General features: G+C 42.4%; 1 long non-coding RNA gene across 2 annotated transcripts; it reads left to right on the forward strand.

The window, feature by feature from the left end:
* Positions 1 to 15,583: 15,583 nt before the first annotated feature.
* Positions 15,584 to 45,940, forward strand: LOC142657016 (uncharacterized). Of its 2 annotated transcripts, XR_012849787.1 has the most exons (3): positions 15,598 to 15,726; positions 45,302 to 45,445; positions 45,798 to 45,940. It is a non-coding gene; the product is annotated as an uncharacterized LOC142657016 (long non-coding RNA). The 2 variants fall into 2 exon arrangements; XR_012849786.1 differs by lacking the exon at positions 45,798 to 45,940 and having other exon boundaries at positions 15,584 to 15,726; positions 45,302 to 45,768.
* Positions 45,941 to 72,089: the final 26,149 nt, after the last annotated feature.

The raw sequence follows: 72,089 nt of genomic DNA on the forward strand, positions 1-72,089 counted from the left end.
ATGTAACGTCTGAATTACCTGTCAAATATGCAAATGTTGGTGCAGATTCGTTGCGTAATTGCCCCAAATCTGCTCCAACATTTGCAGCGGAAAAATTCCGCCACATCTGAATGTGCCCTAATTATTTTCTCAGTGATAGATTTTGCGTTGCAGAGCGGTTGTCACTTCCCTTCCCCCGCTCCTCTTGGCATCTCATGGGCAGTACATTACTCACTTGGTGACACTGGGCACTGGGGAATGCTCCTTCCCCTTAGTAAACACAATATGAAATGTTTGATCCCTATGGCGGTATGATGGGAGCGGTATTTAGTATTAAATAATGAGTTTTTTCTTGCCATTAACCTTTTTGTACGGGGAGCGGCGCCTGTAGCGCTGCGCTGTATCACTTCCGTCATTGTGCATGTCCACATCTCTGGGAAGGACATTGTGGGATCTGGATAAACCATAGTTTCCGTTACCATTGAGAGTTTGCAGCAAAGTACCGCACCTGAGTGATCAAAGATCTCAATCCAACGGCAGCATAAATCACTGGCGCTCAGTGTTTTTATGTGGCGGGATGAATAAACGCTCCCGGGCTGTAGAGCTTCTGAGTCTCGGCTCCACTAAGCACAGAGGCCAATTTGAAAAAAAAAAAAGTTTATTTTTCAATGAGTTAAAAAAAAAATGAACAAAAATAAGCGACATTTATGATCTGTGGAGTCTTATTGGCATCAAAGCTGCGGTCCAGTCACGTGCAAGTCTTAACGCAACGAACCCTCCACCCAGCCGTCCTGTGAGTCATCCAAACCCCCTCCCCCTCTCCGGCATTGACGGGGTTAAAGAGGAATCGAGAGAATGAGCGCTTGTTTTCAGTAGCCTCGCGTCATGATTTGGCAGTTTTACGGACTCATTTCCTGCCGTTTGAAAAGCCAACCTTATTTCTAAGTTTAGCTCGAAGAAAAAACAGCCTTTAATTTAATACTAAAATCAAAACCACCCGTGTAGCTCTCAGCTGACATCAGCGCGACTGAACCAAACATCCCGCCAGCTCCAGACTCCGGCTCAAGTGTCAGACTCCTTGGGTAACATTAAGTCTTGGGAAAACAGAGGAATGAGAAGTCAGGCCCCATTCACACCAGAGTAATATGCTCCATACAAGACCCGGGGTGTAAGAAGCCATAATACAGAAGTCCGTGGGGCCCCGCTGTACTGGGGAATATATCCATAATACGGTTCTGAGGCCCTATTATGGGTACGTTTTTTTAGGGCACGTTCACACGTGGTAGAATTTTTCTGCTACAAATATTGGTGCTGATTTTGGGCAATTACGCAACGAATCTGCAGCAACATTTGCATATTTGACAGGTAATTCAGACGTTGCAGATATCACAGCGGACTTGCCACAGATTTCAGTTTTTGCTTAGCAAAGGCTGAAATCCGCAGTGATATTCGACTTCTTCTCAGTCGCAGTGTGTTTGCAGGTATAAGGAAGCCGCACTTCTAGGGATAATATCTCCGTACATACATACTACGCGGCAGCACGCGGTGGTCATATGGTTCCGTCCAAAGGAACAATATCGCCGCAATTACGCCTCCATGCACTGCCGAACAGGCTCCGGGCACATGGCTCGGCGTATAGCTGTGTTCTCAGGTGGTATATTTTATGGCAGGGGCCACATCTACCATTATAGACAACTGGAATTTTTTTTACTTTTTGCTACAGTTTTTGCCTAATTGTTTTTTCCCATGAACTCCAATGGAGCATTGCATACTAGTATTTATCCCGCACTGACAAACACCACGGCGTGTGAACTTTATCAAAAACAATTTCCACTTGTAGTAACACCCTGCGTGAATACTCCCTAGAGGCATGGCCCCACGTGGCGGTTTTCTTCCGCAACTGTCCGCATCAATGCCGCACAGAATCTGCGTTGCAGATTCTGTGGCGGATCTGCCCAAAATGTGCAGTAAATTGATGCGGACTAGCTGCTGCGGACTGCGGTAAAAGTGCTTCCCTTCTCCCTATCTGTGCAGGATAGAGAGAAGGGACAGCCCTTTCCCTAGTGAAAGTAAACGAATTTCATACTTACCGTCCGTTGTCTTGGTGACGCGTCCCTCTTTCGGCATCCAGCCCGACCTCCCTGGATGACGCGGCAGTCCATGTGACCGCTGCAGCCTGTGACTGGCCTGTGATTGGCTGCAGCCCTCACTTGGACTGAAACGTCATCCTGGGAGGCCGGACTGGAGACAGAAGCAGGGAGTTCTCGGTAAGTATGAACTTATATTTTTTTTACAGGTTGCTGTATATTGGGATCGGTAGTCACTGTCCAGGGTGCAGAAACAGTTACTGCCGATCGCTTAACTCTTTCAGCACCCTGGACAGTGACTATTTACTGACGTCTCCTAGCAACGCTCCCGTAATTCCGGGAGCCCCATTGACTTCCTCAGTCTGGCTGTAGACCTAGAAATACATAGGTCCAGCCAGAATGAAGAAATGTCATGGTAGTAAAAACAATACTCTCCGCAGCACACATAACATGTGCATGACAGCTGCGGACTTCATTGCGGAATTTAGAATCTCCATTGAAGTCAATGGAGAAATTCCGCCATGAGTCCGCAACCAGTCCGCCACTGGTCCGCAACAGACAGAGCATGCTGCGGACACCAAATTCCGCACCGCAGCCTATGCTCCGCAGCGGAATTTTCAGCCTCGTCTAAACGAAGCCGACTAAAAAGAAGTGGAAGGCAATGGAGAAACGGCTCCGCTGCGGATTAACGCTGCGGAGTGTCCGCAGCGGAATTCCAGAACAATTCCGTCACGTGGGGCTTTGCCCTAAATGTAGCAGAGTCGACCCCTCATCCAGCGCACACTCTCTCGTTACTTATATTGTGAATGTGGGACGCAAAGAAAATCCACATGACCAAAATAGGACATTTTTGGAGATCCGTGACTCGGGGGAGCGAGCAGGAACTGAAACTCTATTTCGGATGAGATTTTATTTTCTGTCATCAGTTTTGTGCTTTCTGACGTTTATCTAGTAGTGGGACAAAATAACCAAATGTGCCCCCCAAAATCTATACACGTAAGTGAAAGACGTACAAACACACGATCCAATGCATTGCGGAACCCACAGCCACCACCGCTCCGCATCCTTGTGCCCCTCGTTAGTTTTTCCGTTTTCCTCCTGCACTTTTACTTTAGGTTTTGTATGCACTTAGGCCTTATTCAGACGAGCGTGTCCGTTTTGCGTCCGCAAAAAATGGAGCCTATTTCATGCATTTCAGTTCCAATCAGTTTTTCACGTCCATGTTTCTGCACTTCCTGTTTTTTTGGGGGTTTTTTCTGTGCATTTTTTTTAGCAAATTATGTGTGAAAAACGCGTGTTTTTCACGCACCCATAGACTTCAATGAGCAACGTGAACTGCAAAAACGGACCAAAATAGGACATGGAGTGAGTTTAACGCAACGGACACACATGTGTGAATACCCCATTGATTTTCACGGGTCAGTGTGCTGTCAGCTATTTCAACGGACATCGCACGAACATAAAATACTGTTGCTTGAATCAGGGGCATAACTATGAAAGACTGGTCCCCATTGAAAACTCTTTACTGGAGCCCCCCCTTTGTGCCACATGCAGCCCCCCTTATAGATAGTGCCCACTGTACATTGTGCCATACAGCCCCCCTGTAGACAGTGCTATACAGCCCCGCCTGTAGACAGTGTCACATACCACTTGTAGATAGCACCCCCAACCTAATCCTTGTAGATAGTGCCATACAGACCCCCCTGTAGATATCGCCATAAAGCCCACCTGTATGTAGCAACATACAGCTTCCCCTGTATATAGTGCCACACAACCCCCCCCCTTAGTAGTGCCCCACATCCCCTTGTGTATAGTGGCAGCTCCCCCATGTGTATAATGCCACACAGCTCCCTCATGTGTATAGTGCCACACAGCCCCCCCATGTGTATAGTGCCACACAGCTCCCCCTTGTGTATAGTGCCACACAGCCCCCCAAGTAGTACAAGGCAATGGCGCATCCGAGAAAGATGTATCAGCCAGGGGGATGTCAATCAATCATGGAAAGGCGGGTTTGGAGGCAGGACTATGTGACTCTTCAGGATAGCGGCACCGCCCCATGACCCTTTAATGAGTAATTAGCATATAGTGTGCGCCGTTTTAAAAGTTGATTTTATAGATTTTGCTGCGTCTGAAAAAAACATACATTTGGAAATATTGTAAGGTCATGTATTACCGCATGGTGGCGGTTCAAGGGGTTAAAACTACCAGACATGTTCCGATTAAACATACAATGAATTGAAAACAATTCCATCTGCCCTGCAATTTTGTTATTATAAATATATCCTATATAATTACAGCTCCAGAACCAAGCTCTGATATATATACAGCACCAGAACCAAACTCAGTAAATATATACAGCACCAGAACCAAGCTCATACATATATACACCACCGGAACCAAGCTCAGTACATAAATACAGCACCAGAACTAAGCTCAGTACATATATACAGCACCAGAACTAAGCTCAGTACATATATACAGTACTAGAACCAAGCTCATACATGTACATGGCACGAGAGCCAAGCTCAATACATATATACAGCACCAGAACCAACCTCAGTACATATATACAACATCAGAACCAAGCTCAGTACATATATACAGCCACAGAACCATGCTCAGTACAACAGCAGAACAAATACAGCTCAATTTAGTGCAACCCCTGCTGTATAGGTTTGTACGGCGTAAAACTACAGCTCCCAGCATGGCCCGAACAATGGTAAGGATATGCTGGGAGTTGCTGTTTCACAAAAAAAAAATATCATACCAACCATCATCTCGCTGCAGATCATACAGTGACTACAGTGCTGATTAGAGTCAGAATCAACATTTACATTAAGTGACTCATTGGTGACGTCTCAGATTCTAGTTCTTTTTCTCTTTTCTTCTCGCTCCAGTCCAGACCTCTATGATGGATTTCTCCCGGCCACGACCCATTTCTGCAGTTTACCGCTCAGATGTCTTCAGCTTCTCACTTATAGAACATTTCTGCACCTATAAACGAAGATAAACTTCTCAACACCTCTAAATAAAATAGCGCCATACACTGCACCACTAACTATAATAGTGCCATACTCTGTGTCCCTGATTATAATAGTACCATACACTGTGTCACACACACACACACACACACACACACACACACACACACCGTGCCCCCTGTAGATAGTGCCGCCATAGCCCCCCTGTAGATAGTGACCCCCATAGAGCCTCTGTAGATAGTGCCCACATATGGACTCCAGAGCTGCAAGGCAATAGTGCTAACCACTGAGCCACCGTGCTGCCCTACATATAGCTTCCGCTATAGATAGTGCTCCACATATAGCCCACCTCTATAGATAGTGCCCTACATAAATCCCCCTGTAGATAGTGTCCCACAGGTAACCCACCCCTGTATATAGTGTCCCACATATAGCCCACCCCTATAGATAGTGCCCTACAAATAGCTCCCCCTATTGATAGTGTCCCACATATAACCCAACCCTGTATATAGTGTCCCACATATAGCTCCCCCAGTATATAATGCTCCACATCCCAACATGTAGATAGAGCCCCCACTATAGATAATGCTACTCACAGTTTTAGTAGAAAAAAGTTAAAAAACTTTTCATGCTCACATGATCCCGTTCCCGCGCCGTCCGGTGTCAATGCAGATCTGCTCTCTTCTAAGCAGGTCTGCTGGAGCTGCACAAGCGGTGCATCGTTAAATGGCGCTGATTGCTGTCGCAGGTCATTTTCCCCCGCCAATCAGTGTCATTGTACAAAACTTGCCCGGCCATTCAGCGCTAATGCGAATATTTGTACCTGCGTGCTATAGACGCAGGTACAATTACTGCAAGGGGGGCTGTCACTAGCACCAGGGCCCCCTCAGGTGCTAGCGACGCCACCAGGCATGAGACGGCCCGTGCCGCCCAGTCCATTAATGTTAGAGACTTGGTGGCGCTGGCCCCATAGTAGCGTCGCTGCCGCTGTAGCAGTCATAACGGCTTCCAGCGGCGCCACCGGTCATATGGGGACGACCACACACACACCCCACAACCCCCCCCCTCTAGGCTTATACGCCAGCACACGTAGGCTGCTCTGCTTCATACTGAAGGACTTGCCCAGGCTCCGTGTACTACGATACAGACTCCGTGCCATTGTGCATGAGCCCTGACGCTGAAGCTGGTCATCATCACTTTACACGTATGGCTGATGGACTCCTGGTGACCATCTTCAGTTCCTTCTTCTTGTCCCAGACGACCTTGCGAATGCTCCTCAAAATCCTTATAGCAATCAATGATCTGTCAGTGAGGTCCTGGCCACCATCTACATAGCCCCATACATATCAGCCTAGGTTCATATGAGACATTAGACCTCCTCCTTCCACCGGATGGATCGTTTGGTATCTTTTTAGTTGAATCAGTTGTTTTTAGCACCATCTCAGGGGGAACCTTGTTACCAGCATCTTCTGAATGTTTATATGGCAGGACTCGTCATTCCTCACACACCCGAGGGCAGAACTGCTTTGAAGCTTCTTCTTGTTCCAGTAATGACATAATTTACATTATATTTTACTTTTCCACTACTTTAGGGCAGAACGGTGATTATAAATCATGGTGCCGTCAGTCGCCATCATCTGAGGCTTTATTAATGTGTTGAGCATATGCAAATACCATGCATCATTTATGAAGCTGCTGGCCATGGTAGGCAGCAGTGTCACAGAAACTGGTGTTGGGTAGGTGCTGTTTGCTTGGCACCCAAAAGTCTTCTTTCCAGGACAGAGTATCATAAAACTGAGGTCTACATTGCCAGAAGTGTAGCATGGATCTTCTGAGTCTTGAAGCTCCCGGGCCTTGGTGGAGCTCCCGGGCCTTGGTGGAGCTTCCGGGCCTTGGTGGAGCTTCCGGGCCTTGGTGGAGCTTCCGGTACTTGGGGGAGTTTCCAGACCTTGGTGGAGCTTCCGGACCCTGGTGGAACTTCCAGACCTTGGGGAGCTTCCGGACCTTGGGGGAGCTTCCGAACCCTGGTGGAGCTTCCGGCCCCGGTGGAGCTTCCGGGCCCTGGTGGAGGTTCCAGACCTTTGTGGAGCTTCCGGGCCATGGGGGAACTTCCGAACCTTGGTGGATCTTCCGCGCCCTGGTGGAGCTACTGGGCCTTGGGGGAGCTTCCTAATCTTAATGGATCTCCTTGGACTTGATGCAAAATCTGTACCAGGACCCCCTCAACTGTTGCGTGCCATTTATATTGCTTCTGTCCTCTCATGTGGAAAAGGTTTCTTTGACCCATCTAAGGCATCTGAAATCTCTGCATCATTATAGCTACACCACCAAACATTGTGGAGAATAGGAGTTTGCACAAAAACACAGAAACTGGTCATCACCATTGAACACACATTTATATTTATCTTCCCTTCTCTGATATTAGAGATGAAATGACTGAAAATGTTTTTCACAAATCTATCATCCAACTCCCCCTCCCCCCGCTCTGGCTGTGGCTTGGTCCACAAGTTCTCCCTAGTCCAGTAGACCTGCACGTGGAAGCGTGGGCTTGGATACCTCCCCACTATTCCTGTAGACGTCTTCTCTCTTCCTTCTCTTTGTTACGTATAGCCGGGGCCAGCGGGGATTCTTAGAGATATAGGTTACTTTTTTTATTTTTTTGCACAGGAGTCTAAGACATGGCCTGGTGTGCACCGAGAAAGCTCAATCCAGATCTCTTGTGTATAATTCTATCAGTATAACATGAGCCGGGGCGTCAGGGATTAGTGGAGCAGAGTAAAGCTACTTTTACACGACCCGATATAGACTATGAAAATAATCGGCGCTCGTTTGCTCCTTTGGTAAGGAATTGTGATCAGTTATGTATGAGAACGAGCAAACGTTATTACAATTGTTCGTCCCCATACATTTCCATCAAGTTGGCAGCACATCCCCCTGTTACACACCAAGATGTGCTGCCAACTAGCGACCATTTTACTGGCCGCATAAACCAGCAGATCAGCTGATGAACGAGGGATTTCTCCTTTATCGGCTGATCGGTGCCCTGTTTACACAAGCGAATGATCAGGGGCGCGCGTTTATATGAACGCTCGATTGCCCGATCAGTGGCCCGTGTAAAATGGTTTTAAGAGGCACAAGTTTTGCCAATCCGGAGCCGGACTCCGTGTCTATGAGTACTGGGAAGACCCCAGCAGTTGGCAGGCACGTAATGAATACAAAAAGAACTAAGTGTGCCAGGCACACTGAAAGCCAATTTCCCAACTGCTGACTAGTATTGATTAAAAAGTAACTTTTATTAATTTTGCCACTAAGAAGTCCATATGGACATGAACAATAGATACAAACAATTTAAAAATTGTAGCCAATGTTGCTGCTGCACACGCTCAAATAACACTCCGTCTGCATGTATTGCCAGACAGAGCACAAGGTGCTGGGATTAACAAGATACCAGATCTGACAGATCGGCTGCTGCAGACTGCCGCGTCGTGACAGATTCAGTGTTACTCTCAAAGTTAAATTCAAATGTGCGTGCTGGGATTGCTAGGCAAGCATGGCTGTTTAAAATAATAAATTTAGCCCCCCCGACATGTTTCGCTGTCAACACAGCGTCCTCAGGGGATCAAAACGGGGCTAGTGAGCGCGCGTACATATTGTTACTTCCTTTAAAGACTTCAATTTCATAACAGACAGGGTACACCTGTGTCGGAACCAATAGAATCCGGAGCCGGACTCCGTGTCTATGCCTGTGAGAGCCCGTAGATATATATATACACAGACATAGATAGATATTATTTATTTCATATGTTTATACTCTAGAATAATATCTTTATAGCATTAAGTAAATATCCTGTACTGATCCTGAGTTACATCCTGTATTATACTCCAGAGCTGTACTCACTATTCTGCTGGTGGAGTCACTGTGTACATACATTACGTTACTTCTCCTGTACTGATCCTGAGTTACATCCTGTATTATACTCCAGAGCTGCACTCACTATTCTGCTGGTGGAGTCACTGTGTACATACATTACATTACTTATCCTGTACTGATCCTGAGTTACATCCTGTATTATACTCCAGAGCTGCACTCACTATTCTGCTGGTGGAGTCACTGTGTACATACATTACATTACTTATCCTGTACAGATCCTGAGTTATATCCTGTATTATACTTCAGAGCTGCACTCACTATTCTGCTGGTGGAGTCAATGTGTACATACATTACTTATCCTGTACTGATCCTGAGTTACATCCTGTATTATACTCCAGAGCTGCACTCACTATTCTGCTGGTGGAGTCACTGTGTACATACATTACATTACTTATCCTGTACTGATCCTGAGTTATATCCTGTATTATACTTCAGAGCTGCACTCACTATTCTGCTGGTGGAGTCACTGTGTACATACATTACATTACTTATCCTGTACTGATCCTGAGTTATATCCTGTATTATACTCCAGAGCTGCACTCACTATTCTGCTGCTGGAGTCACTGTGTACATACATTACATTACTTATCCTGTACCACTGGCGTAGCTATAGGGGTCGCAGCGGTCGCAATTGCGACCGGGCCCCGAAGCCAGGGGGGCCCACGGCCCCCCGCACCACATCAATAAAAAGTTACTATAGTAACTCGGGCCGCGGGCCCCTGTTACTATAGTAACATACTTTACTTACCTTCCTGGTTCCGGATCGCAGCGGAGGTCCTGACGTCAAGCGCTGTGCGCAGCGCATGACGTCACAGCGCTATGCCGCCGCGCACAGCATCGAGACGACAGAACTCCCGCCGCGGCCGAAGAGGAAGGTAAGATTTGCCCTGACTGGCGGGGTCTGACTCCCGGGACCCGCCAATCAGCTGTTTTGAAGGGGCCGCAGCACTCGTACGAGAGCTGCTCCCCTTCATTCCTGTCACTTCATTCCGGTCACACTGTGAATCGGTGTCGGCGATTCACAGTGTGAGCGAGTAGTGAAATGAAGGGGAAGCAGCTCTCGTACGAGTGCTGCGGCCCCTTCAAAACAGATGATTTGCGGGTCCCGGGCGACACATCAGCTATTGATGGCCTATTCTGTGGATAGGCCATCAATGTTTAGGGACTGCACAACCCCTAAGCCTACGATGTAGCAGGCTTAGGGGGCCCATGAGACAGGATCACAGATTGTGTGATCCTGTCTGCTGGGCCCTGTATCTAAGCCAATCACATGGTAGGCTTAGATACATGGCCCATGCGTGATCCTGTCTGCTGGGCCCTGTATCTAAGCCTACCACACTGTAGGTTTAGATACAGGGCCCCAGCACACACTAATCTTATACTGTATAAGATTACTGTCTGCTGGACCCTGTATCTAAGCCTACCTTGTGGTAGGCTTAGATACAGGGTCCCACAGACAGTATCACACATGGGCCCTGTATCTAAGCCTTAGGGTATGTGCACAGACACTAATTACGTCCGTAATTGACGGACGTATTTCGGCCGCAAGTACCGGACCGAACACAGTGCAGGGAGCCGGGCTCCTAGCATCATAGTTATGTACGACGCTAGGAGTCCCTGGCTCGCTGCAGGACAACTGTCCCATACTGTAAACATGTTTTCAGTACCGGACAGTTGTCCTGCAGCGAGGCAGGGACTCCTAGCGTCGTACATAAGTATGATGCTAGGAGCCCGGCTCCCTGCACTGTGTTCGGTCCGGGACTTGCGGCCGAAATACGTCCGTCAATTACGGACGTAATTAGTGTGTGTGCACATACCCTAACACATGTGTTACTAATCATTTTTTGTGTGTTTTCTTACAGGTTCGGTCGTTGGACTACGGCGGATTCCAGGACTACTTCGATGACAGCTTTTTTTTTTATTAATAAAATGGTTAATGAGGGTTGTGTGGTTTTTTTTTTATTTCAATAAAATATTTTTTCTATGTCTTTGTGTTTTTTTTTTTAAACTATATTACTACCGCCTTAGTAATGGCCGCCGGCTGATTGACAGCATCCATTGCTAAGGCGGGGCTTAGTGTTAGCAGGTATAGAGGCTAACACTAACCCCCATTATTACCCCGTTACCCACCACCACCAGGGGTGCTGGGAAGAGCCGGGTACCATCCAGTACTTGACCATCTCTAGTGATGGTCGGCCACTGGGGTGGCCGCAGGCTGGTATTATCAGGAGGGGAAAGGTCAAAAACAGTGGCCCTTCCCATTCTGGTAATGCTAGGCTGCTGCTGCTGCTTTATTGTATCTGGCTGGTTATGAAAATGGGGGGGACCCCACGTCATTTAAAAAAAAAAAAAAAAATAAAATAATTGGAAAGAACGATGTCGGGTCCCCCCCAATTTTCATAACCAGCCAGATACAACACAGCAGCAGCAGGCAGTATTACAAGGGTGGGAGGGCCACTGTTTTTGGCCTTCCCCAGCCTAATACTACCAGCCTGCGGCCACCCCGGTGCCTGCCCGTCACTACAGATGGTCGGGTACTGGTTTGTACCCGGCTCTTCCCAGCACCCCTGGTGGCGGTGGGTACCGGGGTAATAAAGGGGGTTAGTGTTGGCCTCTGCACCGCCTAACATTAAGCCTCGCCTTAGTAATGGAGGTTGTCAATCAGCCAGCGGCCATTACTAAGGCGGTAGTAATAAAGTTTAAAAAGATACAAGCACATAGAAAAAATATTTTATTGAAATAAAAAAACACAACCCTCATTAACCATTTTATTGAGAATAAAAAAAACGCCGTCATTGAAGTCCTCAAATCCGAAGTCCAACAACCGAACCTGTAAAAAAAACACAAACACAAAAATAATCAGTAACACATAAAGAAGCAAAATGTCAGCGAGCTGGGCCCTGTATCTAATCCTATCATGTGTGATACAGTCTGCTGAGCTGTGTATCTAATCCAATCATGTATGATACTGTCTGCTGGGCCCTATATCTAATCCGATCATGTGTGATACTGTCTGCTGGGCCACTGTATCTAATCCTATCATGTGTGATACTGTCTGCTGAGCTGTGTATCTAATCCTATCGTGTGATACTGCCTTCTGAGCCACTGTATCTAATCCTATCATGTGTGATACTGTCTGCTGAGCCACTGTATCTAATCCTATCATGTGTGGTACTGTCTGCTGAGCCACTGTATCTAATCCTATCATGTGTGGTACTGTCTGCTGAGCCACTGTATCTAATCCTATCATGTGTGATACTGTCTGCTGGGCCACTGTATCTAATCCTATCATGTGTGATACTGTCTGCTGAGCTGTGTATCTAATCCTATCATGTGTGATACTGCCTTCTGAGCCACTGTATCTAATCCTATCATGTGTGATACTGTCTGCTCAGCCACTGTATCTAATCCTATCCATAGTTTATAGGGTCGTAGTGCTATAGATATGCTATGCTGTCTCATATACACACTATTTTTTGGGGCGGACACATATGTATTGGGGCTATTTCCCTGACATTTTAATCCCTGAGGGTATGTTCACACGGCAGCGTCTGTTACGGCTGAAATTACTGTGCTGTTTTCAGGAGAAAACAGCACCGTAATTTCAGCCGTAATGGCATGTGGAGGCGTCTTTTGCTGCGTCCATTACGGAAGTAACTGAAGCTGGTTTTCCATGGAGTCCATGGAAAACGGCTCCATTTACGTCTGGAGAAGTGACAGGCACTTTTTTACGCGCCGCCTTTTGACAGCGACGCGTAAACAAAAATGACCGTCGGCACAGAACATCGTAAGACCCATTCAAATGAATGGGCAGATGTTTGCCGACGCTTTTGAGCCGCATTTTCGGACGTAATTCAATGCTAAAACGCCCTAATTACATCCGTAAATAGTGTGTGTGAACCCAGCCTTAGTGACGCCCCCGGCTGCTAGTGCTGCATTGTTGGGTCACTTAGGAGACCCAGCGATGCAGCTGAAAGTGGACCGTCGGCCATGAGAAGTTTGCGGGGGGGGGGGCCCAGTAAGAATTTTTGCATCGGGGCCCATGAGCCTCTAGCTACGCCCCTGTCCTGTACTGATCCTGAGTTACATCCTGTATTATACTCCAGAGCTGCACTCACTATTCTGCTGGTGGAGTCACTGTGTACATACATTACTTATCCTGTACTGATCCTGAGTTATATCCTGTATTATACTCCAGAGCTGTACTCACTATTCTGATGGTGGAGTCACTGTGTACATACATTACTTATCCTGTACTGATCCTGAGTTATATCCTGTATTATACTCCAGAGCTGTACTCACTATTCTGCTGGTGGAGTCACTGTGTACATACATTACTTATCCTGTATTATACTCCAGAGCTGCACTCACTATTCTGCTTGTGGAGTCACTGTGTACATACATTACATTACTTATCCTGTACTGATCCTGAGTTACATCCTGTATTATACTCCAGAGCTGCACTCACTATTCTGCTGGTGGAGTCACTGTGTACATACATTACATTACTTATCCTGTATGATTCTGAGTTACATCCTGTATTATACTCCAGAGCTGCATTCACTATTCTGCTGATTAATTGTAGTGGTAGGACAACTTGTCCTGTACTGGCCACTGCTAGACTACTGTGTCATTGACAGGAAGCACAATGTACCTTAGAAAGCAGATTGAGGTGGTGCAAACGTAGCAGCTGCACCCAGTGCCTGGGGTCTGAAGGGGCACAAGGGCTCCTCTGCCACACCAGTATTATAAATAGCACATGGTAAGAGACCCTGTTACAGATTTTGCACTGGGGCCCTGTAGCCTCAAGTTACCCCCCTGACAATGAAGCTCATGAGTAGCGTATCAGAGGGTCCCGTGGGTCTCGTGGACGCTTCAGCTCTGGATTATTCTGCCAGTTGAGTTTTTTTCGTGTTCTCGCAGCATCTGACAGGAAGTGTTGACATAGTTGCCGTCTCTTCCGATCCTGTCTGTCTGGGGATGATCTCATTGGGATTAGTTCCTTCTATGTCTGTATCAGCCGCAGTGACGGCTCGGGATCACCTTCCAGTGACTTGCATGTTTGTAGTGAGGAGATGGGGTTATTTTAAGACTGAGAACATCCCCCGTAACCACAAGTTCCGTCGCCGCCTGGCGTGTAAGTTCTCTGTATGCCCGTGGATCTGTCTAGTCGTTCCGCTCATCTGGAATATGAGGTCAATCCCTGGTAGGATGAAGACATCCGCTAATCTGGTTCCTCTCATCCGATGGACGATAGCAAAGAACGGAGATCAGAGGAGCGTCTCCCCTGAAACTGTAAATCCGCAGAAAACCTCAGCCCCGGAGTCGTCTGCTGTCGAACTAATAAAAATTCTGTTCAGTTGTTTCTTAGTTATATCTGTTCCTGAGAAAGCTGGGTGACAACTAATATGGCCGCCATCCAGCTCCTGTAGGGTTAATAAATGGTAAATCTCCCTAGTCGTGCAGTGATACAGGAGCAGGAGACGTATACATGACACGGACCATTATTCCTGTGGGGGCTCTAATTGCGGCCATAGTGATGGGCACCCAGCTTTCCCAGAAACAGATATAACTAATATTATATCTCATTACATAATAATATAGGATATTGCACTACATTATATTATACATCCTTTTATATTCTATATTATATTGCACTCACTACATTATATTATATTACAGTCCTCTGACTCTCTGATCCTGCAGTCTGTCGCTCGTGTATTTACATTGTATAAATAATAGATCACTTACACCCGGAGGATATTTATTGATTATTTAACTAGACGCCAAACTGTGGAGATGAATAATTAATATTCTCATTGATCGGTCACATCACGGCTGTAGATTATAAGGGTATGTTCACACGGCCTATTTACGGACGTAAATCGGGCGTTTTTGCCCCGAATTACGTCTGAAAATAGCGCCTCAATAGCGCTGACAAACATCTGCCCATTGAAAGCAATGGGCAGACGTTTGTCTGTTCACACGAGGCGTATATTTACGCGCCGCTGTCAAATGACGGCGCGTAAATAGACGCCCGCGTCAAAGAAGTGACCTGTCACTTCTTTGGCCGTAATTGGAGCCGCTATTCATTGACTCCAATGAATAGCAGCGCTAATTACGGCCGTAATAGACGCAGCCTTCAAGCGCCTGCACATGCCGTTACGGCTGAAATTACGGGGATGTTTTCAGGCTGAAACATCCCCGTAATTTCAGCCGTTACGGACCCCCGCCGTGTGAACATACCCTAAGACGTTGCTGCTGTAAATTGTGATAATGACACCAGCTGGAAGCTCCTGGGCCCCAACACATAACCTGTACCTGGGCCCCCCAACTATCGCATGAGCCTTACACCAGAACTGTCAATTCATCCGCTTTTCCCAGAAGTCCGCGGTTTTTCAACCCCCCCCCCCCCCCTCACCTGTTCACCGTAACCAGACATCAGAGGTGCTGTATAGAACGTTATCTGACATATCCGGCTGACATTGTATAGGGGGGGGGGCACTGAAAGCTTTATCCTACCCCCTGTAGCTGCACTTTTGCATTGTCTATGTATCCTACGCAGTGTGACATCATCATAAGGGCAGCATGTGATGTCATCAGTAGTGATGTGGGGCTTCTAGTAAAGTCAGTTCTGGTGACATTGAACGATCCGTTGTACAGTACGCACGCCCCATGAGCAGCTGTACGCTGGGCCCGGCCCGCTGCTGTTTGTTTAGCTGCTGAAACGTCTCATCACTACGAGCAGGTGCTGAATTTTCCATCAGTCTGTGATCTGGAGCCAATTTATCCCATCATTCAATGACAGTAAAGATGATATTATAGCTCCCATAGAGGATGTCACCGAGCTTTCCCCCAGCCCCTGAATATGCCCAGTACAGTAGTGGGGAGGGGGTGTATCACTGTGTATATAAATAGGGGGCCTACCATACTGAGTAACGAGCCCTATAGGATCCGTCATGCAGCTATAGTCACCAGCTTCATAGAAGATAAAGTTACAGGAACACAACTCAGGTGCAATGTTATTCTCATGCAGTATTCATGGGGTTGTCTCCTGATCCCCTTTTTAAAAAAAACGACTCTACCCCCGAAGACCAGAGATTATTGCCAGAAGAAGTGGCTCCTGTCAATACATTTCCTGCACTCACAATTCTGCTAGCTGATATTGGAAACAGCCAGCAAGCTTGTAGATAGGAAACCCCCTGAACAGCTTAGCTAAGCTCCTCTGCAGGGGCGCAGTGTGTTTGTCCTACATCACATGATTGTACATTGCCAGGTGTAAAGATTCTCCCCCATACCCTAATAATAAGATGACACTACCCAAGATGCAGAACTCCAGAGAAAGCTATGTGCATACAATGAACAAGCAGAGGATGCTGGGAGATTTCAGCTGTGAAGCCTTCAATATCGTGAGTGCAGCTCCATAGTATCATACAGGCTGTAACTCAGGTTCAGTAGAGAAGTAATGTCATGTATGTACACAGTGACTCCACCAGCAGAATAGTGAGTGCAGCTCTGGATTATAACACAGGATGTAACTCAGGATCAGTACAGGATAAGTAATGTAATGTATGTACACAGTGACTCCACCAGCAGAATAGTGAGTGCAGCTCTGGAGTATAATACAGGATGTAACTCAGGATAAGTACAGGATAAGTAATGTAATGTATGTAAACAGTGACTCCACCAGCAGAATAGTGAGTGCAGCTCTGGAGTATAATACAGGATATAACTCAGGATCAGTACAGGATAAGTAATGTATGTACACAGTGACTCCACCAGCAGAATAGTGAGTGCAACTCTGGAGTATAATACAGGATATAACGCAGGATCAGTACAGGATAAGTAATGTAATGTATGTACACAGCGACTCCACCAGCAGAATAGTGAGTGCAGCTCTGGAGTATAATACTGGATATAACTGAGGATCAGTACAGGATAAGTAATGTAATGTATGTAAACAGTGACTCCACCAGCAGAATAGTGAGTGCAGCTCTGGAGTGTAATACAGAATGTAACTCAGGATCAGTACAGGATAAGGTAATGTAATGTATGTACACAGTGACTCCACCAGCAGAATAGTGAGTGCAGCTCTGGAGTATAATACAGGATATAACTCAGGATCAGTACAGGATAAGTAATGTAATGTATGTACACAGTGACTCCACCAGCAGAATAGTGAGCGCAGCTCTAGAGTATAATACAGGATGTAACTCAGGATCAGTACAGGATAAGTAATGTAATGTATGTACACAGTGACTCCACCAGCAGAATAGTGAGCGCAGCTCTGGAGTATAATACAGGATGTAACTCAGGATCAGTATAGGATAAGTAATGTAATATATGTACAACAGTGACTCCACCAGCAGAATAGTGAGTGCAGCTCTGGAGTATAATACAGGATATAACTCAGGATCAGTACAGGATAAGTAATGTAATGTATGTACACAGTGACTCCACCAGCAGAATAGTGAGCGCAGCTCTAGAGTATAATACAGGATGTAACTCAGGATCAGTACAGGATAAGTAATGTAATGTATGTACACAGTGACTCCACCAGCAGAATAGTGAGCGCAGCTCTGGAGTATAATACAGGATGTAACTCAGGATCAGTATAGGATAAGTAATGTAATATATGTACAACAGTGACTCCACCAGCAGAATAGTGAGTGCAGCTCTGGAGTATAATACAGGATGTAACTCAGGATCAGTACAGGATAAGTAATGTAATGTATGTACACAGTGACTCCACCAGCAGAATAGTGAGTGCAGCTCTGGAGTATAATACAGGATGTAACTCAGGATCAGTACAGGATAAGTAATGTAAAGATTGCCCTGATGTACTAAGAAAATGGGGAAATTACTTTGCGAAGGGGAATCTTTGTCTCCTACAGTTATGTCTGTACAGTTGTATATAGTTAAGCAGGGGTGGTGCTGCTGTTAGAGGAGGAGTATGTATGTGCGTTTCTTTGGTTACTGTGGGGTGGGATGTAGGAATAGATGTAATTTCCTGTCTTGACTATGATGAGCTAAAGTTGCCCAAGAGAAGGGTAATCCTTCAGCCATGGTTCCCTGGAGTTTTCCTCCACATGGGGGTTGGCAGGGTGAATGCTTGTGGATCGGGGGTTTGCCGTGTTTAGCCCCTTTTTCATAGCTTTTGCAGCTGTACTGTTGCGGTTGAGGAGTCAGGTGGATGTTGCAGGAAAGTTATGGCGGACTCATTTTAACTAATAGAAGGTGTGAAACCTCATGTTGGTGAAGAGACTGCGCTATGGTAGTGGCCAGCCCAGTGGATGTGGTGCTGATGACGTCATCCAGGGGTGGGCACAGTGGGTAAACACAGGATTGAGGATCTTCAGTAGGGTCATTGCAGCTAGAATTGCAGACAGATCGTGCCGCCCTTTTATTGCTGTCGGGTCGGGTGCTGTAAGTCAGTCAGCTGGAGATCTGACAGTATTTGAGAATCCCCGTGGCCAGCATTTCACCCGACTCCTTGACTTATTCCTGTGAATAAATCTGTGTTTTGTGCATTTATTCCAGAGTCTATAATTACTGTAATTTAGGTTGTTGTAAAGGTGGAGTAAAAGCCCAACTCATATCCAAAAGTCATGTACAGTATGTGGCCAGTGGATCATCCATGAATCTTCTTGTGTCACCAATATCTGAGTGACATCATCGCAACCTGACCACAACACTGGACATGGGCCGAGAACGGGAGCAGACTGAGGGGTGATCGGAACACTTGTGTAGTTCTAAAGCAGCGGAAATGAATTACACAAGAAAATCTCCCCTGTGACCCAGGTAAAGCCAGCGCAGCGAGTCGTCCTCCCGCAGCAGGAAAATCTCTTCACTTGATAAGAGCCAAAGAGCTACGTTAACACCTCGAGCGTCCCGCCAGCCGGGGCCCTGGCAGCCAGATGTGCCGTGTTCACCGCAGATGTTTCTCATATGGCAGGAAAAGCTTCTGGCAGAAAGTCGCTGGCATTAACTAGAGGTGGGGCCGGATGGGAGCAAAGCCTTCAACCCAAAATTACTTGGAAGTTTCTCTTTTTACCTTTTCTATCCTGCACACAAAGCTGCAGTGTGACCACACGAAAACCGGAACGTCCAACACTAAGGGCATGCCCACACGTGGCGTATTTCCTCCGCAACTGTCCGCATCAATGCCGCACAGAATCTGCGTTGCAGATTCTGCGGCGGATCTGCCCAAAATGTGCAGTAAATTGATGCGGACTAGCTGCTGCGGACTGCGGTAAAAGTGCTTCCCTTCTCTCTATCAGTGCAGGATAGAGAGAAGGGACAGCACTTTCCCTAGTGAAAGTAAACGAATTTCATACTTACCGGCCGTTGTCTTGGTGACGGCGTCCCTCTTTCGGCATCCAGCCCGACCTCCCTGGATGACGCGGCAGTCCATGTGACCGCTGCAGCCTGTGATTGGCTGCAGCCGTCACTTAGACTGAAACGTCATCCTGGGAAGCCGGACTGGAGACAGAAGCAGGGAGTTCTCGGTAAGTATGAACTTCTATTTTTTTTACAGGTTGCTGTATATTGGGATCGGTAGTCACTGTCCAGAGGGCAGAAACAGCTACTGCCGATCGCTTAACTCTTTCAGCACCCTGGACAGTGACTATTTACTGACGTCGCCTAGCAACGCTCCCGTAATTCCGGGAGCCCCATTGACTTCCTCAGTCTGGCTGTAGACCTAGAAATACATAGGTCCAGCCAGAATGAAGAAATGTCATGGCAAAAAAGCAAAACGCATCCGCAGCACACATAACATGTGCATGACAGCTGCGGACTTCATTGCGGAAATTAGAATCTCCATTGAAGTCAATGGAGAACTTCCGCAATGAGTCCGCAACCAGTCCGCCACAACTCCGCAACAGCCATTGTATGCACCAAATTCCACACCGCAGCCTATGCTCCGCAGCGGAATTTTCCCCCTCGTCTAAACGAACACTTCTAAAAAGAAGTGGAAGGCAATAGAGAAACGGCTCCGCTGCGGATTAACGCTGCGGAGTGTCCGCAGCGGAATTCCAGAGCAATTCCGCCACGTGGGGCTTTGCCCTTATAGTAGTTATATTCTTGTATATAGGGAGCAGTATTATAGTAGTTATATTCTTGTATATAGGAGCAGTATTATAGTAGTTATATTCTTGTATATAGGGAGCAGTATTATAGTAGTTATATTCTTGTATATAGGGAGCAGTATTATAGTAGTTATATTCTTGTATATAGGAGCAGTATTATAGTAGTTATATTCTTGTATATAGGAGGAAGTATAGTAGTTATAGTCTTGTATATAGGGGCAGTATTATAGTAGTTATATTCTTGTATATAGGGGGCAGTATTATAGTAGTTATATTCTTGTATATAGGAGCAGTATTATAGTAGTTATATTCTTGTATATAGGAGCAGTATTATAGTAGTTATATTCTTGTATATAGGAGGAAGTATAGTAGTTATAGTCTTGTATATAGGGGCAGTATTATAGTAGTTATATTCTTGTATATAGGGGGCAGTATTATAGTAGTTATATTCTTGTATATAGGGGGCAGTATTATAGTAGTTATATTCTTGTATATAGGAGCAGTATTATAGTAGTTATATTCTTGTATATAGGGGGCAGTATTATAGTAGTTATAGTCTTGTATATGGGGAGCAGTATTATAGTAGTTATATTCTTGTATATAGGGGGCAGTATTATAGTAGTTATATTCTTTTATATAGGAGCAGTATTATAGTAGTTATATTCTTGTATATAGGGGGCAGTATTATAGTAGTTACATAGTTACATAGTTACATAGTTACATAGTTAGTACGGCTGAAAAAAGACACATGTCCATCAAGTCCAACCAAGGGAAGGGAAAAGGGAAGGAAAAATTTCTACACATAGGAGCTAATATTTTTTTGTTCTAGGAAATTATCTAACCCTTTTTTAAAGCCATCTACTGTCCCTGCTGTGACGGCTCCTGCGGTGTCTACTGTCCCTGCTGTGACGGCTCCTGCGGTGTCTACTGTCCCTGCTGTGACGGCTCCTGCGGTAGGCTATTCCATAAATTCACCGTTCTTACTGTAAAGAAGCCTTGTCGCCTCTGCAGCTTGAACCTTTTTTTCTCCAGACGGAGGGAGTGCCCCCTTGTTTTTTGAGGGGGTTTTACAAGGAACAGGATATCACCATATTTTTTGTATGTGCCATTAATATATTTATATAAGTTAATCATGTCCCCCCTTAGTCGTCTTTTTTCAAGGCTAAATAGGTTTAATTCTTTCAATCTTTCCTCATAACTTAAATTCTCCATGCCCCTTATTAGCTTCGTTGCTCTTCTTTGTATTTTTTCCAACTCCAGGGCATCCTTTCTATGAACTGGAGCCCAGAACTGGACTGCATATTCTAGATGAGGCCTCACTAATGCTTTGTAAAGTGGCAATATTACATCCCTGTCCCGCGAGTCCATGCCTCTTTTAATACACGACAATATCTTGCTGGCCTTTGAAGCAGCTGATTGACACTGCATGCTGTTATTGAGTTTATGATTTACAAGAACACCCAGATCCTTCTCAACTAGTGACTCCCCCAGTGTAGCGCCCCCTAGGACATATGATGCATGCAGGTTGTTGGTACCCAGATGCATAACTTTACATTTATCTACATTAAACTTCATCTGCCAAGTGGACGCCCAAACACTTAGTTTGTTTAAATCTGCCTGTAATTCACAAACATCTTCCATAGTCTGAACTATATTACATAGCTTGGTGTCATCTGCAAAAATAGAAATAGTGCTATTAATCCCTTCCTCTATATCATTAATAAATAAGTTGAATAATAGTGGTCCCAGCACTGAACCCTGGGGTACACCACTTATTACCGGGGACCATTCAGAGAAGGAATCATTGACCACAACTCTCTGGATACGGTCCTTGAGCCAATTCTCAATCCAATTACAAACTATATTTTCTAAACCTATAGTCCGTAATTTACCCATTAGGCGTCTATGGGGGACAGTGTCAAATGCCTTTGCAAAGTCCAAAAACACTAAATCCACAGCGGCCCCTCTGTCTAGACTTCTGCTCACCTCTTCATAAAAACAGATTAGGTTAGTTTGACAACTTCTGTCCTTAGTAAAACCGTGCTGGCTGTCACTTATAATGCTATTTATTGTCACATAATCCTGTATATAGTCCCTCAATAGCCCCTCAAACATTTTCCCCACGATGGATGTTAAGCTTACTGGTCTATAATTACCCGGGGAAGACCTAGAGCCCTTTTTGAAAATAGGCACCACATTTGCGCTGCGCCAGTCCCTTGGCACTATACCAGTCACTAGAGATTCTCTGAATATTATGAAAAGGGGGACAGAAATAACTGAACTAAGCTCTTTAAGAATTCTAGGGTGTAACCCATCTGGTCCCGGAGCCTTGTGCACATTTATTTTATTTAATTTAGCTTGGACCATCTCTACATTCATCCAATTCAGTATATCAGCCGATATATTAACAGCACTGGCACCGGCTACATCAGCTCCTCAGCACTGGCACCGGCTACATCAGCTCCTCAGCACTGGCACCGGCTACATCAGCTCCTCAGCACTGGCACCGGCTACATCAGCTCCTCAGCACTGGCACCGGCTACATCAGCTCCTCAGCACTGGCACCGGCTACATCAGCTGCTCTTTCTTCAGTTGTATATACAGAGCTAAAGAACCCATTTAGTAACTCTGCCTTCTCTTGATCCCCTGTGACCAACTCCCCATTACCATTATCTAGGGGTCCTACATGTTCAGACCTTGGCTTTTTTGCATTTATATGCTTGAAGAATTTTTTAGGATTTGTTTTACTATCCTTGGCCACCTGCCTTTCATTTTGTATTTTTGCTAATTTTATTACCTTTTTACAGATTTTATTAAGCTCTTTATATTTTACAAAGGCTGCAGCTGTACCCTCAGATTTGTATTTTTTAAATGCCCTTTTTTTGTCATGTATTGCCCCTTTCACAGAAGGTGTAAGCCATGTGGGGTTTAATTTGAGTCGTTTATACTTATTACCTGTAGGAATAAATTTTGCACTATAATAACTCAAAGTAGATTTGAAAATCTCCCATTTATCATTTGTTCCATTATTTGACATTAGTTCTTCCCAGTCCATATCCTGAATTGCAGCCCTCATCCTGGGGAAATTGGCTTTCTTAAAATTAAATGTTTTTGCCCTCCCAGCCTGCGTTTGTTTTTTACAGTATAGGTAAAATGTAACTGTATTGTGATCACTGTTACCGAGGTTTTCACGAACATTGACATTCCCAACAAGATCTGCATTATTAGAAATGACCAGATCCAACAGAGCTTCACCTCTAGTCGGGTCTTCCACAAACTGGCCCATAAAATTTTCCTGCAACAGGTTGAGGAAATGTCTCCCCTTTGCAGTTGAAGCCGAACCATGACACCAATTAATATCCCGGAAATTAAAATCTCCCATTATCACTACAGTACCCACCTGTGCAGCCCGCTCCATCTGTTTATATAGCTGAACTTCCATCTCCTCAGTTATATTGGGGGGTCTATAGATTACACCAAAAGTAATTTTTTCAGTGTTTACCTCCCTTTCTAGTTCCACCCACAAGGTTTCAACCTCCTCACAGTCTTCACCCACTATTGTCTCTTTCACACTCGCCTTCATATCACTTCTCACATACAGACATACACCACCACCTTTCCTATTTGTCCTGTCTTTACGAAAAAGTGTAAAACCCTGTAGATTTACAGCCCAGTCATGTGAAGAGTCCAGCCATGTTTCAGCAACACCAACTATATCTATATTTTCTTCCAGTATCAAGGCCTCCAGCTCCCCCATTTTGCTTGCTAGACTTCTGGCATTTGTGAACATACACTTTAACTTGCCTGTCAGTTTTTCACTTTTATTATCAGAAATGTGATTTGACATTAATCGGTCCTTTTTATTTACACTGATGTTTTGTAACGAAAGGATCTCCTTATCCTGTTGTCTAGTCCTCTCCCCACATTCTGTTTCTCCCCCCACCAATATAGTCTGACCCCTCTCTAACCTGGCTACCCCTTTTTTTTCTACATTGACCTCCCTCCTCAGCCCTAGTTTAAATACTCCGCCACCCCAGCTAGAATTCTCTCCCCCAGCACAGCGGACCCCCTTCCATTTAGGTGCAAATCATCTGCAGAATACAGTTTGTACCCCAATGAAAAGTCAGCCCAGTGCTCTAGGAACCCAAATCCTTCTCCTCTACACCAAGACTTAAGCCATGCATTTAACTCCCTGAGCTCCCGCTGTCTTTCCTGTGATGCGCATGGCACTGGCAGTATTCCTGAGAATACAACCTTGGAGGTCCTTCCCTTCAGCTTGTAGCCTAGTTCTTTAAAATTATTCTTAAGGCTCCTCCACCTACCATTTATTCTGTCGTTGGTACCGACATGGACCACGACAGCTGGATCATCACCAGCCCCTCCCAGCAATTTGTCCACCCGTTCCACCACATGCCGAACCCCGGCACCAGGGAGACAGCAAACCATTCGGTTGAGGTGGTCTTGGCGACAAATAATTCTATCCGTCTTCCTGATTATAGAATCCCCTACGACTATCAATTGTCTTGGCTTACCTGAATTACCATCCCACCGACTACTAGATGGGCTGTTCTCCCAGCTGTTAGGGAGATCAGTATCCACTAGGGCTGCCATTTCTGAGACTGACACCCTCGCATCATCACCCAACTTGGCAATTTTGCCTGGAATGTCAGAAACCGGATCGGCCTTCCTTGTCTTTGACCCCTTTCTACTGCCCCTAACTACATTAACCCAGCTACTTACCTGATCCTGCTCACCCATGTCTTCACCCTCCAGTTGAAACCCACTAACTGCATGCTCTGTGAGCAGCAAGCTCAGCTCAAGATTGTCTATCCTCAAGTTATATTCTTGTATATAGTGGCAGTATTATAGTAGTTATATTCTTGTATATAGGGGGCAGTATTATAGTAGTTATATTCTTGTATATAGGGGGCAGTATTATAGTAGTTATATTCTTGTATATAGGAGCAGTATTATAGTAGTTATATTCTTGTATATATGGGGTAGTATTATAATAGTTATATTCTTGTATATAAGGGGCAGTATTATAGTAGTTATATTCTTGTATATAGGGGGCAGTATTATAGTAGTTATATTCTTGTATATAGGAGGCAGTATTATAGTAGTTATATTCTTGTATATAGGGGGCACTATTATAGTATTTATATTCTTGTATATAGGAGCAGTATTACAGTAGTTATATTCTTGTATATGGGAGCAGTATTATAGTAGTTATATTCTTGTATATAGGGGACAGTATTATAGTAGTTATATTCTTGTATATAGGGGGCACTATTATAGTATTTATATTCTTGTATATAGGAAGCAGTATTATAGTGGTTATATTCTTGTATATAGGGAGCAATATTATAGTGGTTATATTCTTGTATATAGGGGGCAGTATTTTAGTAGTTATATTCTTGTATATAGGGGGCAGTATTATAGTAGTTACATTCTTGTATATAGGGGCAGTATTATAGTAGTTATATTCTTGTATATAAGAGCAGTATTATAGTAGTTATAGTCTTGTATATAGGGGCAGTATTATAGTAGTTATATTCTTGTATATAGGGGGCAGTATTATAGTAGTTATATTCTTGTATATAGGGGGCAGTATTATAGTAGTTATATTCTTGTATATAGGAGCAGTATTATAGTAGTTATATTCTTGTATATAGGGGGCAGTATTATAGTAGTTATAGTCTTGTATATAGGGAGCAGTATTATAGTAGTTATATTCTTGTATATAGGGGGCAGTATTATAGTAGTTATATTCTTTTATATAGGAGCAGTATTATAGTAGTTATATTCTTGTATATAGGGGGCAGTATTATAGTAGTTATATTCTTGTATATAGTGGCAGTATTATAGTAGTTATATTCTTGTATATAGGAGCAGTATTATAGTAGTTATATTCTTGTATATATGGGGTAGTATTATAATAGTTATATTCTTGTATATAAGGGGCAGTATTATAGTAGTTATAATCTTGTATATAGGGGGCAGTATTATAGTAGTTATATTCTTGTATATAGGGGACAGTATTATAGTAGTTATATTCTTGTATATAGGGGGCACTATTATAGTATTTATATTCTTGTATATAGGGAGCAGTATTATAGTGGTTATATTCTTGTATATAGGGAGCAGTATTATAGTGGTTATATTCTTGTATATAGGGGGCAGTATTATAGTAGTTATATTCTTGTATATAGGGGGCAGTATTATAGTAGTTACATTCTTGTATATAGGGGCAGTATTATAGTAGTTATAGTCTTGTATATAGGGGACAGTATTATAGTAGTTATAGTCTTGTATATAGGAGCAGTATTATAGTAGTTATATTCTTGTATATAGGGGCAGTATTATAGTAGTTATAGTCTTGTATATAGGGGGCAGTATTATAGTAGTTATATTCTTGTATATAGGGGCAGTATTATAGTAGTTATATTCTTGTATATAGGGGGCAGTATTATAGTAGTTATATTCTTGTATATAGGAGCAGTATTATAGTAGTTATATTCTTGTGTATAGGGGGCAGTATTATAGTAGTTATATTCTTGTATATAGGGGGCAGTATTATAGTAGTTATATAATTCTTGTATATAGGGGCAGTATTATAGTAGTTATATTCTTGTATTATAGAAGTTATATTCTTGTATATAGGGGGCAGTATTATAGTAGTTATATAATTCTTGTATATAGGGGGCAGTATTATAGTAGTTATATAATTCTTGTTTATAGGGGCAGTATTATAGTAGTTATATTCTTGTATATAGGGGCAATATTATAGTAGTTATTTTCTTGTATATAGGGGCAGTATTATAGTAGTTATTTTCTTGTATATAGGAGCAGTATTATAGTAGTTATATTCTTGTATATAGGGGCAGTGTTATAGTAGTTATATTCTTGTATATAGGAGCAGTATTATAGTAGTTATATTCTTGTATATAGGGGCAGTATTATAGTAGTTATATTCTTGTATATAGGGAGCAGTATTATAGTAGTTACAGTCTTGTATATAGGAGCAGTATTATAGTAGTTATATTCTTGTATATAGGAGCAGTATTATAGTAGTTATATTCTTGTATATAGGAGTCAGTATTATAGTAGTTATATTCTTGTATATAGGGGCAGTATTATAGTAGTTATATTCTTGTATATAGGGGCAGTATTATAGTAGTTATATTCTTGTATATAGGAGCAGTATTATAGTAGTTATATTCTTGTATATAGGAGCAGTATTATAGTAGTTATATTCTTGTATATAGGAGGCAGTATTATAGTAGTTTGTATATAGGGGCAGTATTATAGTAGTTATATTCTTGTATATAGGGGGCAGTATTATAGTAGTTATATTCTTGTATATAGGGGGCAGTATTATAGTAGTTATATTCTTGTATATAGGAGCAGTATTATAGTAGTTATATTCTTGTATATAGGGGGCAGTATTATAGTAATTATATTCTTGTATATAGGAGGCAGTATTATAGTAGTTATATTCTTTTATATAGGGGCAGTATTATAGTAGTTATATTCTTGTATATAGGAGGCAGTATTATAGTAGTTATATTCTTGTATATAGGAGCAGTATTATAGTAGTTATATTGTATATAGGGAGCAGTATTATAGTAGTTATTTTTCTTGTATATAGGGAGCAGTATTATAGTAGTTATATTCTTGTATATAGGGGCAGTATTATAGTAGTTATATTCTTGTATATGGTGGCAGTATTATAGTAGTTATATTCTTGTATATAGGGGCAGTATTATAGTAGTTATATTCTTGTATATGGTGGCAGTATTATAGTAGTTATATTCTTGTATATAGGGGGCAGTATTATAGTAGTTATATTCTTGTATCTAGGGAGCAGTATTATAGTAGTTATATTCTTGTATATAGGGGGCAGTATTATAGTAGTTATATTATTTTATATAGGAGCAGTATTATAGTAGTTATATTCTTGTATATAGGGGGCAGTATTATAGTAGTTATATTCTTGTATATAGTGGCAGTATTATAGTAGTTATATTCTTGTATATAGGAGCAGTATTATAGTAGTTATATTCTTGTATATAGGAGGCAGTATTATAGTAGTTATATTCCTGTATATATGGGGCAGTATTATAGTAGTTATATTCTTGTATATAGGGGGCAGTATTATAGTAGTTATATTCGTATATATAGGGAGCAGTAGTATAGTAGTTATATTCTTGTATATAGGGGGCAGTATTATAGTAGTTATATTCTTGTATATAGGAAGCAGTATTATAGTAGTTATATTCTTGTATATAGGGAGCAGTATTATAGTAGTTATATTCTTGTATATAGGGAGCAGTATTATAGTAGTTATATTCTTGTATATAGGGGCAGTATTATAGTAGTTATATTCTTGTATATAGGAGGCAGTATTATAGTAGTTATATTCTTGTATATAGTGGCAGTATTATAGTAGTTATATTCCTGTATATAGAGCCAGTATTATAGTAGTTATATTCTTGTATATAGGAGGCAATATTATAGTAGTTATATTCTTGTATATAGGGGCAGTATTATAGTAGTTATATTCTTGTATATGGTGGCAGTATTATAGTAGTTATATTCTTGTATATAGGGGGCAGTATTATAGTAGTTGTATTCGTATATATAGGGAGCAGTATTATAGTAGTTATATTCTTGTATATAGGGGGCAGTATTATAGTAGTTATATTCTTGTATATAGGGAGCAGTATTATAGTAGTTATATTCTTGTATATAGGGAGCAGTATTATAGTAGTTATATTCCTGTATATAGAGCCAGTATTATAGTAGTTATATTCTTGTATATAGGAGGCAGTATTATAGTAGTTATATTCTTGTATATAGGGGCAGTATTATAGTAGTTATATTCTTGTATATAGGAGCAGTATTATAGTAGTTATATTCTTGTATATAGGGGCAGTATTATAGTAGTTATATTCTTGTATATAGGAGGCAGTATTATAGTAGTTATATTCTTGTATATAGGAGCAGTATTATAGTAGTTATATTCTTGTATATAGGGGCAGTATTATAGTAGTTATATTCTTGTATATAGGAGCAGTATTATAGTAGTTATATTCTTGTATATAGGGGCAGTATTATAGTAGTTATATTCTTGTATATAGGGGGCAGTATTATAGTAGTTATATTCTTGTATATAGGGGCAGTATTATAGTAGTTATATTCTTGTATATAGGAGGCAGTATTATAGTAGTTATATTCTTGTATATAGGGGCAGTAGTATAGTAGTTATATTCTTGTATATAGGAGCAGTATTATAGTAGTTATATTCTTGTATATAGGGGCAGTATTATAGTAGTTATATTCTTGTATATAGGAGGCAGTATTATAGTAGTTATATTCTTGTATATAGGGGCAGTATTATAGTAGTTATATTCTTGTATATAGGGAGCAGTATTATAGTAGTTATATTCTTGTATATAGGGGCAGTATTATAGTAGTTATATTCTTGTATATAGGAGAAGTATTATAGTAGTTATATTCTTGTATATAGGAGGCAGTATTATAGTAGTTATATTCTTGTATATAGGAGTAGTATTATAGTAGTTATATTCTTGTATATAGGAGGCAGTAATATAGTAGTTATATTCTTGTATATAGGGGCAGTATTATAGTAGTTATATTCTTGTATATAGGGGCAGTATTATAGTAGTTATATTCTTGTATATAGTGGGCAGTATTATAGTAGTTATATTCCTGTATATAGGGGCAGTATTATAGTAGTTATATTCTTGTATATAGGGAGCAGTATTATAGTAGTTATATTCTTGTATATAGGGGCAGTATTATAGTAGTTATATTCTTGTATATAGGGGGCAGTATTATAGTAGTTATATTCTTGTATATAGGGGGCAATATTATAGTAGTTATATTCTTGTACATATTTACTTAGGGGAACTGATAATAAATACAGCAAAAAGCTTCCCCAGAATAAAAAGATTATTAAATCTGTGTTCCAGGCAGTTCCTATGTTAATATTATATATTTGCTATGTGACTTTGGACTATATACAGTGAGATGTTAGTGGTAGTTACTCATTCTTATATATTGCGCGCTGCTCTATGAGGCGGAAGGAAGAAGTAAAAACATGACATCTGAATATTGGTGACCGCCTCGTATGCAGAGTTTTCTTCTGGAATTTAAGGTGGATCATGCCGGTGTATAACAGATCCGATCGTCTCAACTTTACATAAAATGACAGGTGGAAAATATTACCTCCCGTTTCCTCGGTTACTATGTCAGCCGACAGGCACAATACATAATTTTAAATATGTTCATTCAGTAATGGAACTTTCTGTAAAGGATTTGAAGAAACGCCTAAAGCAACGGTACAATGGAAATATGAGGTCTGTGGCGCGGAGTTCCTGGGGCTCTCAGACTACAAGCTTTACAGTGACCTTAAAAATCTAAGATTTGAAAAATGTCCCACCGAAAGGAATACATTGTGCAAGTCACTGGCACCGTGACTGCAACTTTAGCGCAATGGACAGCCACACTTTAATAGAAAGTGAGGGTTAATGTTGCCGGAAGGTGACGATCATGCAACATTTACCATTAACTTAGAAAGAGGATTGGCTTGAATGGCACAAAATTAACTTACCAGATTTGCTTCACCCATGCACAGCAGACAATGATGTCACCAAATACGATGATGACATCACTCTGTATATATAAGTAATAATTTGCATATATGAGCCCTATCTGCATAATGACATCATTGCGTAATTAGAATAATGCCTCATTGTCTCTACTCCACTCACTTAAAGGGGTTGCCCACGCACGGAGGCAGCCGGAGCAGCTGATCGCTGCGGGGTCTGGTTGTCGGACCCCCACCGATCATATACTGATCACCTATACTGGATAGGTCAATTGTCTGTGATTGGACAACTCTTTTAAAGCGCCGCTCTGTTATGTTACAGGGGGGCTTATTGGCCGGCTAGACCTCCTGCAGCCTGTGCACCCTGTATTGCGCCACCGCTGATGGGACTGCACAATGAAGGCATGGAGTGAATTTCCTTCTTAATTTCCAGAACTTTGTGGAGTTATTTTAGTGGAACAGATGAAGGTTCCCCGGATACATTCAGAGATTGTGGCGGGAATCCTTCTATCATGCAGCAGGGTGACCCTGGGCTGTCCGGGCACATGAAGTGCCTGTCGGGTAGAGCTGTAGCACCCTGTATCCTCCTCTGCTGGGTGCGGTTCCTAAGTCTGTGTGACTCATCCCCAGGATTTCCTTGATGCTTATGTGGTTTTAGCTCAGGGCTGTGCTCAGGCGGGGGGGGGGCTGCAAAAATATTTGATGCCAGGCGAAGCGAGTGACACGACCTGTGCAGCACAGGGAGCAGAAAAGACACAAATGTATCAACTTGTATCACTGGTCTGATGCCCGGTCACCTTCCCAGCGCTGACCCAGGACTGATAACTGACCCTATGTGCTTGTGCGCTCTATATAATTTTATCTTCATTTTCAAGATCTCTGCTTATTGTCAATGAATGGTAACATTCTTCTTTACATCTAGAGGCTGAAAACCCCTCCTGTCCAGCTGACACAGCTGCAGGGCTTGTTACATGAGAGAGCTCTGAAATAATTATTGCGCTGTGCATCTGTGTGAGTGGGACTAGGTCAGGACAGGTTTTCAGCTTCTGGATGCAAATAAAAGCCTTTACTGACAGCAAGCAGAGATCTTGAAAATGGTCTATCTGTATAATATTTATCTATCTTATAATTATCTAGCTATCTAACTATTTCATGTCTATTTGTCCTCTACTTCATTACACCCAGGAGAGTCCAGAGCAGCAGCGTTTAGTGTTGCAGGTTGTGCTGTGCAGGCGGCAGGAATCAGGCGAAGTTCCTCTGGGAGTCAAATCCAGCAAAAAGACAGCGCTCCCAATTAGGTGAAGCAAAAAATAAATACAAAAAATTGACTTTTATTCCATCCGCGACGTTTCGGTCATAGACCTTTCTCAAACCTAAGAAAACGACAGGTCGAATACGGAATAATAAAAAGTCCATTTTTTTTTTTTTTGCTAAATGGGAGCGCTGCTCTATCTATCTATCTATCTATCTATCTATCTATCTATCTATCTATCTATCTATCTATCTCATATCTTTCTATCTATCTATCTATCTATCTCATATCTTTCTATCTCATATCTATCTATCTATCTATCTATCTACCTCATATCTATCTATCTATCTATCTATCTATCTACCTCATATCTATCTATCTATCTATCTATCTATCTATCTATCTATCTATCTATCTATCTACCTCATATCTATCTATCTATCTATCTATCTCATATCTATCTATCTCATATCTATCTATCGCATATCTATCTATCTATCGCATATCTATCTATCTATCTATCTATCTATCTATCTATCTATCTATCTATCGCATATCTATCTATCTATCTATCTATCTATCTATCTATCTATCTATCTATCTATCTATCTATCTATCTATCTATCTATCTATCTATCTATCTATCTATCTATCTATCTATCCTTCTATCTATCTATCAGAGCTGGTTATTCCATTTAGAACTCTCCTAAAATCAGATAATGAACTTGATCGTCTCTGCCCTCCGGTATCCATAGGGGAGGTTCCCACCTGTCAGATACGCTGCGGATCCGCAAGGGAATAACGTGCAGAAAATCCGCAGAGTTTAGAGCAACAGCAAAGTCGATGAGATTTTAACAAATCTCACCCCACGCTGTGGGTAAAAACACACGTAATTCGTGCAAAAATTCAGCTGCGGAGCGACTTTATGCTGCGGATTCTGAGCGGAGTTGCTGCGTTTTTCCCCATAGACTTGTAAAGGGAGAACAAAATTAATTGTAAAAATCGGAAGTTGTTTTTACTGTGATTTTGCTGCATTTTCGGAGATATATGTGCAGCAAAAATGCAGTATTTACTGCGGATTTCTGTGAAGGATTTACCTGCGAATTCCTGAGATTCTGCTTCAGAAAATGCGCAGTGTATCCGGCCCGTGGGAACAACAACACCCTTACAGAAGACCCACGACTTATTCCTTCTCTGGACGGAGGGACAGATAGGGTATGTTCACACTCTGTGTTTTCAGCCGTTTTTCAGTGCGTAAACGCCGGAAGCTGAACGCCTCCAAACATCTGCCCATTGATTTCAATGGAAAAAAACTGCGTTTCGTTCAGACGTGGGTGTTTTTTTATGCAACCGTTTGTAATAACAGCGCGTAAAAAAAAAACAAAAAAAAAAACACGCCCCGTAAAAAGGAGCACATCACTTTTTGAGCCATTTTTTATTGTGTCAATAGAAAAACAGCTCCAAAAACAGCTCCAAAAAACAGCTCCAAAAACAGCTCCAAAAAACAGCTGTTTTGCCTTGAAAAGAGCTCCGTAATTTACAGCGGTTTTTACTTTAGCGTGGGAGCACAGCCTCACTCCATGCTTTCTTCTGGATCACCTGTATACCTTATACCTTACCTGTGCATAGTAAAGAGTCACGAGGCTCAACCTCACAGACACCCGGAGGCTAATATCTCAGACGGTGCCCCCCTCCCGAGTCCTGGGTGTGTCTCTTATTCTAAAACTATAAAGAATAAAGTGTTTATGGGGAGAGGACGGGGCTGCTGCCTGTCAGTGAGTGACGTCCTGCGGCTGCTGCTGATTGGACGCTGGTGGAGCCGGGGCTGTTCCTTCCCATTCACTTCTTCATAAACTAAACCAATGCAGGACGCAGAGTTGTTTCCGCTTCTCTCACTGGCTCTTTGTCTCCCCTCATCCAGGTCACTCACTCACAACTTTTACTCCAACTAACGCTGCTCTAACCTTCCTCTCCTCTCTAATCCCTTATATGAGGCGCGAGCTTCTCCGTACCTCCCTATTTCTAATTTCTTCTATAAGTATCTTGGACTTTACCGATACCATTATGGATACATTACAGTCCGACCGCCTCCATATTTTGTAAGTACACGGTTTATTTTGTATCTTCTGTTCACTTTGCGCTTAAATAACGATTTCGGAATAAAATGAATCGGAACGAAATAACAGATTTTTTATTTTATTTTTGCAACAATTTGACATTTCGTCTCCCATAGAAAATAAACATCCAGAACGGACCATGAAAGTTTTTGTTTCTTTTTACTGGAAAGAATGGCGCAGTAGATGCCATTATATTCCATGGAAGACGCAATACATGACCAGGGATAACAATGCGTCCGTACGGCGTCGCTGCTGCAAATGGTTCACGATTTTAGCACGAGTCCTGGCTGAGCCTGACGGGATAATAATTTGGGAGTTGGAGGCATCACATGATCACGGAGAGCTCTGATCTCGGCTTCGTTTACGCCCGCACTGTTTTAGCAATAAAGAACTGAGGCTTTTTTTTCCGGCGATTTATTCGTCCTCCATTGAACGGTCCTTTTTTTTAAAATTTATTTTGGTTCTGCGCTAATTTTGTTAGTAAAAAAACATTCGTTTTTCCGTTACGATTTTGTTACATTGTAGCTGATGGAGATTGTAGCGGTTCGTTCTGTTAAAACCGCGCCGCTCTGACCTCCCGACCAGACACTCCTGTAATATCCTGGTGATAGTGGTGGACACCGGGCACGAGGACGGGTACCAGGTGCTGGCACTGCTCTGTGGTTTGCGATCGGGCCATCGCCAGCATCTATCGCCTCATGGTTACATAAGAGGTTTCCTTTGCGGTATTGTTATGATACACAAGACCAAGCATCAAAATGGCGCCGGCGTAGGTGCGGCTCTCGTGTATAATGGCTTTTATTGAAGAGCGTGATTAAAAGAGAAAGGACGCACAATTTTTAGGGGGGAGTCCACCAGGGGGTGTGAGGGGCCTATGAATGGACCTGTGTACGATAGTGGGAAGGGGGACCAGGGTGCAAGAAGTTCCATTTATAGTTCAGGTGCTTGGAAACTTTTGATGGCAGAATAATTTGTATATCGTTGTGAGAAAAAGACCAAGATTTATATATATATATTGTGTTTGTGTATAAATGTGGGTGTTTGTGTATGTATGTATATGTTCGTGTGCATGTGTTTGTTAGTTTTGTGTGCGTGTGTGTGTTTGTGTATATCCGTGTGCACGTGTTTGTGTTAGTTTGTATAAGTAGGTATGAATGCATGAGTGTGTGTATGTGTCTATGTGAGTGTGTGTATGTGTCTATGTGAGTGTGTGTATGTGTCTATGTGTGTATGTGTGAGTGTGTATATAAATATATGTACATGTGTTTGTGTTAGTTTGTGTGTACATCTTTGTTTATATGAATGTGTGTGTGTGTATGTATAGTCTTTTATACATGTGTTTATGTGTTTGCATATATATATGAATGTCTGTGTGTGTGTGTGTGTGTGTGTGTGTGTGTGTGTGTGTGTGTGTGTGTGTGTGTGTGTGTGTGTGTGTGTGTGTGTGTGTGTGTGTGTGTGTGTTCGGTTCTAGTCTATCTCTCATAATTATCTGGCTATTTCATGTCTATCTCATATCTTATATGCAGTTTTCTGTGTGTGTGTGTGTGTGTGTGTGTGTGTGTGTTAGTTTGTATATGTATGAATGTGTGTACAGATGTAGACATTTTCATCCTGACTGATAACTTGCTGCAGTGTGATATCACACAACAAGTCATTGAAAAAGTCAAGATAAAGCCTCCTGCCGCTGTGTATTTAATGTGTTAAAAGTCAAGATAAAGAGGGCTACATCTGTGCATGTTTGGTTGTGGTGCGGATCTGTGGATCTTTGTTTTTTCTGTGTGTCTGTCGACACTTTGCCATTCATCGGAGACACAATGCGCCGTGCTGCCATGTCTATTATTATTGTATCCTCCTCGTTATCGCTACGAGTCGCATTTGTCGCACGGTTAATAATTCTCGATTATAGAACGACTCAGATTTAATGCACAGAAAATAACTTTTTATAAAAACAAGGACCCCCCCCCCCCCCCATTGCTGCAGCTTCATGCGGCGGTGGTGACAATGGCGGCTCATCACCTCCCCCCCCTCAGGTGCAGCGCGGTCACCCGCATGTGTTGTGTAAGGACGCAGTAACGTGCGGCTCGGTGTCTGAGTCACCGCGGGATCTGCAGAGCAGGAAACGACAGAATAAACAAAACCAAGTAAAGGAGTCGATGAAGAATGTGCCGAGCCCCGTGCGTCTCCTGCTCCTGTGGAACTACAACTCCCAGCATGTCCTGCCAGCCACACAACCCTAGGTGGATCCTGGTGATCCGTCAGTAAATGTGTATTGCATCCTGGGCAGAGTCATTTTCTTTCCTTGGATGCCCCCCCTGCGCCACCGGTGCCCGTCATTCATTATGGATCCAATGTCTGGCAGTGATATGCAGCCCCCCCCCCCCCCGCAGGGTACTGACCCAGCTTTCCCAGACTCCTCGATGGCAAAGTCTTACAGTAGAACATTCTCTGACTTCATGTCAATGCATAACTAGGCTGACCTGCCATTCTGGAGTCTTGGAAAGCTGGGTGCCTGCACCTGTGTCAATATAAGTCTTTGACCTCTTAAAAATTCTACTCATCTATTGTCTCTGTCCCCAAGAAAGCTGCGCGATAACCATTGTGGCGGCTCCTGCCGCTTCCACAGGCTTTGCACTCAGCTTTCTTAGAGTCCTGAATGGTAAATCTGCATCGTTAGGCAGCCTAGATAGCAGAGAGGGGTGTCGCACATTTGCCCTTCAGAAATTGTACAGGGCACTTGGGTCGAGAGATTTTATTTTGTGCAGAAAACCGCAGAGAGCGTGCGCAGCGCACAGACCCAGAGGTGACAGTGTTTTGTGGTTCCCCCTCCCCCAATCAGAGCGCAGCTGATAGTAAAAGGCGGCTGCACGGCTGGGTCGGCAGGTTTAGGTCTCGTTCACACTTGTGATGATATTTTTATTATAATGTAGAAAAAAGAGGAAATGTAGAGAATAATTCCGTTAATCCGGCATCAATGGGACCTGATAGGTGCCAGATTATCAAATATGTCTCTGCTCCTGGTCTTGTGACCTTCCACGTTACACTTCAGGTCTGTGCAGGAAACCAATGGCAGATTATCAGACGTTCTGAACTATCAAATGCCGAATGAATGGAATTTCCCAGTATAAATGAATATTCCCTGTTTATTCTGTCTGGGGAACAATAAATAAATGTTAGTTGTGGAAAATATAAAATTACAGGTGAGACATCGAAATCAACTGAAACCCATCATGTCCATTCAGAGCTCGTCTTAAAGAGAATCTCCCCCTTTTACCATCTTGTCATTTTTAGGTGAAAATTTTTGAGCGGATTAATTTCTTAATATATCTTTATAGTGGTCAGAGCTTTGTTTTTCTGATACAGAGCTCCAAATCCCCTGCATAGACAGAGTTACATGATAACATTCTGCTGCCTGCAGCCACCACTAGGGGGAGCTCCCTTCATACAGATATATACAGCTCCCAAAGAGTTACATGATAACATTCCTCTGCCTGCAGTCACCACAAGAGGGAGCTCATTACATACAGATATATACAGCTCCCATAGAGCTACATGATAACATTCTGTAGCCTGCAGTCACCACTAGGGGGAGCTCACTACATACAGATCTATACAGCTCCCATAGAGCTACATGATAACATTCTGTAGCCTGCAGTCACCACTAGGGGGAGCTCACTACATACACTATACACAGCTCCCATAGAGTTACATGATAATATTCTGTAGCCTGCAGTCACCACTAGGGGGAGCTCACTACATACAGATATATACAGCTCCCATAGAGTTACATGATAACATTCTGCTGCCTGCAGTCACCACTAGGGGGAGCTCCCTTCATACAGATATATACAGCTCCCATAGAGTTACATGATAACATTCTGCTGCCTGCAGTCACCACTAGGGGGAGCTTACTACATACAGATATATAGAGCTCCCATAGAGTTACATGATAACATTCAGCTGCCTGCAGTCACCACTAGAGGGAGCTCACTACATACAGATATATACAGCTCCCATAGAGTTACATGATAATATTCTGCTGCCTGCAGTCACCACTAGGGGGAGCTTACTACATACAGATATATAGAGCTCCTATAGAGTTACATGATAACATTCAGCTGCCTGCAGTCACCACTAGGGGAAGATCAAGATATATTAATATTGAGTTCAATGTATAAAAAGTATGCACTGAGCTCCCCCTAGTGGTGGGTAAAGGTAGAATTTTATCATGTAACTATGACTATGCAGCGGATTTGGAGCCATGACCCCTATAAAGATATATTAGGGGATTATTCAGTACAGAATGTTGAAGACATCTATCCAGTCCCATGCAGGATAAGATAAATGAATCAGACACATGTAAGTGTCCAGCAAGTAGTGCCGGTACTAACAGTGCCCATCCTCATATTAGTGCCCATCCTCATAAAATACCAGACACTTATAAGTGACCAGACAGTAGCTCAGTCCTGATAGTTCTCATGACTTTATGTCAACCTTCAACAGCTGCCCAGATGGCAGTGCCAGTTTTAGTAGTGCCCATATTTATTGCACCCCAGCTGCTGAGGACGTTATTGAAAAAGGTTCAGGAAATAGGAAATGAACGGATACAGAACTTGGAGGATCCATGGAAATCTGTCCAAAAATAGTTAACGCATGCAGTGCGTCCCTGCACAGCCCCCAAACTGCAGACAGGGGGTTTACCCGCTGGGAGGAGCAGTGCAGGGAGAGCCCACCTCTTTACTGAAAGACGATCAGATTTACTAGACATACTACTCCACCCGGCCCACAGACTCACTGAGTTCAGTCCCCATTCTTAACCGCTGTTTAGCTCACAGAGGAATATTTAGACTGAAAACAATTGTAACAAACCCCCAGCTGTGAGAAGCATTAGGTCAGGACAAGTTTTTAGTCACTGGATGTAAAGAATAATAATTCCATTCACTGACAGCAAGCAAAGATTTTGAAAGTGGTGTGGAATTAAAACTCAAAGCCGATTAGAAAGTTGCAAAACGTTTCATTCTACAATGATTAGACTTTAATTTACAGAAAACTGGACAACGGCCCTTTAATTAATCAGCGGCTCATCAATGTCAATCACTAAAGTCAAAAATAGAAATCGCTCCCCGTGTCGGCTCCATTGCTGCTGCCTGGATTTACCGGTGAAGCAGCGGCTGCTCCCGACTACTCGGCTGCCATGGCGGTCACAATTCTTTTATGTGGTAGTGACGTCATGTCTGCCCGGGGATAAGATCGCGACGCTCGTCTCTCCTCTGCTCGCCGCTTGTTGTTTTTTCCCCTGATCTAAGCAGAAACAGGAGCCATAAAATCTTCTGTAATTCTCTGTTTTCTCCAAACCATCTAAACATTTCCATGCAGCACAACAGCTGCCAAGTATACAGCCGGGCTGTCTGGGCGCGTGGGGGGAGGGGAACACCCATGTGGCCGACCTCCGTCCCACGGAGGGGCGCAATGTAAAGGTCAATGCAGAAATCCACCGATTACCGGGCAGCGAGAACTGATCACATCCAAACCGCACAATTTACCTAGAATGGGGGTCCGCGCCGCACGTAAAAACACAAATGTGGCTGCGTTTTACTTTTGCGCTTTCTGCCATTGAAGGTAAAAAACCGCCAGGGATAGAGGGAGCCGGTGTGAGGCTAGGACGCCACGGAGGGACTGCGCTGCCTTCGAGATGCGCTACAATGACACGGCCGGACTAACCAGCGCACGTAGATTATAACGCGATAATATAATAGAGAATCCAGCATCCAATAATCCGGAAACTCGAACAATCCGGCAGCGGTCAGGAATCACCGACGACAATTTTGAGCCTCGTTCCCCATCGGCTTCCATTATAAAAAAAATACCGCGTGTTGTACGTTTTTTTTGTGGGATGCCTCAGTATTGAATAACGTCGTCAGTAACACTAGGCAATATAGATAAAATAAGGGGTATACAGGCCCGACGTGTGACAGAAGAACGGCATACAGCAGGTCAAGGGGTCCTATAGATGCGGTCAGCGGATTTACCGGCGCATACACACGATATAGACGACTAATAACGGCATGTGAACATGACCCTAAAGCAGTTCTAGTGTATATAGTGGATCATAATATAACAATGTATAATGTCATGTACCGTATAGCAGAGCCGAATATGTTGTATAGTACAACGCGGGATAATGTGTATAGAGAATAATGGTGATACAGCGTGTCCGTGTCCTGTACCCCAAGTGTCCGTGTCCTGTACCCCAAGTATCAGTGTCCTGTACCCCAAGAGTCAGTGTCCCATTATCCTGTACCCCAAGTGTCAGTGTCATTATACTGTACCCCAGGTGTCAATGTATCATTATCCTGTACCCCAAGTCTCAGTGTCACTGTCGTGTACCCCAAGTGTCAGTGTATCATTATCCTGTACCCCAAGTGTCAGTGTATCATTATCCTGTACCCCAAGTGTCAGTGTCACTGTCGTGTACCCCAAGTGTCAGCGTATCATTATCCTGTACCCCAAGTGTCAGTGTCACTGTCGTGTACCCCAAGTGTCAGCGTATCATTATCCTGTACCCCAAGTCTCAGTGTCACTGTCGTGTACCCCAAGTGTCAGCGTATCATTATCCTGTACCCCAAGTGTCAGCGTATCATTATCCTGTACCCCAAGTCTCAGTGTCACTGTCGTGTACCCCAAGTGTCAGCGTATCATTATCCTATACCCCAAGTCTCAGTGTCACTGTCGTGTACCCCAAGTGTCAGCGTATCATTATCCTGGATCCCAAGTGTCAGTTTATCATCATCCTGTACCCCAAGTGTCAGTGTCACTGTCCTGTACCCCTTAAGTTGTAGTATTCGGGTGCCTTGACTGGAGTTCGTGATGTCACTTTGTCACATCATGGGAGATTTTTAGGACTCTACTTTGCGGTAGATCAGACATTATATACATCGTCCAGTCCCTGATAATTATCTGAGCAGGAACGCGTCACCAGGAGACAGTCATGAAATCATCAGAACATCTGAGAGGTGAAGTCACATGATTAAAGGGGCGCTCCTCCCGCAGGTCATCCACACAGTGCCGTCAAATTGCGTTTCTTGCTGCAATTTTTGGTGTTTTGCATAAGTGGCGCTGTGTAAATGTACCCGGCCGGATTATGGCTCATTGATCTTGAGGTGCATTTAGCAGGAAGCAGACGCCATAAAGTGTAACGCCGCTCGCTGGACGATCACTGATCACAACAGATTTTAAAAAATGTTTGCATTGTCGATATAATTGTTGACAACTGCAAAATATTGTTCAACTGTCCGTGTGACCGTCCATTAATGGCAACGTGGCAAGGTCGTGAGGTCACACATGGGGTAATACTTTTGATATTTTGGAAAAATTGCGCAATTCACACTCCCCCTCTTCCTATGTCCTCACACCGCTGTTCTGCCATAGACGTATAATTACAATGTTAATCCTGTCAGATCTGCTTTGTGTCCCTGAATGTGAAGCGCTCATAGGTCCCTCATTTAACATACGCTGGGGTCCGTCAGGCTGAAAAAAAACTTTGTTGTGCGTCCCCCGGACTCAGATCCACTACAATATTGGTGAATCCGCAAATCCAGACCATAAAATGACTTGTCCTGAGTTTTTGATTTCCGGATTTGCGTCCCACACACGGATCCGTGTAAACCACAGTCGTGGGCAGGGGGGCATAGAAATGAATGGGTCCGCAAAAATGCGGATAAATTGCGGCCACAAAAGCACGATCGTGTGCACGAGGCCTTAGATCGGGGAGTGGAATCTTTACATCTATAGGCCGGTTTAGGCTCCCTTGACCCTTTTTTTTTTTTTGCAGCATTTTTTTTGTTTAAACGCATGAAAATAACGGCAACATTTTTTGTTTGTTTTGTGATGGCGCATGCGGGGGGGGGGGGTTCTGGGAGATTTTTTCGAAATAATGTGTTGTAAATTATGTGATTCAAAGAATCTTCTTTGCAAAACATGATTCTGGAAAAAAAAAAAACACCACAAATAAGCCCGCAACACAGAGAAAAAAAAACAGTGGAGGTCTAAGGGAGAAAAACGCCAAACCAACCCCATGCTGAAATCGCAAATAAACGCCAATGACCCAAAAATCGCAAGGCAGAAGAATAAAAACACCCAAAAATAAACACCGCTGTTTGTAGTGCGTTTACTATTTCCCTATGGACTTCCAGTGAACTCGTGGCCGCAGCGGCAAAAAAACAAACTGGAAAAGAAGCCAAAACGAGTGTGGAAAAAAAAACCGTTGTGTGTGAACGCGCCCTCGGGGTGAAGCTTTTTCTCTTTCCCTTCAGCTGGACGGGAGGACGGTGATGACCATTGACATAGAGCGGGCAGCAGCACGGACACTCATTAGCATACTAGGCAGGCTCATTTGCATGTTAGTCTGGGCAGTCAGCATGCTACATCCACTGTCAGCAGACCCTCCTCCAGCCCATTGGTTCATGATGTCATATAGAGTTTATAAGCTGATAAGGGGCCCCTGAGCAGAGGGGCCCCATCTCATACCCCCCTGATGTGTAGAGATATATAAACCTCCATGATGAGACGCGGCTTGTGAGAGATGATCCTTGGTTTTCCTAATAACGTTGGTGGTTGACATTAGATACACAATGGAGGATCAAAGGGATGACGAGAGACAACACCCAAACACACACGCTCAGCATCAAAGGAAAGCGCCATTTATTTATTTTTTCGTCTTGCCAAATTATGAGGCCAATTTGCACATAATGGCGACAGTGATGTTTACGTTTCCTTCAGGCTGATTAGAACGCGGCTTAACGAAGCTTCAGAGGACCTCAGGGCGAGGTCACACGGGAGCAGACGCTTTTCCCAGGCTGGATACATTATTCATGTCGGTGCAGAGTTCACGTAGTGACACAGTTATTGAAAGTAGTAGAATGTTAAAAAAGCAACGTTGCCCATAGCAATGGGATCATTTAGCGGTTATTGACTGCACAAGAGCTGGAGTCATTGGAACTTTTACCTGCAGCCCTAGGGAAAAGTGCAGATAATGAGCTGTGCCATGTGACAAACTCAGCTCTACTACATCTGGAGAAGACCATGAGGTTTACCTTGAGTCATGTGGATGGTGGAGAAACCCTTTAACAATTCATGTACAAAACGAAAAGGGATTTCACCATGAAACAAGTTGGAACCGAGGACGAAACTAGTTCTGTGGAGGCTCGTGGGCAAAATGTTACACAAAAAACACTGGATCCATGTAAAAGTGGGAAATTGTAGAGCCACAATTTATTAAAAGAACCAATCAATGGACCTGCATAAAAGTACGATAGGGCGCCCATATAACAGGGCCTTGTAGGGTTTAAATCATATCACGATACAGTGTCCACTCTACAGTACCCAAATAATATCAGTGCGAGAAAATACCACCCATAGAGTTCCCAAATAATACGACCATAGAGTTCCCAAATAATACCACCATGGAGTTCCCAAATGATACTACCATAGAGTTCCCAAATAATATCACCATAGAGTTCCCAAATAATACCACCATGGAGTTCCCAAATAATATCACCATACAGTGCTCAAATAATACCACCATGGAGTTCCCAAATAATATCACCATAGAGTTCCCAAATAATACCACCATGGAGTTCCCAAATAATATCACCATACAGTGCTCAAATAATACCACCATGGAGTTCCCAAATAATATCACCATAGAGTTCCCAAATAATATCACCATAGAGTTCCCAAATAATACCACCATGGAGTTCCCAAATAATATCACCATAGAGTTCCCAAATAATATCACCATGGAGTTCCCAAATAATATCACCATAGAGTTCCCAAATAATATCACCATAGAGTTCCCAAATAATACCACCATGGAGTTCCCAAATAATATCACCATAGAGTTCCCAAATAATATCACCATGGAGTTCCCAAATAATATCACCATGGAGTTCCCAAATAATATCACCATGGAGTTCCCAAATAATACCACCATAGGCTGCCTAAATAATACCGCACTATAGAACCTTATCAATACCCCTATATAGCGTCCTAATAATGCCACAATAGAGAACTATATACCACTATAGTCCAAATAATGCTATGACTGAGTCCCCGAATAACAATGCCAAGTAGTTTTTAAATGATACCGGCATACACTATCCGCTCTATAGTACCTAATACCACAATATAGTGCCCTAATAATACCAGTATACAGTATTTGCTCTACAGTACTTAATACAGGGGCGTATCTAAGGGGGGGGGGGTATGTGCCCTGTGCGCAACTGGGAGAGAAGGTAGGGGGGGCACCGGGCGCAGATACAATTAAATACTCCTTCTGGAGTGGAATCCCCCCTATCCATATATGGACAGTGACGCCAGGTGACCTGGGGTATGTCCCGCTGTCAACTGTATTTGCGTCCTCCGTATACTGTATGGGGGCTTCTAAGGCGGCATTATACTGTATGGGGGGATTTGATTGGGCATTATACTGCATGGGGCATCTGTGTGGGCATTATATAGTATGGGGGCATTTGTGTGGGTATTATGCTGCATGGGAGAATCTGTATGGGGGCATTATACAATATGATGGCAGCTAAGGGGGCATTATACTGTATGGGGCCAGCTATAGGGGCATAATACTGTATGGGGGCATCTATGGGGCATTATACTTTATGGTGGCAGCTATGGGGCATTATACTATATGGTGGCAGCTAGAGGTGATTATACTGCGTTACTATGCGCTCGGCATCGGTTGTCCCTCTTTGTGATACTTGAAAGTTGGGAGGTCTGGAGGAATCCTCGGCCAAAGCGTTGCCGATGCTCTTCCCGGGGATTCTGCTCCTGGAGAAGCCCCTGACGTCCGTGCTTGAGCCGTCTAGTATTACCAATGGCAGAATATAAAGCCTGTAAAGTCTGTCCTACCTTTCTGATCTCGGCCACACATGGGCCGATATCTCACCAAAACTGACGCAAACCCAAAGGTCTTGATGTATGAAGGGTAAGAGATCGGTGCAATGAGGGAGGATCCGGAATATGAGGGTCGTCATGTAACAGAAGGGAAGCGGAGGGCCTGGCTGGACTCGCGCAGCAGTAGCGTGGGCTGGTGGTTGCGATTGATGGCTGATGATGTTGCTTCAAGTGGTTTTCCCGGTGACTCATCTCGTTTGTGTTGTTGTCAGGCGTTGACCCGTTTCTATGTATCTAATCGCGGATATTTCCATTTGTTGCAGGTGGCGGATGATGCGTCACGCTATAAAACGGGAGGAACATACGACTAGAATTCCTACAAAGGCCTCGTAAGACTTTAACACATCTGTTCCTTCCCCCTCCTTGAGCCACCAGTAGGAACGTACATTATGGAGACTATTGAGATAGTAAGTCACAGACCATTGAGGTTCCTCTCGGAACGTAGAGTTCAGTTTAAACCTCCAAAAATATTTTCACGCCCTCCCCTGATCCGATCTAATGACCATCCAGCGATAACAATCCAGATCATCTCAGGACACGCGTTCAGCATTCGCCTAAAGGCATTTCCCTTATACATCACTTGGACTACTGATAATGTTCTGTAATTCCCCGGAACAGATAATTGGAGGAGTTTCCATTCAAGAAACATTAGACCATTATTAAAATGATGGCAGGTTCTACCCCATATAGAAAACAGCTGTGGCTGGAGAAATACAAGACATTGACCAAACATTTCTTCTTCTGATATCCTTTACTTAGGTCTGGAGAAGAATATATTACTGATGTCAGCATCATGGGAGGAGCTGTGACAACTTCTCATTCATTTCCATGAAAAAATCCCTACTGACACTTTTAGAAGATGTAACAATATAACTGATGTGTGACATCATGGATCTCATGAAGCTGCTCCATGTGCATCAATCAGGGCGGGGTGCAACTTTCTAATCAGTCAATCTCTATGAAGTCCCCTGGGCAAAATATGTGTAGACGCCCAACCCATTTTTGTATTTTTTTTTAAAGGGAAATGGAGAATAATGCTACCACAAAACTTTCAAGTTACAGTGCCATACAATGTTTAACTGATACCACTATATATGCCCACATAATACTACCATACAGTGAACACATACATCCATACATTGCCCACATAATACTACCATACACTGCCCACATACATCCATACACTGCCAACATAATACTACTATACACTGTCCACATACATCCATACACTGCGCACATAATACTACCATACAGTGAACACATACATCCATACATTGCCCACATACTACCATACACTGCCCTCATAATACTACTATACACTGCCCACATAATACTACTATACACTGTCCACATACATCCATACACTGCCCACATAATACTACTATACAGTGAACACATACATCCATACACTGCCAACATAATACTACTATACACTGTCCACATACATCCATACACTGCGCACATAATACTACCATACGGTAAACACATACATCCATACACTGCCCACATAATACTACCATACAGTGAACACATACAGCCATACATTGCCCACATAATACTACTATACACTGTCCACATACATCCATACACTGCCCACATAATACTACTATACAGTGAACACATACAGCCATACATTGCCCACATACTACCATACACTGCCCTCATAATACTACTATACACTGCCCACATAATACTACTATACACTGTCCACATACATCCATACACTGCCCACATAATACTACTATACAGTGAACACATACATCCATACATTGCCCACATAATACTACCATACACTGCCCACATACATCCATACACTGCCCACATAATACTACTATACACTGTCCACATACATCCATACAATGCCCACATAATACTACTATACACTGTCCACATACATCCATACACTGCCCACATAATACTACCATACACTGCCCACATACATCCATACACTGCGCACATAATACTACCATACGGTAAACACATACATCCATACACTGCCCACATAATACTACTATACACTGTCCACATACATCCATACACTGCCCACATAATACTACCATACAGTGAACACATACAGCCATACATTGCCCACATAATACTACTATACACTGTCCACATACATCCATACACTGCCCACATAATACTACTATACAGTGAACACATACAGCCATACATTGCCCACATACTACCATACACTGCCCTCATAATACTACTATACACTGCCCACATAATACTACTATACACTGTCCACATACATCCATACACTGCCCACATAATACTACTATACAGTGAACACATACATCCATACATTGCCCACATAATACTACCATACACTGCCCACATACATCCATACACTGCCCACATAATACTACTATACACTGTCCACATACATCCATACAATGCCCACATAATACTACTATACACTGCCCACATAATACTACTATACACTGCCCACATAATACTACTATACACTGTCCACATACATCCATACACTGCCCACATAATACTACTATACAGTGAACACATACATCCATACATTGCCCACATAATACTACCATACACTGCCCACATACATCCATACACTGCCCACATAATACTACTATACACTGTCCACATACATCCATACACTGCCCACATAATACTGCCATACAGTGAACACATACTACTATACACTGCCCACATAATACTACCATACACTGCCCACATACATCCATACACTGCCCACATAATACTACTATACACTGTCCACATACATCCATACACTGCCCACATAATACTACCATACGTTGAACACATACAGCCATACACTGCCCACATAATACTACCATACAATGCCCACATACATCCATACACTGCCCACATAATACTGCCATACGGTGAACAAATACATCCATACACTGCCCACATAATACTACCATACAGTGAACACATACAGCCATACACTGCCCACATAATACTACCATACACTGCCCACATACATCCATACACTGCCCACATAATACTACCATACAGTGAACACATAATACTACTATACACTGCCCACATAATACTACTATACACTGTCCACTGTCCACATACATCCATACACTGACCACATAATACTACTATACACTGTCCACATACATCCATAAACTGCCCACATAATACTACTATACACTGTCCACATACATCCATACACTGCCCACATAATACTACTATACACTGCCCACATACTACTACTATACACTGCCCACATACATCCATACACTGCCCACATAATACTACTATACACTGTCCACATACATCCATAAACTGCCCACATAATACTACTATACACTGTCCACATACATCCATACACTGCCCACATAATACTACTATACACTGCCCACATACATCCATACACTGCCCACATAATACTACTATACACTGCCCACATACATCCATACACTGCCCACATAATACTACTATACACTGTCCACATACATCCATACACTGCCCACATAATACTACTATACACTGTCCACATACATCCATACACTGCCCACATAATACTACTATACACTGCCCACATAATACTACTACTATACACTGCCCACATAATACCATCATACACAGCTCACATACTACTATACACTGCCCACATAATACCATCATACACAGCTCACATAATACTACTATACACTGTCCACATACATCCATACACTGCCCACATAATACTACCATACACTGCCCACATAATACTACTATACACTGCCCACATAATACTACCATACAGTGAACACATACTACTATATACTGTCCACATAATACTACTATACACTGTCCACATACATCCATACACTGCCCACATAATACTACCATACAGTGAACACATACATCCATACACTGCCCACATAATACTACTATACAGTGAACACATACAGCCATACATTGCCCACATACTACCATACACTGCCCTCATAATACTACTATACACTGCCCACATAATACTACTATACACTGTCCACATACATCCATACACTGCCCACATAATACTACTATACAGTGAACACATACATCCATACATTGCCCACATAATACTACCATACACTGCCCACATACATCCATACACTGCCCACATAATACTACTATACACTGTCCACATACATCCATACAATGCCCACATAATACTACCATACACTTCCCACATACATCCATACACTGCCCACATAATACTACTATACAGTGAACACATACATCCATACATTGCCCACATAATACTACCATACACTGCCCACATACATCCATACACTGCCCACATAATACTACTATACACTGTCCACATACATCCATACACTGCCCACATAATACTGCCATACAGTGAACACATACTACTATACACTGCCCACATAATACTACCATACACTGCCCACATACATCCATACACTGCCCACATAATACTACTATACACTGTCCACATACATCCATACACTGCCCACATAATACTGCCATACAGTGAACACATACTACTATACACTGCCCACATAATTCCGGTTTGCGTTCCAGGCGACTGCCCAAGCCCTGGAACGCAATCAGTACTCAGCTGTCTCACCGGACCCAGTATAAATATGTCAGTGCGCAAAATTCAAATTACACTACTGCCAAGTCTAAGGACGCCAGAGTCGCCCGAAACGCGTAGGCTCTAAGGATCTACATTCCCCCATTTCTGCACACCAGGACTCCATACCATTGGACCTTTTTTAACTAAGACCATTAAACTTGGAAACAGCTTCCATTTTACTTCTATTCAAAGCGCTGGACCCAACCTCTCTCTGTTACCCATACACTGTCCACATACATCCATACACCGAACACATAATACTACCATACAGTGAACACATAATACTACCATACACTGTCCACATACATCTATACACCGAACACATAATACTACCATAGACTGCCCACATACATCCATACACTGCCCACATAATACTACTATACACTGTCCACATACATCCATACAATGCCCACATAATACTACCATACACTTCCCACATACATCCATACACTGCCCACATAATACTACTATACAGTGAACACATACATCCATACATTGCCCACATAATACTACCATACACTGCCCACATACATCCATACACTGCCCACATAATACTACTATACACTGTCCACATACATCCATACACTGCCCACATAATACTGCCATACAGTGAACACATACTACTATACACTGCCCACATAATACTACCATACACTGCCCACATACATCCATACACTGCCCACATAATACTACTATACACTGTCCACATACATCCATACACTGCCCACATAATACTGCCATACAGTGAACACATACTACTATACACTGCCCACATAATTCCGGTTTGCGTTCCAGGCGACTGCCCAAGCCTTGGAACGCAATCAGTACTCAGCTGTCTCACCGGACCCAGTATAAATATGTCAGCGCGCAAAATTCAAATTACACTACTGCCAAGTCTAAGGACGCCAGAGTCGCCCGAAACGCGTAGGCTCTAAGGATCTACATTCCCCCATTTCTGCACACCAGGACTCCATACCATTGGACCTTTTTTAACTAAGACCATTAAACTTGGAAACAGCTTCCATTTTACTTCTATTCAAAGCGCTGGACCCAACCTCTCTCTGTTACCCATACACTGTCCACATACATCCATACACCGAACACATAATACTACCATACAGTGAACACATAATACTACCATACACTGTCCACATACATCTATACACCGAACACATAATACTACCATAGACTGCCCACATACATCCATACACTGCCCACATAATACTACCATACACTTCCCACATACATCCATACACTGCCCACATAATACTACGTATTTTCAGACGTTTTTGGTTAAGCGTGTGAACATGGCCTTAGTTTTCATATCAAAGTCAATTTAAATCCATTCTAGGTGTGTGGAAAGCTGGGTGACAGCTCTAAAGGCCAATATAATGACAGCCTGTAGTGGTCGTCATCTGTAGGAGACGGATAACTCTGAACAGAGGACGAGTCTGGAGCCGAGATTAAGGTTTCCATTCACGACGCTGCCGAGCCGCGGTAGTTGCTTGAACAGACGAACAAAAAGCGCATTGCGGAACCGCAGCAATTTAGTCAAACCGGCTTCGCGGCGCGGGTCTCCCAACTGCCGCTGCTTGGCCGCATCATGTACAGTCACCCTTAGAGGAATGGACCCTTTAACAAGACTCGCCACAATCAACAGATGCATCATGGTGGGCGTTTACGGGCACAACTTGTGTGGGCGAGGGGTAAAGACATTAGGTCTGTATAGATGTCTGTTCACATGAGGTGACCGTCCATCATCATCATAGTTGTTTTGCATTGTATTCATGAACGGAGGCTCTGTCCATCCATCTTCACCGAAATTCTGCCATTGTATTGTTAGAGTAATTGGTATAAATTGTATAAATGTTATCAAAATGATTGCATTACATTGTTTGAGATATGTATTAGATTTGTTTTACTGAGCCAGGCAGCCCAGGCTGAGCGTTCCCTCTACAGATCATTATGCTCTGGTAGCTTAGTGTGTGATATTGTGTCCAGCACAGCAGCACAGAGTGTCTGGAGCCTGATGATTACTAACATGCTCTTCATACTTAGGAATCTGCACAGACTTGGACTACAATCCGCCCTCCCCGCCGTCCTCTGCCGACGTTGACACTCTGCGCTGTGGCTTACGGGATTCCTGGCAGAGTGATTTGGAAAAGTTTCTATAAAATCACATTGCCAGGGATTTCCAATCAGTCTCAGACCTGTCGTCCACGTGTCTGTATATAAAGTCCCTCCAGACCGCCGGGGCCTGAGCAGAATATACACGACGGCGATGATTCCACGGCGGGGCAGGGTCCACAGGGGCAGGACTTAGCTGGCTCTGTGAACAGGTCTGCTGGGTTTATGTTCACAGTGGCTAAGTTCCACCTCACTGGAACCGCGAACAATCACCGATATACCGTCAATTATCTGAATATAATATTATCTGTATATAATGTTACTAATTTGTATATAATATTACCTGTATATAATGGTACTGAGGCTACGTTCACACTAGTGTTAGTATAAGAGCCTGTTCACATCAGCATTGGCTTTCCGTTCCGGGGTTCTGTCGGAGGTTTCCGCCGGGTGAACCTCACAACGGAAAGTCAAACTGAAACCACAGCTTCCGTTTCCACCACCATTAATATCAATGGTGACGGAAATATCGCTAATGGTTTCCGTTCGTCACCGTTCCGGCAAGTTTCCGTTGTAATGACGGAATCAATAGCGGAGTCGACTGCGCTATTGATTTTGTCGGAAAAATGTAAAGCTGCCGAAATGGTGACGAATGGAAACCATTAGCGATATTTCCGTCACCATTGACATCAATGGTGGTGGAAACGGAAGCTGTGGTTTCACTTTGACTTTTCGTTGCAGGGTTCACCCGACGGAAACCTCCGACAGAACCCCGGAACGGAAAGCGAACGCTGATGTGAACAGGCTCTTACATTTACCTCTTTTCCGTCTGAGGAGGAGAGGATCGAAAGATTAAACGGCAAGCAACGGTTCAGTTAGAATTACCATTGATTTCAATAATAATTCTTTTGTTTCAGTTGCTTTCCGACGGAACCTATGAACGGAGTCCCGACGCAGATGTGAACGAAGCCTTAGGGTATGTTCACACGAGGGCGTCCGTTACGGCTGAAATTACGGGGATGTTTCAGCCTGAAAACATCCCCGTAATTTCAGCCGTACCGGCATGTGCAGGCGCTTGAACGCCGCGTCCACTACGGACGTAATTGGCGCTGCTATTCATTGGAGTCAATGAATAACGGCTCCAATTACGGCCAAAGAAGTGACAGGTCACTTCTTTGACGCGGGCGTCTATTTAAATTACGCCTCGTGTGAACAGACAAACGTCTGCCCATTGCTTTCAATGGGCAGATGTTTGTCAGCGCTATTGAGGCGCTATTTTCGGACGTAATTCGGGCAAAAACGCCCGATTTACGTCCGTAAATAGGCCGTGTGAACATATCCTTAGCCTTATCTGTATATAATGTTACAAATGCATCAAGTATGTATTGAATCCTACATAAGCTGAAAACGTCAGCAACACAAATTTCTCTCCTGTCATGATAGTTTGTTACAATGTATCAGTCTGGAATCCATGCTGTTTAGCCTAGACTGGATACAATTGTAACAAACTCTCAGCTGAGTGAGCAAAACTATGTCAGGATGCCTCTAGATATAAACAATGAATGTTTCTATTCATTGAGAGCAAGCAGAGGTCTTGGAAATAACATACATTTTACAATAACGTTATTATCAGTATTGATAACCCACATTTTTATGCAGGTTTTGTAAGAATTTAATGGAATGAGCAGTGAAGATCCACACATGTGAATATTGCTGACTTGTACTTTTCTCGAGTTAAATCACGCCTTCTACTCCAGTCAAATCTAGAGCTGCATTCACAATTCTGCTAGCTGAGACTTAGGATCTGTCGGCACTTTGTTGACAGACACACCCCTAATAGCTTAGCTGAGATCATATACTGTATTGCGGGATATATATTTCACACTACTGTACAGTGCCTGGTATAAACACAACATCTCTCACATGAGACTACAGCAGATCATACTGTGTGCAAACATTGAACCAGCAGGGGGCAGCAGAGAGATGTGCAACCTGAGAGCAAACAGGAACGCAGCACAATTTTGAATGCAGCTCTGGCTGTGACTTGAGTTTAAAAACTGCACAGGTAATACTGGTTAACAGCTGGCTTTATTGTGCTCCTCGCATTTTGATATTAAATAATTTTTAATAAAGACAAATTTTCTGTGGGGTTTCATCAGTACTTATATACTATGATATAGAAAAATGCATTAAACCTGGCACAAATATTTAGCTCGACTGCGCTATTGATTCCGTCGTAAAAACGGAAACCTGCCGGAATGGTGACGAACTGAAACCATTAGCAATGTCTCTGTCACCATTGATATCAATGGTGACGGAAACGGAAGCTGTGGTTTCAGTTTGACTTTCCGTTGCGGGGTTCACCCGACGGAAACCTCAGACGGAACCCCGGAACGGAAAGCCAACGCTGATGTGAACAGGCCCTAAGGCCACTTTCACACAGCAGAATTTTGCTCAGTATTTGGAAGCCAAAACCAGGAGCGAAACAAACAGAGAAAAGTATAAGACCTTATTCACACGAGCGCTGCGCATCTCGGACATAAAAACTGCAGTTGAAACAACGGCGGTGTGAACGGCCACATTGAATTACATAGGTCCGTGGGACTGACGCTGTTTCAACGTTTAACACGCTCGTGTGAATAAGGCCTAATAGAAAGATTTGTACCTCTTCCGTGTTTCGGACCCACTTTTTCGTTTTGGCTTCCAAATACTGATGTGTGAAAATGGCTACTGGAAATACAGTGAGCGGCAGCCGGGAGTCACAAGGGGTCAAATATGTAACTTTTTATGTACTAATTTATGCAATGCCATCAGATTACATCCAGAAAAGGCGACCAATGAGAACCATCCAGCAGGTTGTTACATTTGTATCATTGTAACATTTTTGTTAAAATAAAAGCAAATCTGCTAAATAACTGCAACGTGTGAATAAATCCATAATCTGGCACTTGTATCCAGCAAAGAACTGCACAATAATCTGAAATCTCACAAAACGGAGCAGAAACAATAATCCAAAACGTTTGAATATCTGACACCCGTCTGACAACCCGGTGTGGAAGCCGTCGTGATGGCACATGGACGGTCACCCAGCTTTCCCAGAAACAGATATAATTTAGCCAAATAGAACTTTTAAGACCTTAAAAGAAGTGGACGATTCAATGAGAACTGTTAATACAGAAACACATGTCCCGTTTTAAGTTCGGCGCAGTGAAGGGTTAACGAGAGCCAGTGCTGGGCGGGGTAGAATTCCCAGACAGTTGGGGGATTTCAGAGCGACGTCTGAGTCACCCAGGACTGGAGGGGGGGGGCTCTAACAGTGTCTCCCCTGGCATTGTAGACCGCTGCTGGCTTTTTGAAGTGGGTTCGCCCCTGGCAAGTGAGTCTGCAGTTCCCTCACATGGCGCCAGAAAATGATCTTTCATCTCTCAGAGCCGCCAGAGTTTCTCCCAAACACGACGGAAAAGATGGAAGTGATCCAACTGGAGCCAATGAGGTCTACACCCCATACACCGGGCAACTGCAGCACACCCGAACCAGCCCGTACATGGGACATCACCAAAAGGCCGCTAACCCAAGAATTTATAAGGGCATGTTCACACGGCAGCATCCAATACGCCTGAAATTACGGAGCTGTTTTCAGGCGAAAACATCCTGAATTTCAGACGTAATTGCTCGTACTCGCATTTTTCGCGGCGTCAATTACGGACGTAATTGTAGCTGTTTTTCAATGGAGTCAATGAAAAACGGCTCCAATTACGTCTCAAGAAGTGACATGCACTTCTTTGACGCGGGCGTCTTTTTACGCACCGTCTTTTGACAGCGACGCGTAAAAAAAAAGCCCGTGTGCACAGAACATCGTAACCCCATTGATTTCAATGGGCAGATGTTTGCCGGCGGTTTGTAGCCGTATTTTCAGACATAATTTGAGGCGTAAAACGCCCAAATTACATCCAAAAATGGGGCGTGGGAACATACCCTTATAGTACTGGAGCGTTATAAGAGGAGCGGCTGATATCAGTCACATATGATGTAATGTCTCTGGAGGATATAATAGTACTGGAGCGTTATAAGAGGAGCGGCTGATATCAGTCACACATATGATGTAATGTCTCTGGAGGATATAATAGTGCTGGAGTGTTATAAGAGGAGCGGCTGATATCAGTCACACATATGATGTAATGTCTCTGGAGGATATAATAGTGCTGGAGTGTTATAAGAGGAGCGGCTGATATCAGTCACATATGATGTAATGTCTCTGGAGGATATAATAGTGCTGGAGTGTTATAAGAGGAGCGGCTGATATCAGTCACATATGATGTAATGTCTCTGGAGGATATAATAGTACTGGAGTGATATAAGAGGAGCGGCTGATATCAGTCACACATATGATGTAATGTCTCTGGAGGATATAATAGTACTGGAGTGTTATAAGAGAAGCGGCTGATATCAGTCACATATATGATGTAATGTCTCTGGAGGATATAATAGTACTGGAGTGATATAAGAGGAGCGGCTGATATCAGTCACATATGATGTAATGTCTCTGGAGGATATAATAGTACTGGAGCGTTATAAGAGGAGCGGCTGATATCAGTCACACATATGATGTAATGTCTCTGGAGGATATAATAGTGCTGGAGTGTTATAAGAGGAGCGGCTGATATCAGTCACATATGATGTAATGTCTCTGGAGGATATAATAGTGCTGGAGTGTTATAAGAGGAGCGGCTGATATCAGTCACATATGATGTAATGTCTCTGGAGGATATAATAGTACTGGAGTGATATAAGAGGAGCGGCTGATATCAGTCACACATATGATGTAATGTCTCTGGAGGATATAATAGTACTGGAGTGTTATAAGAGAAGCGGCTGATATCAGTCACATATATGATGTAATGTCTCTGGAGGATATAATAGTGCTGGAGTGTTATAAGAGGAGCGGCTGATATCAGTCACACATATGATGTAATGTCTCTGGAGGATATAATAGTACTGGAGTGATATAAGAGGAGCGGCTGATATCAGTCACACATATGATGTAATGTCTCTGGAGGATATAATAGTACTGGAGTGTTATAAGAGGAGCGGCTGATATCAGTCACACATATGATGTAATGTCTCTGGAGGATATAATAGTACTGGCGTGTTATAAGAGGAGCGGCTGATATCAGTCACACATGATGTAATGTCTCTGGAGGATATAATAGTACTGGAGTGTTATAAGAGGAGCGGCTGATATCAGTCACACATATGATGTAATGTCTCTGGTGGATATAATAGTGCTGGAGTGATATAAGAGGACCGGCTGATATCAGTCACATATGATGTAATGTCTCTGGAGGATATAATAGTGCTGGAGTGTTATAAGAGGAGCGGCTGATATCAGTCACATATGATGTAATGTCTCTGGAGGATATAATAGTACTGGAGTGTTATAAGAGGAGCGGCTGATATCAGTCACATATGATGTAATGTCTCTGGAGGATATAATAGTACTGGAGTGATATAAGAGGAGCGGCTGATATCAGTCACACATGATGTAATGTCTCTGGAGGATATAATAGTGCTGGAGTGATATAAGAGGACCGGCTGATATCAGTCACATATGATGTAATGTCTCTGGAGGATATAATAGTGCTTGAGTGTTATAAGAGGAGCGGCTGATATCAGTCACATATGATGTAATGTCTCTGGAGGATATAATAGTACTGGGAGTGTTATAAGAGGAGCGGCTGATATCAGTCACATATGATGTAATGTCTCTGGAGGATATAATAGTACTGGAGTGATATAAGAGGAGCGGCTGATATCAGTCACACATGATGTAATGTCTCTGGAGGATATAATAGTGCTGGAGTGTTATAAGAGGAGCGGCTGATATCAGTCACACATATGATGTAATGTCTCTGGAGGATATAATAGTACTGGAGTGATATAAGAGGAGCGGCTGATATCAGTCACATATGATGTAATGTCTCTGGAGGATATAATAGTACTGGAGTGATATAAGAGGAGCGGCTGATATCAGTCACATATGATGTAATGTCTCTGGAGGATATAATAGTACTGGAGTGATATAAGAGGAGCGGCTGATATCAGTCACATATGATGTAATGTCTCTAGGGGATATAATAGTACTGGAGAGTTTTAGTAGAGGAGCGGCTGATATCAGTCACACATATGATGTAATGTCTCTGGAGGATATAATAGTACTGGAGTGATATAAGAGGAGCGGCTGATATCAGTCACATATATGATGTAATGTCTCTGGAGGATATAATAGTACTGGAGTGATATAAGAGGAGCGGCTGATATCAGTCACATATGATGTAATGTCTCTGGAGGATATAATAGTACTGGAGTGATATAAGAGGAGCGGCTGATATCAGTCACATATGATGTAATGTCTCTGGAGGATATAATAGTACTGGAGTGATATAAGAGGAGCGGCTGATATCAGTCACATATGATGTAATGTCTCTGGAGGATATAATAGTACTGGAGTGTTATAAGAGGAGCGGCTGATATCAGTCACACATATGATGTAATGTCTCTGGAGGATATAATAGTACTGGAGTGATATAAGAGGAGAGGCTGATATCAGTCACAAGTGATGTAATGTCTCTGGAGGATATAATAGTACTGGAGTGATATAAGAGGAGCGGCTGATATCAGTCACACATATGATGTAATGTCTCTGGAGGATATAATAGTACTGGAGTGTTATAAGAGGATCGGCTGATATCAGTCACATATGATGTAATGTCTCTGGAGGATATAATAGTGCTGGAGTGTTATAAGAGGAGCGGCTGATATCAGTCACACATATGATGTAATGTCTCTGGAGGATATAATAGTACTGGAGTGATATAAGAGGAGCGGCTGATATCAGTCACACATATGATGTAATGTCTCTGGAGGATATAATAGTACTGGAGTGTTATAAGAGGAGCGGCTGATATCAGTCACACATATGATGTAATGTCTCTGGAGGATATAATAGTACTGGAGTGTTATAAGAGGAGTGGCTGATATCAGTCACACATATGATGTAATGTCTCTGGAGGATATAATAGTACAGGAGTGATATAAGAGGAGCGGCTGATATCAGTCACACATATGATGTAATGTCTCTGGAGGATATAATAGTACTGGAGTGTTATAAGAGGAGCGGCTGATATCAGTCACACATATGATGTAATGTCTCTGGAGGATATAATAGTACTGGAGTGTTATAAGAGGAGTGGCTGATATCAGTCACACATATGATGTAATGTCTCTGGAGGATATAATAGTACTGGAGTGTTATAAGAGGAGCGCTGATATCAGTCACACATATGATGTAATGTCTGGAGGATATAATAGTGCTGGAGTGATATAAGAGGAGAGGCTGATATCAGTCACACATATGATGTAATGTCTGGAGGATATAATAGTGCTGGAGTGATATAAGAGGAGCAGCTGATATCAGTCACACATATGATGTAATGTCTCTGGAGGATATAATAGTACTGGAGTGTTATAAGAGGAGCGGCTGATATCAGTCACACATATGATGTAATGTCTCTGGAGGATATAATAGTGCTGGAGTGTTATAAGAGGAGCGGCTGATATCAGTCACATATATGATGTAATGTCTCTGGAGGATATAATAGTGCTGGAGTGTTATAAGAGGAGCGGCTGATATCAGTCACACATATGATGTAATGTCTCTGGTGGATATAATAGTACTGGAGTGTTATAAGAGGAGCGGCTGATATCAGTCACATATATGATGTAATGTCTCTGGAGGATATAATAGTACTGGAGTGTTATAAGAGGAGCGGCTGATATCAGTCACACATATGATGTAATGTCTCTGGAGGATATAATAGTACTGGCGTGTTATAAGAGGAGCGGCTGATATCAGTCACACATATGATGTAATGTCTCTGGAGGATATAATAGTACTGGAGTGTTATAAGAGGATCGGCTGATATCAGTCACACATATGATGTAATGTCTCTGGTGGATATAATAGTGCTGGAGTGATATAAGAGGACCGGCTGATATCAGTCACATATGATGTAATGTCTCTGGAGGATATAATAGTGCTGGAGTGTTATAAGAGGAGCGGCTGATATCAGTCACATATGATGTAATGTCTCTGGAGGATATAATAGTACTGGAGTGTTATAAGAGGAGCGGCTGATATCAGTCACACATGATGTAATGTCTCTGGAGGATATAATAGTACTGGAGTGATATAAGAGGAGCGGCTGATATCAGTCACACATGATGTAATGTCTCTGGAGGATATAATAGTGCTGGAGTGATATAAGAGGACCGGCTGATATCAGTCACATATGATGTAATGTCTCTGGAGGATATAATAGTGCTGGAGTGTTATAAGAGGAGCGGCTGATATCAGTCACATATGATGTAATGTCTCTGGAGGATATAATAGTACTGGAGTGTTATAAGAGGAGCGGCTGATATCAGTCACATATGATGTAATGTCTCTGGAGGATATAATAGTACTGGAGTGATATAAGAGGAGCGGCTGATATCAGTCACACATGATGTAATGTCTCTGGAGGATATAATAGTGCTGGAGTGTTATAAGAGGAGCGGCTGATATCAGTCACACATATGATGTAATGTCTCTGGAGGATATAATAGTACTGGAGTGATATAAGAGGAGCGGCTGATATCAGTCACATATGATGTAATGTCTCTGGAGGATATAATAGTACTGGAGTGATATAAGAGGAGCGGCTGATATCAGTCACATATGATGTAATGTCTCTGGAGGATATAATAGTACTGGAGTGATATAAGAGGAGCGGCTGATATCAGTCACATATGATGTAATGTCTCTGGAGGATATAATAGTACTGGAGTGTTATAAGAGGAGCGGCTGATATCAGTCACACATATGATGTAATGTCTCTGGAGGATATAATAGTACTGGAGTGATATAAGAGGAGCGGCTGATATCAGTCACATATGATGTAATGTCTCTGGAGGATATAATAGTACTGGAGTGATATAAGAGGAGCGGCTGATATCAGTCACACATATGATGTAATGTCTCTGGAGGATATAATAGTGCTGGAGTGTTATAAGAGGAGCGGCTGATATCAGTCACATATGATGTAATGTCTGGAGGATATAATAGTGCTGGATTGATATAAGAGGAGCGGCTGATATCAGTCACATATATGATGTAATGTCTCTGGAGGATATAATAGTACTGGAGTGATATAAGAGGAGCGGCTGATATCAGTCACACATATGATGTAATGTCTGGAGGATATAATAGTGCTGGAGTGATATAAGAGGAGCGGCTGATATCAGTCACACATATGATGTAATGTCTCTGGAGGATATAATAGTACTGGAGTGATATAAGAGGAGCGGCTGATATCAGTCACACATATGATGTAATGTCTCTGCAGGATATAATAGTACTGGAGTGTTATAAGAGGAGCGGCTGATATCAGTCACATATGATGTAATGTCTCTGGAGGATATAATAGTTCTGGAGTGATATAAGAGGAGCGGCTGATATCAGTCACATATATGATGTAATGTCTCTGGAGGATATAATAGTACTGGAGTGTTATAAGAGGAGCGGCTGATATCAGTCACATATGATGTAATGTCTCTGGAGGATATAATAGTTCTGGAGTGATATAAGAGGAGCGGCTGATATCAGTCACATATATGATGTAATGTCTCGGGAGGATATAATAGTACTGGAGTGATATAAGAAGAGCGGCTGATATCAGTCACATATGATGTAATGTCTCTGGAGGATATAATAGTACTGGAGTGATATAAGAGGAGCGGCTGATATCAGTCACACATATGATGTAATGTCTGGAGGATATAATAGTGCTGGAGTGATATAAGAGGAGCGGCTGATATCAGTCACATATATGATGTAATGTCTCGGGAGGATATAATAGTACTGGAGTGATATAAGAGGAGCGGCTGATATCAGTCACACATATGATGTAATGTCTCTGGAGGATATAATAGTACTGGAGTGTTATAAGAGGAGCGGCTGATATCAGTCACATATGATGTAATGTCTCTGGAGGATATAATAGTGCTGGAGTGTTATAAGAGGAGCGGCTGATATCAGTCACATATGATGTAATGTCTCTGGAGGATATAATAGTTCTGGAGTGATATAAGAGGAGCGGCTGATATCAGTCACATATATGATGTAATGTCTCTGGAGGATATAATAGTACTGGAGTGTTATAAGAGGAGCGGCTGATATCAGTCACATATGATGTAATGTCTCTGGAGGATATAATAGTTCTGGAGTGATATAAGAGGAGCGGCTGATATCAGTCACATATATGATGTAATGTCTCTGGAGGATATAATAGTGCTGGAGTGATATAAGAGGAGCGGCTGATATCAGTCACACATATGATGTAATGTCTCTGGAGGATATAATAGTACTGGAGTGATATAAGAGGAGCGGCTGATATCAGTCACACATATGATGTAATGTCTCTGGAGGATATAATAGTACTGGAGTGATATAAGAGGAGCGGCTGATATCAGTCACACATATGATGTAATGTCTCTGGAGGATATAATAGTACTGGAGTGTTATAAGAGGAGCGGCTGATATCAGTCACATATGATGTAATGTCTCTGGAGGATATAATAGTACTGGAGTGATATAAGAGGAGCGGCTGATATCAGTCACATATGATGTAATGTCTCTGGAGGATATAATAGTACTGGAGTGATATAAGAGGAGCGGCTGATATCAGTCACATATATGATGTAATGTCTCTGGAGGATATAATAGTACTGGAGTGATATAAGAGGAGCGGCTGATATCAGTCACATATGATGTAATGTCTCTGGAGGATATAATAGTACTGGAGTGATATAAGAGGAGCGGCTGATATCAGTCACATATGATGTAATGTCTCTGGAGGATATAATAGTACTGGAGTGATATAAGAGGAGCGGCTGATATCAGTCACATATATGATGTAATGTCTCTGGAGGATATAATAGTACTGGAGTGATATAAGAGGAGCGGCTGATATCAGTCACATATGATTTAATGTCTCTGGAGGATATAATAGTACTGGAGTGATATAAGAGGAGCGGTTGATATCAGTCACACATATGATGTAATGTCTCTGGAGGATATAATAGTACTGGAGTGTTATAAGAGGAGCGGCTGATATCAGTCACACATATGATGTAATGTCTCTGGTAGATATAATAGTACTGGAGTGTTATAAGAGGAGCGGCTGATATCAGTCACATATGATGTAATGTCTCTGGAGGATATAATAGTACTGGAGTGAAATAAGAGGAGCGGCTGATATCAGTCACATATGATGTAATGTCTGGAGGATATAATAGTACTGGAGTGATATAAGAGGAGCGGCTGATATCAGTCACATATGATGTAATGTCTCTGGAGGATATAATAGTACTGGAGTGTTATAAGAGGAGCGGCTGATATCAGTCACACATATGATGTAATGTCTCTGGAGGATATAATAGTGCTGGAGTGTTATAAGAGGAGCGGCTGATATCAGTCACACATATGATGTAATGTCTCTGGAGGATATAATAGTACTGGAGTGTTATAAGAGGAGCTGCTGATATCAGTCACCTATATGATGTAATGTCTCTGGAGGATATAATAGTACTGGAGTGATATAAGAGGAGCGGCTGATATCAGTCACATATGATGTAATGTCTCTGGAGGATATAATAGTGCTGGAGTGTTATAAGAGGAGTGGCTGATATCAGTCACACATATGATGTAATGTCTCTGGAGGATATAATAGTACTGGAGTGTTATAAGAGGAGCGGCTGATATCAGTCACCTATATGATGTAATGTCTCTGGAGGATATAATAGTACTGGAGTGATATAAGAGGAGCGGCTGATATCAGTCACATATGATGTAATGTCTCTGGAGGATATAATAGTGCTGGAGTGATATAAGAGGAGCGGCTGATATCAGTCACACATATGATGTAATGTCTCTGGAGGATATAATAGTACTGGAGTGTTATAAGAGGAGCGGCTGATATCAGTCACACATATGATGTAATGTCTCTGGAGGATATAATAGTGCTGGAGCGTTATAAGAGGAGCGGCTGATATCAGTCACATATGATGTAATGTCTCTGGAGGATATAATAGTACTGGAGTGATATAAGAGGAGCGGCTGATATCAGTCACATATGATGTAATGTCTCTGGAGGATATAATAGTACTGGAGTATTATAGGAGGAGCGGCTGATATCAGTCACACATATGATGTAATGTCTCTGGAGGATATAATAGTGCTGGAGTGTTATAAGAGGAGCGGCTGATATCAGTCACACATATGATGTAATGTCTCTGGAGGATATAATAGTACTGGAGTGTTATAAGAGGAGCGGCTGATATCAGTCACATATGATGTAATGTCTCTGGAGGATATAATAGTACTGGAGTATTATAGGAGGAGCGGCTGATATCAGTCACACATATGATGTAATGTCTCTGGAGGATATAGTGCTGGAGTGTTATAAGAGGAGCGGCTGATATCAGTCACATATGATGTAATGTCTCTGGAGGATATAATAGTACTGGAGTATTATAGGAGGAGCGGCTGATATCAGTCACACATATGATGTAATGTCTCTGGAGGATATAATAGTACTGGAGCGTTATAAGAGGAGCGGCTGATATCAGTCACACATATGATGTAATGTATCTGGAGGATATAATAGTGCTGGAGTGATATAAGAGGAGCGGCTGATATCAGTCACACATATGATGTAATGTCTCTGGAGGATATAATAGTACTGGAGTGATATAAGAGGAGCGGCTGATATCAGTCACACATATGATGTAATGTCTCTGGAGGATATAATAGTGCTGGAGTGATATAAGAGGAGCGGCTGATATCAGTCACACATATGATGTAATGTCTCTGGAGGATATAATAGTGCTGGAGTGATATAAGAGGAGCGGCTGATATCAGTCACACATATGATGTAATGTCTCTGGAGGATATAATAGTACTGGAGTGAAATAAGAGGAGCGGCTGATATCAGTCACATATGATGTAATGTCTGGAGGATATAATAGTACTGGAGTGATATAAGAGGAGCGGCTGATATCAGTCACATATGATGTAATGTCTCTGGAGGATATAATAGTACTGGAGTGTTATAAGAGGAGCGGCTGATATCAGTCACACATATGATGTAATGTCTCTGGAGGATATAATAGTGCTGGAGTGTTATAAGAGGAGCGGCTGATATCAGTCACACATATGATGTAATGTCTCTGGAGGATATAATAGTACTGGAGTGTTATAAGAGGAGCTGCTGATATCAGTCACCTATATGATGTAATGTCTCTGGAGGATATAATAGTACTGGAGTGATATAAGAGGAGCGGCTGATATCAGTCACATATGATGTAATGTCTCTGGAGGATATAATAGTGCTGGAGTGTTATAAGAGGAGTGGCTGATATCAGTCACACATATGATGTAATGTCTCTGGAGGATATAATAGTACTGGAGTGTTATAAGAGGAGCGGCTGATATCAGTCACCTATATGATGTAATGTCTCTGGAGGATATAATAGTACTGGAGTGATATAAGAGGAGCGGCTGATATCAGTCACATATGATGTAATGTCTCTGGAGGATATAATAGTGCTGGAGTGATATAAGAGGAGCGGCTGATATCAGTCACACATATGATGTAATGTCTCTGGAGGATATAATAGTACTGGAGTGTTATAAGAGGAGCGGCTGATATCAGTCACACATATGATGTAATGTCTCTGGAGGATAAAATTGTGCTGGAGCGTTATAAGAGGAGCGGCTGATATCAGTCACATATGATGTAATGTCTCTGGAGGATATAATAGTACTGGAGTGATATAAGAGGAGCGGCTGATATCAGTCACATATGATGTAATGTCTCTGGAGGATATAATAGTACTGGAGTATTATAGGAGGAGCGGCTGATATCAGTCACACATATGATGTAATGTCTCTGGAGGATATAATAGTGCTGGAGTGTTATAAGAGGAGCGGCTGATATCAGTCACACATATGATGTAATGTCTCTGGAGGATATAGTGCTGGAGTGTTATAAGAGGAGCGGCTGATATCAGTCACATATGATGTAATGTCTCTGGAGGATATAATAGTACTGGAGTATTATAGGAGGAGCGGCTGATATCAGTCACACATATGATGTAATGTCTCTGGAGGATATAATAGTACTGGAGCGTTATAAGAGGAGCGGCTGATATCAGTCACACATATGATGTAATGTATCTGGAGGATATAATAGTGCTGGAGTGATATAAGAGGAGCGGCTGATATCAGTCACACATATGATGTAATGTCTCTGGAGGATATAATAGTACTGGAGTGATATAAGAGGAGCGGCTGATATCAGTCACACATATGATGTAATGTCTCTGGAGGATATAATAGTGCTGGAGTGATATAAGAGGAGCGGCTGATATCAGTCACACATATGATGTAATGTCTCTGGAGGATATAATAGTGCTGGAGTGATATAAGAGGAGCGGCTGATATCAGTCACACATATGATGTAATGTCTCTGGAGGATATAATAGTACTGGAGTGTAATAAGAGGAGCGGCTGATATCAGTCACACATATGATGTAATGTCTCTGGAGGATATAATAGTGCTGGAGTGATATAAGAGGAGCGGCTGATATCAGTCACACATATGATGTAATGTCTCTGGTGGATATAATAGTACTGGAGTGATATAAGAGGAGAGGCTGATATCAGTCACACATATGATGTAATGTCTCTGGAGGATATAATAGTGCTGGAGTGTTATAAGAGGAGCGGCTGATATCAGTCACACATATGATGTAATGTCTCTGGGGGATATAATAGTACTGGAGTGATATAAGAGGAGAGGCTGATATCAGTCACACATATGATGTAATGTCTCTGGAGGATATAATAGTACTGGAGTGATATAAGAGGAGCGGCTGATATCACACATATGATGTAATGTCTCTGGAGGATATAATAGTACTGGAGTGTTATAAGAGGAGCGGCTGATATCAGTCACACATATGATGTAATGTCTCTGGAGGATATAATAGTGCTGGAGTGTTATAAGAGGAGCGGCTGATATCAGTCACATATGATGTAATGTCTCTGGAGGATATAATAGTGCTGGAGTGATATAAGAGGAGCGGCTGATATCAGTCACACACATGATGTAATGTCTCTGGAGGATATAATAGTACTGGAGTGATATAAGAGGAGCGGCTGATATCAGTCACATATGATGTAATGTCTCTGGAGGATATAATAGTACTGGAGTGATATAAGAGGAGCGGCTGATATCAGTCACACATATGATGTAATGTCTCTGGGGGATATAATAGTACTGGAGTGATATAAGAGGAGAGGCTGATATCAGTCACACATATGATGTAATGTCTCTGGGGGATATAATAGTACTGGAGTGATATAAGAGGAGCGGCTGATATCAGTCACACACATGATGTAATGTCTCTGGAGGATATAATAGTACTGGAGTGATATAAGAGGAGCGGCTGATATCAGTCACATATGATGTAATGTCTCTGGAGGATATAATAGTACTGGAGTGATATAAGAGGAGTGGGTGATATCAGTCACACACATGATGTAATGTCTCTGGAGGATATAGTAGTACTGGAGTGATATAAGAGGAGCGGCTGATATCAGTCACATATGATGTAATGTCTCTGGAGGATATAATAGTACTGGAGTGATATAAGAGGAGCGGCTGATATCAGTCACATATGATGTAATGTCTCTGGAGGATATAATAGTACTGGAGTGATATAAGAGGAGTGGCTGATATCAGTCACATATGATGTAATGTCTCTGGAGGATATAATAGTACTGGAGTGATATAAGAGGAGCGGCTGATATCAGTCACATATGATATAAAGTCTCTGGAGGATATAATAGTACTGGAGTGTTATAAGAGGAGCGGCTGATATCAGTCACACATATGATGTAATGTCTCTGGAGGATATAATAGTACTGGAGTGATATAAGAGGAGCGGCTGATATCAGTCACATATCATGTAATGTCTCTGGAGGATATAATAGTACTGGAGTGATATAAGAGGAGCGGCTGATATCAGTCACACACATGATGTAATGTCTCTGGAGGATATAATAGTACTGGAGTGATATAAGAGGAGCGGCTGATATCAGTCACATATGATGTAATGTCTCTGGAGGATATAATAGTACTGGAGTGATATAAGAGGAGCGGCTGATATCAGTCACACATATGATGTAATGTCTCTGGGGGATATAATAGTACTGGAGTGATATAAGAGGAGAGGCTGATATCAGTCACACATATGATGTAATGTCTCTGGAGGATATAATAGTGCTGGAGTGTTATAAGAGGAGCGGCTGATATCAGTCACACATATGATGTAATGTCTCTGGGGGATATAATAGTACTGGAGTGATATAAGAGGAGCGGCTGATATCAGTCACACACATGATGTAATGTCTCTGGAGGATATAATAGTACTGGAGTGATATAAGAGGAGCGGCTGATATCAGTCACATATGATGTAATGTCTCTGGAGGATATAATAGTACTGGAGTGATATAAGAGGAGTGGGTGATATCAGTCACACACATGATGTAATGTCTCTGGAGGATATAATAGTACTGGAGTGATATAAGAGGAGCGGCTGATATCAGTCACATATGATGTAATGTCTCTGGAGGATATAATAGTACTGGAGTGATATAAGAGGAGCGGCTGATATCAGTCACATATGATGTAATGTCTCTGGAGGATATAATAGTACTGGAGTGATATAAGAGGAGTGGCTGATATCAGTCACACATATGATGTAATGTCTCTGGAGGATATAATAGTACTGGAGTGATATAAGAGGAGTGGCTGATATCAGTCACACATATGATGTAATGTCTCTGGAGGATATAATAGTACTGGAGTGATATAAGAGGAGCGGCTGATATCAGTCACACATATGATGTAATGTCTCTGGAGGATATAATAGTACTGGAGCGTTATAAGAGGAGCGGCTGATATCAGTCACATATGATATAATGTCTCTGGAGGATATAATAGTACTGGAGTGTTATAAGAGGAGCGGCTGATATCAGTCACACATATGATGTAATGTCTCTGGAGGATATAATAGTACTGGAGTGATATAAGAGGAGCGGCTGATATCAGTCACATATGATGTAATGTCTCTGGAGGATATAATAGTACTGGAGTGATATAAGAGGAGCTGCTGATATCAGTCACATATGATGTAATGTCTCTGGAGGATATAATAGTGCTGGAGTGTTATAAGAGGAGCGGCTGATATCAGTCACACATATGATGTAATGTCTCTGGAGGATATAATAGTACTGGAGTGATATAAGAGGAGCGGCTGATATCAGTCACACACATGATGTAATGTCTCTGGAGGATATAATAGTACTGGAGTGATATAAGAGGAGCGGCTGATATCAGTCACATATGATGTAATGTCTCTGGAGGATATAATAGTACTGGAGTGATATAAGAGGAGTGGGTGATATCAGTCACACACATGATGTAATGTCTCTGGAGGATATAATAGTACTGGAGTGATATAAGAGGAGCGGCTGATATCAGTCACATATGATGTAATGTCTCTGGAGGATATAATAGTACTGGAGTGATATAAGAGGAGCGGCTGATATCAGTCACATATGATGTAATGTCTCTGGAGGATATAATAGTACTGGAGTGATATAAGAGGAGTGGCTGATATCAGTCACATATGATGTAATGTCTCTGGAGGATATAATAGTACTGGAGTTATATAAGAGGAGCGGCTGATATCAGTCACACATATGATGTAATGTCTCTGGAGGATATAATAGTACTGGAGCATTATAAGAGGAGCGGCTGATATCAGTCACATATGATATAATGTCTCTGGAGGATATAATAGTACTGGAGTGTTATAAGAGGAGCGGCTGATATCAGTCACACATATGATGTAATGTCTCTGGAGGATATAATAGTGCTGGAGTGATATAAGAGGAGCGGCTGATATCAGTCACACATATGATGTAATGTCTCTGGGGGATATAATAGTACTGGAGTGATATAAGAGGAGAGGCTGATATCAGTCACACATATGATGTAATGTCTCTGGAGGATATAATAGTGCTGGAGTGTTATAAGAGGAGCGGCTGATATCAGTCACACATATGATGTAATGTCTCTGGGGGATATAATAGTACTGGAGTGATATAAGAGGAGAGGCTGATATCAGTCACACATATGATGTAATGTCTCTGGAGGATATAATAGTGCTGGAGTGATATAAGAGGAGCGGCTGATATCAGTCACACATATGATGTAATGTCTCTGGAGGATATAATAGTGCTGGAGTGATATAAGAGGAGCGGCTGATATCAGTCACACATATGATGTAATGTCTCTGGAGGATATAATAGTACTGGAGTGATATAAGAGGAGCTGCTGATATCAGTCACATATGATGTAATGTCTCTGGAGGATATAATAGTGCTGGAGTGTTATAAGAGGAGCGGCTGATATCAGTCACACATATGATGTAATGTCTCTGGAGGATATAATAGTACTGGAGTGATATAAGAGGAGCGGCTGATATCAGTCACATATGATGTAATGTCTCTGGAGGATATAATAGTACTGGAGTGTTATAAGAGGAGTGGCTGATATCAGTCACACATATGATGTAATGTCTGGAGGATATAATAGTGCTGGAGTGATATAAGAGGAGCGGCTGATATCAGTCACATATATGATGTAATGTCTCTGGAGGATATAATAGTACTGGAGTGATATAAGAGGAGAGGCTGATATCAGTCACATATGATGTAATGTCTCTGGAGGATATAATAGTACTGGAGTGATATAAGAGGAGCGGCTGATATCAGTCACATATATGATGTAATGTCTCTGGAGGATATAATAGTACTGGAGTGTTATAAGAGGAGCGGCTGATATCAGTCACATATGATGTAATGTCTGGAGGATATAATAGTGCTGGAGTGATATAAGAGGAGCGGCTGATATCAGTCACATATGATGTAATGTCTCTGGAGGATATAATAGTACTGGAGTGTTATAAGAGGAGCGGCTGATATCAGTCACACATATGATGTAATGTCTCTGGAGGATATAATAGTACTGGAGTGATATAAGAGGAGCGGCTGATATCAGTCACATATGATGTAATGTCTCTGGAGGATATAATAGTACTGGAGTGATATAACAGGAGCTGCTGATATCAGTCACATATGATGTAATGTCTCTGGAGGATATAATAGTGCTGGAGTGTTATAAGAGGAGCGGCTGATATCAGTCACACATATGATGTAATGTCTCTGGAGGATATAATAGTACTGGAGTGATATAAGAGGAGCGGGTGATATCAGTCACACACATGATGTAATGTCTCTGGAGGATATAATAGTACTGGAGTGATATAAGAGGAGCGGGTGATATCAGTCACACACATGATGTAATGTCTCTGGAGGATATAATAGTACTGGAGTGATATAAGAGGAGCGGCTGATATCAGTCACATATGATGTAATGTCTCTGGAGGATATAATAGTGCTGGAGTGTTATAAGAGGAGCGGCTGATATCAGTCACATATGATGTAATGTCTCTGGAGGATATAATAGTACTGGAGTGATATAAGAGGAGCGGCTGATATCAGTCACATATGATGTAATGTCTGGAGGATATAATAGTACTGGAGTGATATAAGAGGAGCGGCTGATATCAGTCACATATGATGTAATGTCTCTGGAGGATATAATAGTACTGGAGTGATATAAGAGGAGCGGCTGATATCAGTCACATATGATGTAATGTCTGGAGGATATAATAGTGCTGGAGTGTTATAAGAGGAGCCGCTGATATCAGTCACACATATGATGTAATGTCTCTGGAGGATATAATAGTGCTGGAGTGATATAAGAGGAGCGGCTGATATCAGTCACATATGATGTAATGTCTCTGGAGGATATAATAGTACTGGAGTGATATAAGAGGAGCGGCTGATATCAGTCACACATATGATGTAATGTCTCTGGAGGATATAATAGTACTGGAGTGATATAAGAGGAGCGGCTGATATCAGTCACACATATGATGTAATGTCTCTGGAGGATATAATAGTACTGGAGTGTTATAAGAGGAGCGGCTGATATCAGTCACATATGATGTAATGTCTCTGGAGGATATAATAGTGCTGGAGTGTTATA

Source organism: Rhinoderma darwinii, chromosome 7 (genome assembly GCF_050947455.1).
Source record: "Rhinoderma darwinii isolate aRhiDar2 chromosome 7, aRhiDar2.hap1, whole genome shotgun sequence".
Taxonomy (NCBI): Eukaryota; Metazoa; Chordata; class Amphibia; order Anura; family Rhinodermatidae; genus Rhinoderma; species Rhinoderma darwinii.